At 40.4% G+C, this 60,948-nt stretch overlaps 1 protein-coding gene across 1 annotated transcript; it reads left to right on the plus strand.

Moving 5' to 3' along the window:
- The first annotated feature begins 28,644 nt into the window (after nucleotides 1–28,644).
- Dph5 (diphthamide biosynthesis 5) lies at nucleotides 28,645–56,764 on the plus strand. Its single transcript, XM_057793597.1, has 8 exons — nucleotides 28,645–28,769; nucleotides 28,953–29,110; nucleotides 32,945–33,069; nucleotides 38,986–39,094; nucleotides 48,509–48,629; nucleotides 52,373–52,412; nucleotides 53,974–54,077; nucleotides 56,234–56,764. Exons 2-8 carry the CDS (start codon nucleotides 28,976–28,978, stop codon nucleotides 56,443–56,445), a joined length of 846 nt encoding a protein of 281 aa, XP_057649580.1. The 5' UTR covers nucleotides 28,645–28,769; nucleotides 28,953–28,975; the 3' UTR covers nucleotides 56,446–56,764.
- The last annotated feature ends 4,184 nt before the right edge of the window (nucleotides 56,765–60,948 follow it).

Here is a 60,948-nt window from a genome sequence, read left to right on the forward strand (position 1 = left end):
TCAGTGAATACCGGAGAGGCTAGCACACAGTGCTCATTTAGTTAGGACACTGAATTCAACTTATCCTAAGACTAATTATCTTTAATTTTCTCTAGGATGAGACCATGTGATCATCCTCTTCACATGGACTCACTAAATAGTGGAGACTTTTTTCTGACTTTAGTTTTTATTTTATGTTTGTGTGTTGAACATTTAGTATGCATGTGGTAATCAGAAGACTACTTACGAGAGTCCATTCTCTCCTTCCACTGTGTAGGCCTGGGGACAAAACGCAGGTCTTCAGGTTTGGCAGGAAGAACTGGTCCCTACTCTGCCATCTTGCTGGTCTGGTGTCTTTTCTTTCCTCGTGGATTTGTTTATAGCTCTTAAGTGGTCCGGCCTTTTAGCTGTTCAGCTCTTCGAAGAGAATGAATGTATTCAGACAAGAGTAAATATTTACCTGGACCGTTTCTTGCGCAGCCCGGGACGAACCGGTGTGAGATATATGGATACCATAGGCAAAGACCAGCATCTGAATCTGACCCAGAGCTGCCCTCTTAGACTTCCTTCTTCTCTGGAGAGCCACCCTGCGGGAGAGAGTGTGGGAAAGGGAAGGAGAAAGAAAAAGAAAAGTTCAGTGTGCGAGGGAAAAAGTCCATTTCTTCTGTGGGCTCATCGTTCAGACACTACCCTTAGTCAACTAAGCCGACATTTTCTCCATGAAGGCAAAATTTACTTCTCCTTTTGTTCTGCTCTAGAAAGATCTTCCCAGCCATCAAGCAATGTGGAATGACAACAGTAGCTATAAAGTAATATTTTGCTGTTATTTTGATTCAGAAAAGATGTTTTCTTCTTTCTTTTTCATGAACCAGTATTTGCGAGTCATTCTCATAGCTATAGTATATCAGTCTGAAAGCATTGACTAGAGAGTCTTCTGCCCTCTGATTTTTTTTATTGTTTATTTATTTATTAAAGATTTCTGCCTTCTCCCCGCCACCACCTCCCATTTCCCTCCCCCTCCCTCATCAAGTCCCCCTCCCTCATCATCCCTAAGAGTAATCTGGGTTCCCTGCCCTGTGGGAAGTCCAAGGACCACCCACCTCCATCCAGGTCTAGTAAGGTGAGCATCCAAACTGCCTAGGCTCCCACAAAGCCAGTACGTGCAGTAGGATCAAAAACCCATTGCCATTGTTCTTGAGTTCTCAGTAGTCCTCATTGTCCATTATGTTCAGCAAGTCCGGTTTTATCCCATGCTTTTTCAGACCCAGGCCAGCTGGCCTTGGTGAGTTCCTGATAGAACATCCCCATTGTCTCAGTGTGTGGGTGCACCCCTCGCGGTCCTGTGCCCTCTGATTTTTATGTATTCTAAAAAACAAGGGGAAAGGGTCAGTACTCCCCCCCACCCGCAACTTCCCAATAAAAATATCATCTGATTTAGTATTGTAAGCAAGTTCGGTGATATGTGCTTATGTAAGAGCCAGCCATGATAAGCTAAATAGAAACAGAGCACCCAAAGGAAGGTCTTTACTTCCAACCATTATCACCTGCCAGAGTAAGACTCAGTCATCCATAAGTTTAATGGAGGCCTGGGTCTCAGTAGTTTACCCTCAAGCAATACCTGGTTGCAGGAAGAACCACAAACTGAGATTACCTGAGCACCACCCAAGAACAGACCATCCAAAGGAAATGCCTAACGTTCCAACTGTTATAGATAGGATCGCCTGCCAGCACACACTCACCAGGACACCCCTAGACAAATGTCAGCCAATCAGGGGTCCTGAACCTTAGAAACCCCTCACCCTCTATCTTTACTACTATAAATACCCAACTCTAACTGAGCTCAGGGCTCTCTGATTATTCCAATACATTGTACCTGCGGAGAGACTGAGTTTGCAAACTTGTATAAAATAAAGGCTTTTTGCTTTTATGTATGAGACTTGGTCTCCTTGTTGGTTTCTGGGGGACTTCGTGGATCTGAGCATAACATTTGTAACCCCAATATTGATGAGGCAGATGTGAGGGGATTACAAATTTTATGATAGCCTGGGCTATATAGTGAGAACCTATCTGAAAAAACCAACAAAACTACTCTTGTAAGCTATAAAATATTGGCAATAATATATGTCTGACCAAAACAAATATATATTCTCTTTCAAAGCAAATGTTTTTTTGAGCAAGTTGATTGTAGGGTGAGGGACAGAAACCTCTTAGGGCCAGTCCCCAGCAGCGGGTGCCTGCTTCGTGTCCTACCCAAAGGACAAGAAGGCCCAACTGTGGACAGCCAGAGAGCTGCCACACATGCACAACACTTGCAGCCCTTCTTGTTTTCTTATTTTCCTTGTTTTCATTGGCAGAACTCTCCCTCAATCCAAAGCAGCTACAAATGAAAGCAGCTGTCCTGAGTGGAGGAAGTTCAAAGACAAGTGGAGAAAGAGAAAGGAGGTGGGGGTCACATGAGGAGAACAAACGAGGACAAGAAGAAGCTTGGCAGCTCTCCTTTGCACAGAAGCCTAAAGCAGAAAACAGATTTGGGGACAGATGGACTGACGGCAGCTATGGACAGAGTGATGCCCAGAGAGGTTTCCAAGTAGCTCAACAACCGACTGTTCTATTTTGACAAAGACTTGAAAATGGACAACACTCCCAGGGCAAGAGGGATTTCTAAATATTTTCTTCTGAATTTGTGACGGTCACTTTCTTTTGGCTCCTTGCATTTATTCTTTCATGTTTCTGAATAAAGCTTCAGAGGAAAATTCTGCTGACATTTGTGAATGAATTTCTTTGCTTTCACTGCCTAATGGTTGTCAAGAAAATGCAGGCAGTGTTTTTTGAAATCTGACTTTCGTAAGAACTGAATTAACTACAAGGCTGCTTTATTATGTATCTAAAGGCATCTTGAAGATGTTATTAAAGGATTGTAGTTAAAACTGAAATGAATTTGGGTGGAAGAACTTGAAGTAAAACAAAGATAAAGATAACTTGTTGGATCCTTCAGAATACATTTTAAAGATAGAATTAAAGACTAATAATGCTGTCCAGAATTTCAGATATATTTTATTCAAATGAATTTAATATTTATTACTAATACATAATTCAATACTAATATGTAAACCCTACAATGCTGGATTCCAAAACCGACTGAAAACCTCAGTGAGTGGCCAGAGTCTGGAATACAAGTTGACTGAATGCATTTGCAAGCTCACCCACAGTGGGAAGGAGCTTCCGCGCTAGCTTCCTTAGAGAACTGCACTTACCAGTATAAACAACTGCGAAACGGGACCTAAAAATGTTTATTCTGGGTAGAAATTTCATAAAGGTGACTGTAGAACAGTGAATATTTTTGCAGACTGCCTGCCCAGTCTAGGAGGCTTTTCTTTCAGCCCACACTTTCCCACCGTGAGAAGGAGCTCTCATTAACAACCGAATTGTTTTCAGAGGCTGTGGGCTAAGGGGTTTCCTTAGAAACCATTGGGTAAGAACTGTGGCTTTCTTCCTTAGAAATCTCAAGCAGTGAAAAGGCAGATTTGCTGGCATAAATCAAACCCAATTTCTAGGGTTCACTAAACCCTTTCTCCTCAAAATAATGTTTTGTGACTTGATCTGAGCTGTTAATAGTACATGCCACAGAGCTGGTGCGAACCAGTTTTAGACGAATTTTTGTTCCATTTCTTTTGTCATTCAGTAGAAATCACTTCCAGAGTTTGTTATACCTGATGAGGGCTGAAATGTGACAATGAATGAAAAAGATACTCCACTTTACTGTGTGGCAAAATCTCTAATTATTTTTTCCTACTGGGTTTACTCAAGCGGATCGATCTTGGTGTTGTGAGGACAACACTATCTGTGCTGATTTCAGAGTTGCTCTCACTTGTAAACATACTAGTTAAAGGAGCTGAGACATTCCTGTGCTAAAAATACAGGCGTTTCAGCAAAGCTACTGAGTGGAAATCTTATCGCTACTCCAGAGCCACACAGCTCCGCAGCACAGTGCAGTTTGCACACGTTCTTCCTCTGGCCAGCATGTGACCTGCCTCCGAGACAAACCTCATGCCTCCCTCACTCCACACATCTCATTCACTCAGTCAGTCCATAAAACCTCAAGGAGCATTAACTGGGCAGCGTTGGGGCCTGCTTTTAATCCCAGCACTCAGAAGGCAGAGGCAGGCAGATCTTTGGGAGTTCAAGGCCAAACTGGTCTACAAGAGCTAGTTCCTGCACAGCTAGGGCTGTTACACAGTGAAGCCCTGTCTCAAAAATAAATAAATAAATAAATAAAAATTAAAAAAAAAAAACAAAAAAAAAATTATTGAACATCGATTATTTGCTGTATTCTATCCTAGATCCAGGAGAGAAGAAAACACTTTCCCTTCCTTGTGGAGCTCATGGTCAAACATGAATTCTTGCTCTCTTTCTGACTCAGAGTACAGCGTTCTCGCCACCACCATTGCTATTCAACTGGGTACCCGCTACACCCCCAGGTACCTGCTGCATCATCCTGTAACTATTTCTAGATCTGATTGGCTTGACTGCAAGCTCAAGAGTAGCCATGTACATATCTCTGCGCTGCAGGAGCTTTGCATGGGTCCTGGAATACAGATGTTTGATGAATATGTGATTACACAATCAATAGAACAAGTGTTCTGATATTTGAATAAAATCAACAATATACCATAGTCTTAAAAAAAATCACCAGCAGTTTTTTTTTTTTTCTAAAAATTTTTGCCAAGCACTTTAGAGAAGTGGAAAGCCAGAGACCTAAGAAACTGTCAGGGTGTTCCAAGAACTCTGGTAACCACGGCCCCTGTCATGTCATCAGGCAACCCTTCCTTTCCTGAGACTGAATTATTGGTCTCTTACAGAATCATCTGCACTCAGAAAATAATTCAGGGTACAGACTGCTTTCCTTGATTGGTTAAGAGGGTGTCGTGACATTTTGGTTTGGGGGCCACCTGCTTCAGAAGTCATTTCACTGGACATGGGTGTGCAAAATTTCTAATATCCTAAGGCCTTGCACACTCTGCCACTTCCCCCCCTCCTGCCTCTCTTACTGCTCCCCCTTTTCCCTGCTTCCCTATATCTACTAGCCGGCTTGCTTTCCCTCAAATATATCTTGCAGTTCTGCCTCAGGATCTTGGTTCTTGTTGCATATCTCCTTGGATTCTTTCAAGCATCTGCTCCAATGTTGTCTTCTGTACACATTATTCTTGAGGTCCACACCACATGTCAAGCAGCACACTTGGTCCCTTCCACTGGACGGCTTTCTACCGCCACAGTCTGCTTTCTTTATAACAATCTGCAGTAAAGAAGTGAGACAGAGCCGGGTGGTGGTGGTGCATGCCTTTAATCCCAGCACTTGGGAGGCTGAGGCAGGCAGATCTCTATGAGTTGGAGATCAGCCAGGTCTACAAGAGCTAGTTCCAGGATAGGCTCCAAAGTTACAGAGAAACCATGTCTTGAAAAAAAAAAAAAAAAGTGAGACAGAGTGCCTGGTTAGAAAATGATCTACATAAATTAAATTGTATGATTGTTACTCTTCCTCTTAGCTATTAGATAGTTACTACTCTTAATTTGTCATTTTAAAACTTTAAATGTTACTTATTAGTTTAGTGTGCATGGCGGAGGGGCACATGTGCCATGGAGCACTGACAGAAGTCAGAGGACAACGTGCAGGAGTCTCTTCTCTTCTCCCACCTGATGGCTTCTGGGGATCAGACTCAGGTTGCCAGGCATCTTGGCAAGTACCGTTGCCTTGCTGAATCATCTCCTTGGCCTCACTTAGTTTTATTTAAAGTACTGTTCCATAGAAACTTCTCACACAATTGCATATATATACCCACGGTTATGAAAAAAGGATCTGGGCTTGTGATGGCTATTCTTGTTTGTCGGCTTGCCCACATCTGGAATTAAATGAAATCCCCAAACGGAGAGCACACCTGTGAGTAATTTTTTTTTTTTTTTGCTTAATTTGAAGAAGGAAAATTCGCTTCTACTCTGGATCTTTGAGGGAGAAAGACAAACCTTTAATCCACATATTTTGATCTGAGAAAAGACCTGCCTTTAATCTCAAATTTTTTTCATTTTTTTATTGATTTTTATTGAGCTCTACATTTTTCCCTGCTCCCCTCCCTGCCTCTCCCCTCCCTACTTCAACCCTCCCCCAAGGTCCCCATGCCCCCAATTTACTCAGGAGATCTTGTCTTTTTCCACTTTCTACTTCCCATGTAGATTAGATCTGTGTAAGTCTCTCCTTAGTGTCCTTATTGTTGTCTAAGTTCTCTGGGATTGTGATTTGTAGGCTGGCTTTCTTTGCTTTATGTTTAAAAACCACCTATGAATGAGTAAATGTGATAATTGTCTTTCTGGGTCTGGGTTACCTCATTCAAAATAATGTTTTCTAGCTCCATTTATTTTCCTGCAAAATGCAAGATGTCGTTATTTTTATTTATTTTTTATTTATTTATTTATTTTTGCTGTATAGTACTCCATTGTGTAAACGTACCACATTTTCCTTATCCATTCTTCGGTCGAGGGGCATTTAGGTTGTTTCCAGGTTCCAAACAAAGCTGCTATGAACATAGTTGAGCACATGTCCTTGTGGCACAATTGAGCATCCTTTGATATATACCCAAAAGTGGTATTGCTAGGTCTTGAGGAAGGTTGTTTCCTAATTTTCTGAGAAATCACCATACTGACATCCAGAGGGGTTGTTCCAGCTTGCATTCCCACCAGCAATGTATAATCTCAGATCTGTAATTTGGGCCATACCTTCTGCTGGAAGTATATGTAAGGATATGGAAGAAGAAAGTTTTGCTCTTTTCCTGCTTTCTCTCACCTTGCTAGCAAGTTCATTCCTTCAGGACACTAGAGCCTACTTCTTTATATACTGAAGTCCAGTCTGTGGTCTAAGTAACTTTTGGATCTTTGTTCATAACCAGCCACTGTTGGATTAACTGAACCACAGCCTGTAAGTCATTCTAATAAATCCCATTTATATACCTAAATAGATAGGTAAGTAGATACATAGATGGACAGATAAACAGACAGATGGGTAGATAGGTAGTCATTCTATAAGTTCTTTTTCTCTAGAAAACTCAGACTAATACCAGGCTAAAACATACTTCTCAGTTTTAAGTCATCTGAACCTTTCACTGTTACCTGTTAAAGGCTTTCCCAAATGATGGTATTACTGAACGGTGACTGGGCCAGAAGGACTGTTATCTAAACAGTGTTTGGAATCATAATTTGATGGATTTACTAGATGGTAGGAGGAACTAAGGGGTGAGGCCTACCTGGAGGAATTAGGTCACTAAGAGTGTGCCATAAAAGGGTTTTTGTCACTGGCCCCCTTTTCTCTCTAGTTCCTAGTGGCCATGAAGCAAGTAGCTTCCCACCAGAATGCTTTGATGTCATGGTATGTCTGCCATGCAACAGGTATTGGGCAATGGTGCCAGTCAACAATGGCCTGAAACTTCTGAAAATGGCAGCCTAAAGAACTCTTTCTTCTCTTTCATAGTTCTCACAGGTATTTTGTCACAGCTAGAAAAGCAACTAAACTACTAACCATATTGATTCCTTTCCTGGTCCCTAAATTTTCTTACCTATGATGGCCAACCTGGCTCTGCTATCAGTTCAAGGTATTCTCACTTCTGACATTTTCTTCATTGCTCTTTGTTTTTGGTTTTGATGATATAGTATTACTCTGTCATCCAGGCTAACCTTGAACTAATGAAAATTTCCCAACTTCTCCTGAGTACAAGGATTTCAGGCTTGAGCCATTGTGCCCAGCACAGAAACTTGGTTCTGGTGTCTATTACATCTTTAGCCCCTGAAATGTTGAGAACGTTCAGACAATGAGGCAGGACACTGATACCACTCATCAGACAGCAATCATCACTGGGCATTGCTGAGCAACAAGATACAAAGCCTGTGGCAGTACAAGGTAGCCCAGGCTCCATTCATATCATACAATGATGAAAGTAAAATGTTTCCTAAGATGGTGGGAATGAACCAGTTGGTGGAGAGCTTTTGTTTGTATTCAGAACCTACCATAGAAGACACAGACGAAACCATGACTACCCAAGGCTCTGGGTTCCATTGTCAGGAGGAGGGAGAAATAAATTTTAAATCTGGATCTTTCTGACTACAGTCAGCTACTCAGACAACATTTAAAGGAAAGGTTATGGAATAAATTCTGGAACAAAAATCCGTTCTGTTGTAGCAATTGTCTCACTGTCCTTTCTCATTGACAAATTAACTTCTTGGTACATAAAGACCATTCTCCAGTTATCTTTGTATCTTTTCATTAGCCAGATACTCAGAAAAGAATACATTTTTGATAAATGTTAGTAACTAAATTAAGTGATTTTTGTACCTACCTTGCTCTACCTGTTAGATTTTTGTCTTGTTTTTGTTGCACCTAATTGTCCCTTAACTCACTCAACTTAAAGGCCAATTTAAGATTTAGAACTCTCATTTAAGGTCATGGATATCTCTGAAATCACTCAGTGTTTTTTTATATTGTTCACAGATGTAACTCTTCCAGTGTGGAAAGGTATACTGGCCCTTGTGAGTCCCTTTCTGAGATGTCTACTATTGTCAGTAAATACACTCTGTTTACCAAAAATAGGGAAGTGCACATTTGTATATAAATTTATTCTTTCAAACAATTCAGAAGAGGAATGAACATTCCAAACAGGAAAAACCTTTAAACTTTCTAATAGCAGGCAGATACTAGTATAGTCTGCATGTTGCAGTCAGTGGACAAAAGAGTTTCTTTCGTCTGGTTGGGGCATCAGACTACCACCTGTGAAACAGGGACTCCCATGAAGATAAAGTTATTGCTAAAAGAACAAACAGTTAGTGAAAATAGTTTTATTCTAATCATTTTCTAAAAAAAAATTATTACTGACTGATAGCAAAGCTGTTAGAAATTGAATGCCTGCTGTAAAGTCTAATAAAAGAGTAATACAAGGGGGAAGCACATTGCCACAAACCAAGTTATTTTATTATTCCTAAAGAATAAAGTCACAGCATGAATGCCACAATAAAAACAAAAAAAAACATATGCCACTCTAAAAACGAAAGTAAAATCAAACACTTGTGGATGTTAGTCAAAAATTTTGCCTTACGTCTTTTTCTTCTATAGTTATCAGATACATGAGTTATGAATGGGATTGTGTTTTCTTCACCTAACCCTGTATAAACTTAACTTTTCCAGAAAGATGAGGGAAGGCAGGAAGAAACTGAGCAGTGAGCTGCTCTCCATTGGCATCAGACGTCTAGGAGAAGGGCTACAGAAAGAATGTGCTATGGTTCTTATTTTCAGTGCCTAAGAAATAAAATTTCCAGCCTAAGATTTTAACTGTGAAAAAATGAATCCCCAAATTCTGAGACTATTATGTGATACAAACTTCCTTTAAAAACATCAGTGGCAAAGTCAGTGGCAGAATAAGGCGAAACAGAGATCAAGTGACCAGTGTCCTTTATGAAAACCTTTCCCCAGGCCCTAACGGATTAATGTCTTAATACACTTTTGTAGAGTTTCTAAGATAAGTAACTACAGCTGACAAAGGCTCAATTTGGATTATGAATTCGTCATTTCCTCTCTTCCTGGAGTGTTGAAGTGACCACACAGGGCTTCATGATACAGTGAAGAGGTGGGTGGAGCTGGGAGCTGGAGACACATTAAGTGTGGAGTTAATGGAATAGACTGATGTGGTCTTCAGGGTTGTACATAGAACAAATTACAATTAGCTAAGTGAGATCAAGACTAATTTATGGCTGGGTGTGGTGGACTGTGCAAAATAAGGTACACAGAGGAAAAAAAGAGCTGCAGAAAAATGAGACATTTGTGACTTTAAAACAATCTCATATACATAATTGCAATTCCAGAAGGAAAGACTTAAAATTTACAAAAGGCATGCATACATTTTAAAAAAATAATAGCTAACGTGATTCCAGTACAACCTATAAACCTATAGATCCAGAATCAAAATAACTCCAAGCAGAAGCAACAAACTAAATCACTATAAGCCATAGCTAAACTTCTGAAAGTTGGTGCTTTTTGCCATGATGGTCATGGACTTATCCTCTGAAAATGTACTCAAGTCCCCTATTAAATACTTTCTTGGCATTAGTCATGGTGTCTCTTTACAGCAACGAAATAGTAACTAAAACAGTGATTCTGGGAATTACGTGAGTCATTATGTACAACTGCATGTAAGCTGCTTGGGGAAAAAGCCTGGAGGACAGAATCCACAGCCTAGGAATTCTTGGCTCAGGGTAGCCCACTGCGTTGCTTTGCACAGCCTCTTCTCCATCTGAAAAACAGCACAAATGGTGACCTCTGTGATCCATTACAAACCTAAATACTAATGTTTATGAACTTCAAACTTATAAAATGCAGGCTGTATCTTATCACAAGAAATATAGTATATTAAAATTGTGTTTAAAATGTATTATTCAACAAAGCTAACAGTGTCAAAACCATCTATTCTCATATTGTAAATGTAGTGTTTATTGAATTCTACTTTTTAAATCAGTGTTTCAAAACTTTTATTTCTTTTTTCTTTTACTGGGAGAGTATGTATGTGTGCAGTGCTGCACATGTGGAGGACAGAGGGTGTCTTTTCAAAATCAGTTCTTTCTACCTTGTACTTTGGGCTACTGCAGTGCACATGTGTGTATGTATGTAGGTAAGTAAGTAGGTATATAAAATACCACATCTGGGAAGCACACTTAGGTCATCATGCTTTTGCAGCTGTTACCCAATGATCCATTTATCCATTCATTTCTTAAAACATTTGTATTTATTCTCTGATACTTTCATATGTGTTTACAATATGTTTTGATCATATTTGTTCCCCTGCTACCCTCTTTTATTCCTTTCCCATGCACGCAAAATCTCTCCTTCCCAGCATGTCCCTCCTTCTTTCGTGCAATCTTCCAAATGGACCACTAAGTTTGATTATGGTAATTTGCATGATCATGGGTGTGAGATCCATTACCGGAGCATGGGCAACGTATCAGTGAACACAAGTCTGAGGAAAATGACTCCCCCTCCTCCATTGGTCATCAACTGCCAGTAGCTCCTAAGTTGGAGTGGAGCCTCCCCAAGTTTTATCCGTGATGGAATGATAGTGGGAACGATCTCCTATGGGTTTTGTACTAGCAATCAGAGCTGCAGGAAGCTCATGAGTGCCGTGGGAGGGTTGTGGCTAGGAGACAGAGTTTTACCACACTCCTCCTCATCTTCCGGCTCTTACATTCTTTCTGCTCTCCTTCAGCATTGTTCCTTGAGCTTAACGGGGGCTGATTCAAGAATTCCATTTAAGGTCAAGTTCTGAGCAGTCATTTGTTCTCAACACCATGATGAGTTATGAGGCTCTGCCTTGACTGCTTCCCCCGACCAAGGCTGAGAGTTATTTATAAACATAAATATTTAGAAGGCGTTTAGCGCCAAATTCTACTCATTTTTGAGACTTGATCAAATCTGCAAGATTTAAAAGCTAGAAAGGAAGTATTTCCAAATAAATGTATAATGTGAATATATTTACTTTCCATAAGCATGTTCATCATCGCTTATGTAAAATTAAAAACTAAACCCCAGAAACACTGCCGTGCTATTATCAGGAAACTTAATATTCTTCTCCTTCTCATGAAGATTCTTAAAAAGGACGACATTCCACTCCGTCTCACAATGGTAAAGATAAACAGGAGGCTACATGTTAACATTTCCAGAGCTTTGAAATATACACACCATCACAGACACACAGATCTTAATTTGAACTAGAATACAACCATGTAAGACTTGTATTTTTTAAAAGTATTTTAAAAATATGTTTACATACAAACAGTATGAAATTATAGGTTTCAAGACTCTAGACTAAGTTCCCTAGTGTGTCTAAATAATTATTTTCTTTAAGAAAATTATAAAACACAATTTGGATTCAACATGTTGATTATAGTTCATTCTAATTGTGAGTAATTCTTTTAGGATTTTCTTTAGGGAAAAAAAGAGCATTTTTGAAATATATGACTAATATCTACAAAGTACAGTCACACAAAAAATGAGGCAGATAGCATTTTGACGATTGTAGGATTAATTGTAGTCATCAGTTTCTTCAACTGCAAAATGCAATCTATCCTCTTATCTCAGAGAAACAGACGCCTGAGTCTTTTGTAGCTAGACAGCCCTTACTGTACCTGGTAACTCTTCTTTCACTCAATTTTGACTCAAAGTATACTTAGCTTTTAAATACACACAAACACACACACACAAACACACACATGTATCTTTGTTTATATATCTATTTCTAAGCTTATATCTGTATAACTTATCACTATATCTGTCTTTCTCAGTGTAGTTTTTACTACAAGATATATTTGTCTTTTTTTTTTTTTGACTTTTTCTAATAAATATCCAGGACAAAAAAGTCATTTCTATCTTAGAATCTTGCAGCACAGTTTCCCAAGACTTCATGACTCTGAAGCAACTATTGAAGAATGTCCTCAAAAAATTCCTGCCTACCTGGAACCCGTGAAAACTATCTTATTTGAAACTATTTGTATAAAATTAAATTAGGATGAAGTTATACTGGATTGAAGTGGGTCCTAATCAAATATACATTATCCCAAGAAGAGGGCAATTTAGATAAACAAGCAAAGACATACAGCAGAAACATGGTCACATGAAGGAAGAGGCAGAAACAACTGATTCAGCTATAAGCCACAGGGAGATCAGGACTAACTAGGACTTTACCAAACACTGGGAATTAGAAGTGGCCAGAAAGGGCTCTTTCTAGGGCCTTCAGAGAGAAAAACCTCTGTGGTGACTCAGTTTCAGGCTTCTGTTCGTGAGCACCACAAACAGTTCCTCTTGTTTAGAGGTCTTTTGTTTGTCACTGTTTGACACCATGATATAGTGCACTCTCTTAATCACATGATCCAGTGCCTTCATGGTCTTCCTTTTGTTTTATTTAATGAAGACTTAACCTTAACTTTTATGAAATTCCTGCATTAGATTTTTTTTGTTATAAACTGATTGACCCATTAGCTCAGGCTTCTTATTAACTAATTCTTTTAACTTACATTAGCCCATAATTCTTGTCTGAGTTAGCCACGTGGCTTGGTACCTTTTTTGGCAAGTCAGTCACATCTTGCTTCCTCTGAGGCTAGGTCATGACTGCAGACTCAAACTTCCCTCTTCCCAGAATTCTTGTCGCCCCGCCTCTACTTCCTTCCTGGCTACTGGCCAATCAGCATTTTATTAAAAATAATACAAGTAACAGGATAAAAGATCATTGTACCACAGCACTTCCACCCATTTTTTTTAAAAAACAAGAACTCTGAACCTAATATCCTTTGTTTAACCTTTCTCCTGACCATTATCCATAACAACTTGTAACCAACATTCTTTTTTTTTTTTTAATATTTATTTATTTATTGTGTATACAATATTCTTTCTGCGTGTACGCCTGCAGGCCAGAAGAGGGCACCAGACCTCATTGCAGATGGTTGTGAGCCACCATGTGGTTGCTGGGAATTGAACTCAGGACTTTGGAAGAGCAGGCAATGCTCTTAACCGCTGAGCCATCTCTCCAGCCCCTGTAACCAACATTCTAAACAAAAGAAAATTTTCATAGTCCATTTTTTGGGAATGTGGGCATAGTTTTCTAGACTACTTCTTGCTGATTGGGGGCACTGATAATCTTATGGGTACCTAAAGAAATTGAAGATTATGGTCCAGTCCTGACTGACAATTCTGCGAGGCTTGATCATCTCAGCCAGCAGTCTTGAGGCTGTTCTGGAAGTAGACATCTGGGCCATCCACTCCTATCAGAGATTTCTCAGGGGTTCTTCCTTGAACAAACCTGATTTTTCTTAGCATAGAATGAATTCACAGCCTCTCATTTCCTGTGGAAACAAAAGCAAAACTTCTCCAAAGTAACATATCTTTTGACTGCAATTTTGAAGTCAAGGCATTTACAAAATATTTATGTTTTATTAATCCAGCAGCATTTATACTGAAATGTCTTTTAGCAGCTGTTGCTTCTTCCTCAGCTGTTAAGCAATTCAAAGACAACAATAATACCATATATTATCCAGATTCTCTGTGTGTTTCCCACCTTTGTGTGGCTTTATTTTAAACTCTATTTCTTTTACTTTTATTTTTTATTTTGGGCGTTTTTGAGACAGTGTTTTGGATTTTTAACAGTGCATTAACTTCATGGCCTCAATTCACTAATAAAAACACACAGGCTGGGTGAATGCACTAAAAAAGAAGATCCAAATAATTGCTGTCTCCAAGAGACACCCCTCTCTGGTGAAGACAGATGGTAAGTCAGTTAGTGGAAAACAACTATCAAGCTAACATATAGTCAGAACAAGCCAGTGTAGCCACTCCAGTGTCTTCACATACTTGAATTGTTCCTGCAGTTTGTACTGCTATTCATTCTAGTTGTGTTGCATTCTGATCTGATCTGATACAAGAAACTATCTTAGTACATTCTATTTAGTAAGATTTGATTTGTGTCTAGAATGTGGTCCATTTTATAGGAGGCAAAAGTAGAAGGATATAGGAAAAAACTGACTCCACAAAATTGTCTTCTAATTTACACACACATACACACACACACATGCACACACACACCATGGCATGGGTGCATCCCGACACATACCCCCACTATAGATAGATAGATAGATAGATAGATAGATAGATAGATAGATAGATAGATAGATAGATAATGCCTTAAAGAAGAAAGCAAATGCCATCAAAAGCTAATGAAGATGTGGAGATGTGGGGAAAGAGGAACCTTCACACACTGCTGGTGGAAATGTAAACTAATGTAACTACTATGGAAATGAGTGCAGAGGTGTCTTGAAAAGATAAAAATAGAACTATACCAAATGACTCAGCTACACCACTCAGGTGTGTACAAGGATTCTAAGTCAATGTCTCATAGACATATTTGCTTACTATTTTCTTATTTACAAGAGTCAAGGAAATGGAACCAGCCCAAGTGTCCATCAGCAGATGAGTGGATAAAGAAAATGTTTCATATGCTCAATGGAGCCATAAAGCCATGAAGAAAATGATATTACATTTATTAAGAAAGTAAGAGATCTAGAGATCTTTGGTGAGATTCAGAGAGACAAATTCTTCATTTTCTTTCATTGTGGAACCTAGATTTAAAATTCTATTTGTGTGGGTGACTGTGAATCAGAGAGTTAGAAGAGAGATTGTGAGAGGTCTGGAAGGGAGTTTAAGGCAGGGTGGAGAGAAGTTAATGTAATATATATAATACGAATGGAGGACATGGGTATAGGGAGGCTAATGAGAGAGGAAAAACTAGAACCAGGTACCATTAATGCAACATACAGAAAGAAATGCCATAATGAAGCCCATTATATTGCATGCTAAATGAATGCTAAAAATAATATAAAGAAATAATAAAAAAAGAGAAGGATGAACACAACAGCTTGGAGAATTCTACTTAAGTATATAATTGTTGCTTGTTGAGGAAGGAAATGAGAAAGAAAAAGAGCACAGAGAGAAGAAAACATTCCATTAGGTTCAGTCAAGAGTTAAGACAGGTTTGGGACATGACACTTTGGACCTGGTATGTCTTTCAAAGTGTCATATGTTGAAGGCTTCTCCCAGAGAAGCAGTGTTCAGGGGTGACTGGATGAAGAGGGCTGAATAGACCACTAGAAAGTAGGGCCCGTCTGGAGAAAGCCAGTTATTGGCAATGTGCTTTTCAAGGCTCGATTCTGTACTATGCTCCTTGCAGTTTTCTTTCCAGCTGCTGGAAGCACCTTGCCTCTACTGTTCTTCCACCGCGATATTCAGCTTTGTCTCAGCTCCAAGGCAGTGTGGGCAAGGGACTGCAGGTTGAAGCTTCTGAAACTGTGAGCCCACACCGGTATTTTTCCTTTATATTATTTTCCTCAAGTGTTCTGTCACGGTGCTGAAAAGCTAACAAAGGAGGCATCAGGTGGAGACATCGAAAAGACAAAATGCGATTTAGTTCATGTAAAAAAATGAAATAAGTATCATGGATTCAAAGACACAGATGACTTCTAGAGATAGCATGATAAATAAAAACAAAAGGGTTTGTAATCAGAGCTCTTTAGAGAAAGAGATTCAACAGGATAAATATGTGCATATGTATAGTGTGTGTTTATGTTTTCAAAGAAATTATTTCAAAGCACTGACTCTTGAGGGGCTGGTATACTGAACTACTGCATCCTGTAAAGTAGTGATGTGCAGGATTGAGGAGGGATTAGCCTGGGATGTTTTTAGTGTGAGCTGATGAGCAGCCTAGAAACCCAGAAACTCAGGCAGGAGTTGACATAGTACTTTTGAGACCATTTCGTCTCTAGAAAATCTCAAGTTTTGGTCACACTACCTACCAAATACTCAAGTCAGATGCAACCAGAAAGCAAGCAGGCATTGTTACTCTAAGGTGTGACAGAAGAGACTTCAAAGAGAAACCAACCAGAAGAGATGACTGCATTCCAGTCAAGGGACAGTTAGCCAAGGCAACTTAGCACCTTCAGCATGCTGGTGTATCCAATTTCATTTTAAAATAATAATAAATAGGCTACTTGAACCAGAAAGAAAAAGGAAGGGAGGGAAGAAGGGAGAGAGGAAGGGAGGAGGGGAGGGAGGGAGGGAGAGTAGATCAGAATTAATTTTTATCATACATCAAATTGAAATAACAGGTGTCTATAGAATTCCACCCAAACACCAAAACCACATATTCTACTAAGCAACGCATGTAAGATTTTTTAATAGACTACATACTGGGACAAATTCAAACTCTACCAATTCAAACAGATTGAAATAACTCCTTGTATCCCATAAAGTCTCACCAACATGAGTGCCTAAACATGAGCTGAACAAGGACATCATCAACAACAGACATGCCAAAGTGGATGGGGAAAGCCCGTGATGCTTCAACAGTGCACAGAGAACTCCAGACACCTAAGGACTGCTGAGAGTGGGAGTAACAGTCTTCTCTAGGGGAGAGCACACCAGTTGTTACCGCAGCCCTGAAAATGCACATACAAGTAATGGTCTACAGACTGCTTATATGTGTGTGTGTATGTGTACGTGTGTATGCATATATGTGTATATATGTTGTATACGTATATGTATACAACAACAATTAATGAAAAAACATGAATTTGAGAGAGAGCTAGAAGTTTTGGAGAGAGGGGAGGAAAAGGGGAAAGGATGAAAATATATTAATCTCACAGATTAAAGAAAACAACTAAACATTGAAGGAGTGAAGACGGAACCTAACACTACATGGTGAACTAAAGAATACAAATGCTGACAAGCCATCAGAGAGGCAGATAATGTGAAACGCCCACAGAGGCCAAGGATGCAGAGACCGTTCAGCAGATCAATGCAATCTAGTACAATTAAAAGGTGGCACAAAAGCCTAAAGATGTTCATGAATTTTGGAATTTTTCTCATCGTTCGTAACCTAGCAAGATATGTTTCTAAGATGCTTGGGAAAAGGGGACTGATTTCATGGGGTGAGAAGTTGAGAATAAATGTCTGCTTACAAAACACTGGTAGGAACAGTAACTGATATGCTCCACAAGTGGCTTTCCCTTCCTTCAGCTGGGACTTCCCCTCCCATCGCCAAATTATTTGGGTCTTCCCCAAAACTCAACCACTCCCCAAATGGCTAGCCCAGCAACAGGTGCAGTCACGCCTGTTCAGATGCCAAGCATTATGAAAATTGGCTTCATGTTACAGGTGAAAATCTAGACATTGCAACAGAAATACTTATAATACCTTTCAGAGAACAATCCACAGCCTTTTATTTATTTTTCTCGTTGTTGGAAGAAATGATAATGTGTTCAATAGTAATGATATTGCCCTAAAAATATTCTAAAATATCTAAGCATTTTTTCAGCGCCAAGAAAAAGCCAAAGTATTTGTTACATAGCTACCTTTGTTAAGTGACCATACTTAAAGTTTAGCTGAATGAATACAAATACTTTAATAAAAAGTAGTTTTAGGTCAAGTAGTTACTTAGGATGATTTCCTCATGATAATGAAATAGAAGTTGAATTGGCTTTTAATCAAGACATATTTGTTTGTCTATAATGTTAAGAGAAAATGCTTCGAGGAGTTAAATTGCCATCAAAATATATGCATTTCATAATCACTAGAACTTTCTTTCAGATATGAACTTAATATCTTTTCATGGAAATTATAATTTAACATATAGTCCTTTGGAACTTAAAATAGACATAACAATTACGTTAGCCTATGTATGGCTAAAACTGCTCCCTAAAGGGTACTTCCACAAGTCAGGAGAAAGGCCAAAGGACCTTAAAAATAAAACTAAAATTTAACAAAATATTTTCTTTTTTACCATTATTATTAGGGTAAATTATCTTCATTTAACTTACAAACTAATCCTTATAGATATAAACTCATAAATAAAAATATTTATATATTATTATACAATAAGTACTTCTGAAAACCTTGTATGTGTAAAACCTTTGGTAAAGAGTAATAATTTAAAGAAATAATTTTCTTTTTATTTGTGCGAGTGTGCCTGCAAATATGTATGTGCACCATCTGCGTGCATGTGTCTGTAGAGCCAGAAGGCATTAGATCCCCCAGAATGGGAGCTACAGACACTTGTGAGTCACCAGATGTGGGTGCTGGGAATGGAATCTGGGTCCTTTGCAGGAGCAGCAAGCGCTCTTAGCCACTAAGCCACCTCTCAAATACCTCAATAAGAGTCCTTTTATTAATGCTATTCTTCTAAATTTACAAACAAAGACTAGGGCTGGCTCTGTAGCTCAGTTGGTTAGACAGCTTGTTGGAAATCCGGGCTTCCATCCCCAAGACTACATGAAATGGAAATGGTGGCACACAATGACAGCCTTATCACTAGAAAAGTGGAGGTTCAAGGTCAAATTTAGTTACATAGCAAATTAGAAAGCTAGCCTGGGATATGTTAAACCCCATTTCAAAAAGCAAAACAAACAAACAAAAAACTACTTGAAAGTAGATTTTTTTCTAAAACACTATTAAGACATATAATCAAAGACAAGTGACTCTAATAAAAAACAGCTGAACACTCCAAAAGGAGAAAGCTGGGCGAGCTCAAACTGCCTAGGCCAGTATTTTTATCTGGTCCAGCCAAGGCACACAGAGGTCACTATAACTATGGTAGAAGGGGGTTGGCAGCAGGATCTTGCCATGTTAGTTACATGGTGTTAACTTTGAAGCAATGCAAAGTGCAAGAGTTATGGGTCACGGGGGCTTGTGCGAGTTTCCAGAAAGTCACTGAAACCAAGAAATAGATAACAGGGCTTGATCTCTCTGCAAGCGGGCACTGAGAAGCCACTGAGCAAAGCTGTAAAAGAAATTCTAAGTTGCAGTGGAGACTTCAAGATGGTAAAGACACCAGGACTATGAAAAGTTCAGAGAGAAGCTCAGGGCAGAGCTATCCTGAGAGAAGCTGTATTGGCTGCAGGCAGCAGAGATGGAGAGACAGGGCTAACCAAGCCCTTTAGAATCCAGATGATTCCACCATGGGGCTCCGGTGGTGTACATGGAGCTTCAGAGACTGGCATTTGCCCTATTGGGCTTGGATCTTGCTTTAGCCCAATCTTTCTTTATCACATTCCTCTTCTTTTTGGAATGGGAATGTTTGTTCTGTGTAATTGTGCATGGGAAGACAGAGGCTCACAGTAAAAAGAATGACTTGAGTCTCAGAACAACGTTAATACTGTCACAGACTCTGAGGGCTTTCAAAGTTGGACTGAATGCATTCTGTGTTATGAGGTGGCCATAAGCCCGCGGGAGCAGCAATGGTTGCAAGCTAAAATAGGAAATAAACTGTGAGCAAAGAATTAAATGGAGTCAGAGCCTAACAGTTACCTGTGAAGGTGTGCAGTAAGCAGAACAGTATGAGGTGAAGTTAGAGAAAAAGGAAACGGTGTTGAGAGAGAAGAGATGTTTGCTACAGAGCATGGTAGGCTTCCTTTAGAGAATGTAGGCTGGTTAGGCCCAGGATGAGGTACATTTAAAGGAAATTTATTTATTTATTATTTATTTTTATTGTGTGTGAATGAAAATTTGATCTGCATGTATGTTGTGCACCATGTGTGTTTAGTGCTCCCATGGGCCACAAGGGGGATTCAGATTCTGTCTTGGTTTCATTTCTATGCCGTAATAAAAACATCACGACCAAGGCAGATTAGGGAAGGAAGAGTTTATTTGGGGCTTACATTTTCAGAGTGGAGGGAGCACAGCAGCAGGCAGACAGGCATGAGGCACGGAAGGAATGGTATGAGGTATTGAAACTTCAAAATCTGTCCTCGGTGACACATCTCCTCAAACAAGGCCATACCCCCCAAATCTGTCCGAAACAATTCCACTGGAGACCAAGCAGTAAAATATTTGAAGCTATGGGAGCTGTGGTAATTTGAATGTAATTAGCCCCCCAAAACTCAGTGAGAGGGACACTATTAGGAGGTATGACTTTGTTGGAGTAGGTGTGACCTTACTGGAGGGAACGCATGCCTGTAGGGATAGGCTTTGAGGTCTCCTTTGCTCAGTGTGACCCTCAGTCCACTTCCCATTGTCTGGGGATCAAGATGTAGGACTCTTAGCTTCTTCTCCAGCACCATACCTGCCTGCACACCACCATATCCCACCATGATGGTAACGAACTAAACCTCTGAAACTGTCAGGCACCCCATTTAAATGTTTTCCTTTACAAGAACTGCTATGGTTGTGGTCTATTTTCACAGCAATAGAAAGCCTAGCTAAGACAGGGGTCATTTTTATTCAAACCATCACATTCCATTCCCTGGTCCCCATAGGCCTGTGGCCATATTATAATGCGAAACACATTTAGTTCAACTTTAAAAGTCCCTATAGTCTTTCACAGTCTCCAAACAGTTTAAAAGTTCAAATTCCAAAGTCTCTTTGTGATCCAAGGCAGTATCTTAACTGTAAACCCCTGTAAAATCAAAAATCAAACTACATACTTCCAACATACGATGACAAAGAATATATATTCCATTCCAAAAGGGAGGGATTGGAGCATAGTAAGAAAATACTCGACCAAAAAGAGACCAAATCCCATCAGGGCAAAATCCAAATCCTGTAACTCTTTATCTGACGTCAAAGGGCCTATATGCCTCTTCCCTTCCATTTTTGCTAACTGCAACATATTCTCTCTCTCTCTCTCTCTCTCTCTCTCTCTCTCTCTCTCTCTCTCTCTCTCTCTCTCTCTTCAGCTGATTCCACTCCATGTCTGCAGCTCTCTTTGGCAGGAAGCCCACAGTTCTGCCATCTCCAACATCTTGGTGTCTACAATGAAATCTAGGCTTCACTTTCTCAGCTTCAGGCAATGGCCTTTCCTGGCCTCCATGCAGGGACTCCCCTTCCTTTCACTCATGTGACCTTGGTGACTTCAATCATACCTTAACCATGGAGGAAGATTTCAAAACCCCTTTACTCCCATATCCTTCATGACCCTAAAGCCAGAGCCACATGGTCAATGCTGCTTGCTTGGGATAGAAACTATTCCTTAAATTACATTGGCCTAAGTTTTATTTTGTGTTGTTCTTTAGGACTAGAAAACCCCACAGGCCTCTTCCTTTCGCAAATTGCAGGATTAGCTGGGTGGAATTCTGCCAGGGGCACCATTTTATTACTTTTCGAATATGAGCCTTCCTATCTATGTCAGCACAGGTCCTGGCTCCAACATTACATTCCGTGGTGCTCCTTTTCTCCTCAAACTCTACCTTTTGTATTTCTTCTTGTCCTGCTTTCTCTTTTTCATTATAGACCCACATAAGAGTAACCACTAGTAACCAAACCACAAAGCCAATTGCAGCCTGCATTAAAATCTCCTCTGCCAATGAAATTAGCCCCAAACTTATCCAATATAGCCTCAGACAGATTCTTAGGAGAGGGGCAAAGATCAACCAAAATATCACAAGATAGGTGTACAGTCCAGTTGCTAATATTGCTGCCCTCTGAATGCTCTTGATATGAGCATCCACAGTCCATGCTGCTCTCATTACTATTATATTCCAATTTCCTAATAGGATGGCCTATTAAGTCCCACTTAGAGCATTCAACTACTTTCTTAGTTCAAAGTCTTCCACAGTCCTTTCCAAACTTGCGTGGTCAGGTATGTTAAAGCAAAAGGCTATTCTTTGCTCCAAACTTCTGTCTCAGTTACTTTTCTATTGCTATGATAAAACACCATGACCAAGGTAACTTATATAAGAAAGAGTTTATTGCGGGATTACGGTTTCAGAGGGTGAGTCCATGACCAGCATGGCAGGGAGCATGACATCAGGCAGACAGGTATTGTGCTAGACCGGTAGCTGAGAACTGACATCCTGATCCATAGGCACGAGGCAGAGAGGGCTAACTGGGAAAAGAGTGGACTCTTAAAGCTTCGGAACCTACCACAGTGACAGACTTCCTCCCAACAAGGGCATAGCCTCTACTTTTATTTTTTGATAGTTTTTTCTCTAACTTAATTTTTTATTCTTTTACTGAACTATATATTTTTCTTACTCCCCTTCCTTCCTCCCTCCTCCCCCCTCCCCTTCCACTCTCCCCGCTGGCCCCCACGCTCCCAATTCTCTGTGCAGCCCTACTCCTCAAACAGTTCCACTAACTGGGAGCCACGCATTAAAATATATGCTCCATGGGGGCCATTCTCATACAGATCCCTTGGGACTGGAGTTACAGATGATTGTGAGCCATGTGGGTGCTAGGAATCAAATCTGAGCCCTTTTAACCACTGAGCCATCTCTCCAGCCCTCGGTTTCGTTTTCGTACCATTTTTTTCCAGAATCGTTGACAACACTTGTAATATGCTGTGACAATAATGATAGTCAAGTGGGTGGCATAGAAAAGAGAATTATCTTGAAACACGTGATTCCAATCCAAAATAGAGGTCTCCTTTGTGTTTCTCACAAATCTACGTTTTCTTCTTTTACAGAAGACTACAATTGCAAAGCTCGCTTTGACTTCTAGTAGCAGGGCAATAGTATGTGCCCACCCTTCTGTGGACTCTCCAAATACAAATCTATCTCTCAGTCAGATTCCATGCGTAATAATAAACACATGATCAAAAGCCTGAAACCAGACTAGAAGTAAAAGGTTGATGAACTCATTGAGCAATGATATAACAAGCAGCTAAACATTGTTGGTAACCATGTGGACAATATCATAGACCTGTAAGATAGCAAATCCTCCAAAAGGCAGAGAATCAAACAAAAGTGTTATCGTGTGCCTTCTTTTCCATTTGAGAAAATGCAACTTAGCATATTCCTTAGCGTTGCATGGTAAAGTAACGACCTCTCTGCAAATAAAGCCTCTTTAAGCGAAGCCACAGGGCTAGATGGATGATGGGTCAGTGACTAGGGGTGATTGCTACCCCTGTAGGTGACCCACGTTCAGTATCCAGGATCTACGTGGTGGCTCCCAATACACAGATGGCAGTTCCCACCTGCCTCTCAGAGGATCTCATGCCATGTTCTGGCCTGATGGGCACTACAGTGCACATACATACAACGCAAGCAAAACACTCATACATATAAAAATAAAACAAATGTTTACAAGAAAACAAAACTATAACAGTAACACAGTCATGGATTTTGAGTGAAAGAGAGGCTATTTCCCAACAAAAATCATGCCTAATTTATATGTATTTAATATAAGCAGACACTACATAGTTTGAAATCACCAAGTCAAACTATCTATCTCTGCTTATTATTATTATTTAGCATAGATTTTTGAAGGAACTACTAGCTATCAAATGGCTTAGAAATAAACACCTAATACACACACAGGTAGGAGGTGGAAGATGAACATCTCTGGAAGCCATTTTACAGAAAAACATAAGGCTTTAGGTGACGCCTTCCACCTGGTTACTGTCAAGCTATAGAGCCAAGATTACTGACAATAACATTTTCCTTTTATTGTACAGAAAATAGCTCTGGATTTACTCTTTTCTTTCTCCTACACGTGTACTTCATATGGCCATATAAGGAATACACAAGGTCACTGGATAAATAAAAAGTGATTTTCCCCTAAGTGAACCAATACACAATAAAGTAACAGCAAGACTTTTTATTTTAAACCTTAGTAAATATAGTCTCCTCTAGAGGAGTGTTATCTTTAATTACCATTTATTTGTTAGAAAATAGTGACTATAAATCAATTCAAGGTCGCTAGACTCTCCGAATATTAATGAAGATTTCCTCTAACAAAGGCAATCTGTGGGAGCATGTAGGTTAAAAGGCCAGCGTCAGGGTAAAATAATATTCTCTATTCACAATAAGGTCAGATGGAGTTTAGTCAGTCCCCTGACGGTTTCTTTTCAACAGGGAAACAAGCTCAAATAGGAAAACTGAAGGATGGCTTCTTTTAGCTGTACGGTAATTACAATTTGTCCATGATGTAATGAAGCATCTCGGCTATGTTATTTCTTTCAAATATAAGTAGCACACGGTGTTGATGACAGTGGGGTGGAAAGGCCACAAAGAATAGCTTGCTGCGACAGTGTGCATCTGCAGGCCACATTGTGTGACTACTGCCAGAAGACGGGGAGAGGTTCCTCTCAGTGAGGACAGTAAAACTGAGCTACTGACAAAGGCTATACAAATCTCTAAATGGTATCTCAAAACACAAAATAGACAAATGCTCACCCACGGGAAGGATTTGCTATGTTTCTACCTTAACAAAGGAACATGAAATAGAAAATCCTCAGGCTTTTTATTACGATTACATTCTTTCTGTTGCACAAGACTTGCAATTTGCTCTACTAGTGAAATGGGTTTGCGTTCTAACTGCTGTCAGTTGTTCAAACGGCATACCAACATATGCTAAAAAGGTAGCTGTTTTAATGGAAAACATTCAAAGCTCAGCTTGAATCAGGAAAGAAATGATAGGCCCTTGGAAATGTATCAAAAAAATAAGATGGGCTGATGTCCAGCTTGATGGGGAAATGTGTTCTGAAGCAAACACAGAGACCTCTTAACAGCTGTGGAATCTAGGAAGCTGTGCAGGCTTACTGTAAAATTGTTTCAACTTTCCTAAGCTTATAGAGTTTCCTAATAAGTTGCTGGGGGTGTGGGGGAGAAGCAAACCTATTTGAAAGCTGTTCAAAACAGTGAGAGAAACAGCCAACCCCCACAGAATGGTTCTGAAAAAAAAAAAAAACAAACTAGGCAAGGTTTGCTGCTTATGTTTGCTAAACTGAAGAGGGAAAAGATTGACACAACTTTTCTTCTTTTTGACCCTGAGGAAAGAAAAAGGTTTTACCTTTGTATTGAGGGACAAAGCAAAGTAGGAAAGTGGGCTTACGACAAATCTTATACTAAAGTTAAGTTTTTCTGGGAAAATTTTTCATAGAAACTAAAATTCTTTATCTAAAAATATGATGATTAACTTCTTGCTATAGAACACTTTCATTTTTTCCTATAATTTGAATTACCTATTCTTTTTGACAATATCCACTTACTATGAATCGAAAAGAAAACATTCAATAAGATCTAAAACTTCATTAAAAGTGACCAATGCATTGAAAACTTTGTTGACCTATTCCGTGATGTGCATTTAAAGTGTGTATGATCTGTATCCTAAGCCTTTCAACTCAAATAGCTTACTGGAGAGGTGTGAACAAGACATGCTCACGTCTGAAGCTCTATCAGTGACTTTCTGGCAGTCACTTTCAATATATCACACACCTGCATTGCATAAAACAGGAAGTATAACTGAAAGAAATTTCTTGAGTACTAATGGATCCATAATAATCTATAAATACACACGTGCTGTAAAGCTACTATGGGCATGCACAATGCTAAGCCCAGGGAAGAGTGTGTGAGGAAGACAAGGCACTACTTTATGAGATTATTTTCACAAAGAAATACAAGAAGGCTATTTTATTTATTTACATTTTTCATCGAAAATTCATTCAATATGTTCTAATTATGCTTTCCCCTCTCCCATCTCCTCCCAGATCCTTCCCACCAACCCCCAATCCAACTCCACGGCTTCTTACTCTCCTTAGGAAACAAACAAGTAAATAAAAAAGCAAACAAAACAGAATTTTAAAAAGTGAAGAAGCATAACACATACAGAGAGACACAAAAGCAAAACCCACAATAAAACTGGAAACCATAATATACAAGTAAAAAGACTAATAAGATTTACAATAAATGCCCAAACAAATGAATATGAGACACGTATCTACAAATACTTCACTGAGTTTGTTTTGTGTTGGCCATTCGTTGCTAGGCATGGGGCCTATACGAGCAGGCAATTTTAAGCAGATCTAGCTTATTTATCGACGCAGTACTGTAATAGAGGACGCTTCTTTGCCTAGCTTAGAGACCTCTGGGGAGAGAGCCTAGGTGTAAAGGATGAATGGTGGTGAGCTAGGCTGAAGATGGACGACAGAATTCCACGCTGAAATGACAGCAAGGTGCATATGGCTACATGTTTTGGACACAGAATTCCAGGTGGGTCATTATCACTGGAGAAAAGCTCATGGCACGCAGCATGGAAGGAGACTAGGGAGGCAGGCACTGAACATCCCATAGATAATCTCGGGGATATGTAAAGGAGCATGGGATTGCTCTTGGCTTTCCACAGATGTTTAGAAAGGGGATGGCATCTTTAGGTGGTATCTTTACTAGAAACTCCCTGGTTCCTCCGAGGACAAGATGCCTGGAAAACAGAGTAACGGAAGTGAACCACCACAGGGACAGTAAGTATGGTTTCCGAGAAGGAGCAGACATGGCCCTGCATGTGGGGGTGACTAATATCTGGCTTGGGCAAATGTCAACCTTATCCCAACCAACGTACATACCACGGAGAAAAACACCCAGCACGTGGAGAGGATGCGTTCAGCTCTGCATGTGTGGGACTTGGTAGGTTTCTGGGTTATCTGGGGCTTGATTCCCAGCATTAACACAGCGGCTTATACCCATCAGTAAGTCCAGTTCCGGGGATTCTGATGCCCTCTTCTGACCTCCATGGGCACCAGAACCACACACGGTAGCCGGATAAACATGCAGGCAACAAACATTCACACATAAAAATAAGAATTTGGAAAAAAATAAAACAAAACAAAAAAAACTAAAAAGAATTTTCAAAAGTATATCCCTAGTGTTCATGTTTAAAAATATTTTAAATACTTATTATCTGCTATTAGTATCTTATTTGGTGTCACTCAAAATCTTTTGCCCATTTTTCATGTTGAGCTGTTTTTAATTATTGCATTTAACAATTCATTACATTAACCCATCTTTAGTTTATTAATTGGGTGTGTGTTGCGGGTACAGGTCTTTCGAGGGCAGGGGTAACTGCGGGACTGTTTTTTTATTGGGCTCCAGGGGTCAAACTCGGGTTGTCAGATATGTGGAACAAGTTCCTCTACCAGTTGAGCCATCTTGCTGACCCTGCTTTTTGCGCTTTGAGTATTGTTTGCTTTGCATAAGTCCTTTATCAAATTTCTGGTTTGCAAATACTTTCCTCTCAGTGTATGACTTTCACCTTTCAAGGGAGTTTTTATTTTTTAAGGCATAACTTTTCTGTCTCTCTTTACCATGTCTTTGATGTCATACCTAAGGAATCTTTGCCTAGAAGGTCACAGGTCTTTTTCCCTTTGTTTTCTTCGAATTTTAAGTCTTTCCATTTACACCCATGTTCTATTTTAAGGTGTGTGTGTGTGTGTGTGTGTGTGTGTGTGTGTGTGTGTATGCTTTAATATGGTGCAAAAATTAAACCAATGTAGTGGCAACAGAAAGAACCAGCTCAAAAAGGCTTACAGGATGAGAAGTGCAGAGGTCAGACAACCCTTGAAGGAAAATGGTCAGGCTTAAGGGAAGATCTCTTCCATAAGGATGCAGAGATAGACAGGAGGGCATACCGTCCTGAAGCCACCAGGAAAAATCTGAGTAGCCAGCACCGTGTACCAAGACGAGCAATGAAACTGTCTTTCCAGCTTGAACGACGTTTCGGTAAATCTTTCCAAACAATCCCTTTATAAGAATATTGGCAATAATCGCCGAGAGGTCTGAAGCACTTTTTCGTTTTTTTCTTTTATGCATACCACCCCCCTTCCGCAATGGCATTACTTTTTAAAAATTACCCTTTAGTTAGTTACTAAGTAACGGGGCTTCATTGTGGCATTTTTTCATCCGCATGTGTCATCACACTTTGTACTTAGGCATCCCTTGAGCACTCTTGAAAGGTCACTGTCGACTGAGGGTGACTAACGCAGATCCCTGGGGGGCATTCCAGCCTCAGATGCTGGGGACAAACCCCTGGAAAGAGTCATTGCCCTCTCCCGTGGGAACTTACAACCACACTCTGCACGGCTTGTCACCCTGTCCCCTCACTAGGGTGACCGCTGGGGAAACAGCAGCAGATCCACAAAGCCGGGATTCTAATCTGAGCAAAGGCGGCGTCAGGCTTGCCGCGAGCGTGGGCACGCTGGGTCCTTTCCCGACCTTTGACCCCTGCCCCTGCGCCCACAGGTCAGTCCTGGCCACTGCGGGAAGCTATCGACGGCTCCGGGAGCCGCCAGCCTCCTCCCGTTCTGCCCGTCGTAAAGTGCTGTAAAAGGCCCTGCGCTTTACGGCACCGAAGGTGGGGCCCGGAAGGTCTGTCTCTGCCGGGCACATGGTTTGGGATCTGCGTTTATAGAAAGGCTACAGTGAGACTTTAAGGGGCGTTAGCGAAGCACCTACGAGTCTCGAAGCGGGTAATTGGATTTAACTTTACTTAAAACAGTCATTCCAGTCGTTTCTAAGTGTATGCTTGATGTCAGGGTCTCAGACGTCACGTGCGGTGCGGTGCCCCTGGAGCACCATTGGTTTTTATCTTCGTCCCTAGTCTTTAGGTCCCTGGTATTAGCTGACGTTTTGTTGTCCCCTTCGCCCTGCAGTCTCCCCGTCCCTGGAGTTCGAAATGCTTTACCTGATCGGCTTGGGCCTGGGAGATGCCAAAGACATCACGGTCAAGGGCCTGGAAGTTGTGAGACGCTGCAGCCGCGTCTATCTGGAAGCCTACACCTCAGTCCTGACTGTAGGGAAGGACGCCCTGGTACGTTATTAAAGTCGCCAGGTCTCTGGGGACGAAAACTAGCCGGCATCTGATTCTCGTACACTAGACTGCACAGAGTCTAAGCGTCTGCATTTTTTTTTTTTATTTTAGACCCTTTTAAAACACACCCTGGGTCTGGAGAGAACAGAAAACACACTCACTAACACAGCAACTTGGGAAATGAAACAGTGGTTTGTCCTGCTTTACAATTCTAATGTTTGTGGCTTTCTCCAGGAAGTAAAAAAAGGAGAGTTATTTTACACTCTTGGGGATAGTTATCAAAATCCGTTATTTCATGAGCTAGCCAAGAAATCCTTTCGGAGTTGAGGGCTAATGAGGGGCTGATGCAGCCTTAATGAGTTGGTGTCCAGTCAGCGAGCAATCTGAAAGCGTCCGCCTTTGAAGTATTTCCACTGGGAACGGCGGCGATCGCCTCTCTGTCTGCAACATATCCAAAGAGATCTTACTTAAAATCTCCCAGGAAGGCTGGCATTCCCACATGTGTATAAAGAGTGAACCTAAGACTAAGTATCCAGAGGATTTATTAGTGTATTGTATACCTTGAGCAGCTCTCATTAAGGGTAAATATGTAAATAATAAATATGAGCAGAAGGGTCAGTGTCTGGTTAATTGTCAGACTCAAAGTGGAACAAATATTGAGATAAAAGACTGATGGGTGTGTTGTGGGAGGAGAGGAAGGGCTTTCTAAATTGTCAAGTCTTCCAAATCAAAGTGCAAGCCACAGAATTTCTGGTCTTTCCTCTCAGATTCACAGCCCAGAGAATTCGGAAGGTTGCAGCGTTACTTTGAAATCTTGAAGACTTGATTAAGGCTTGTTGAGTTTGCCATGCATTATAACAAAAATAGTGTCTAATGTCCAACTTGCTGGCCACACTTGCTGGTTGTGACTCTTACTTCAAGATGCCAGAACTGTGACTCTGATCACTGATCCAAGGCCATAATGCATTTACAGCCATCTAAGAGAATAGGCAGGTTAATAAAATAAGGTGTTGGACAATAGCTTAGAGGAAAATTGGGACATTTTGTGCTTTGCGACATATTCTTGCACAGTTCCTATACTTTTAGTTTCTTGTATAAGCTGAGATCAGAAGAGTCTGCCTCCTAGGCTCTTAGAACAGTGCCTAGCATGAAAGTTTTCAGACATTTCAGTCGATACATGTCCAAGCTTCTGCCATCATTTGTCAAAGAGAAATAACCAATTGGAAGGTGTATGTAGTGTTTTATTAGGGTGTTTGTCACAAAGCTTTGTAAATAAATTATAAATGCTAGTAAAGTATTATTTCTCAAGATATTTTTTATTGTCCTCCCAAAACATTTGTAGTCATTACAGAGTGACAATCAGGGTTTTGGTCTGACCTACTTGTAAGTTATGAGTATGTTTTAAGGTGCTAGAATAACTGTTATTGCATAGTAATGACTATTATGCTTATAGGACATTTATTTTGCTCTGTTTTGTTTATTTTCTTTACAGTGCTGAGAATTGAACATAGGGTCTCTCTCGTGCTCTGCAAGCTCTCTACCACAGAGCTACAATCCCAGTGCTCTGTAGTCACTGTTCACATTTCTTAGGCACACAGGTGTTTGAAAACTTGTCCAGTGTCATACAGCTAGTGGCATAGGCATAGGGTTGAGAACTGCTGCTCCAGACTTGCGTACTGTCTTTCTGCAGTCTTAGCAGTGGATAATAACTACACATGTATGGCTTTAGGAATCACTAACAGAGAAGCCACATTAAGCATAATGGCTTGGCCTAGATGCTGTCCTATTACAAAGCTCCTTAGTCGTCTCTTCATGTCCTCCTCCAGGTTCTTAATTTCTGTTCTTCCCTCAGCAGCTTGTCCCAGGATACTGTCTACCTTAAGTCTGTCATTGATAAGTTCATGCCTTATAGATGCCTCCAGTAATGTAGAGCCTTTCCCCCTCAGTCACATTCTTCTTTTTACCCCCTTCATTTCTGTTTTCTTACTAAACTGATTTTTAGAAATTGTTGACTAATACTTATATATGAAGTCCTGTTTCAACTTATAAATAATTATATCAGAAGAAAAAATAGATAATTTCATTTTCTGTAATGAACACATTCTTTCTACTTAGTAATGATCAACCAGTCAAGATTTTATAAAAGGCACATACAGGTGTTGCTAAAGAAATTCCAAGCTTGATTCTTCTTCCCTTAATCACAGTTTTCATACGGCCAAATGATAGTTGTATTAATACACTCTCCAAAAGAAATACAGAGACAGCAAGTCTGGGAAAGAGTACTAGTTTTGGTACATACAACTTAAGCTTCCTAGGTAATTTCTTTTGATACATTAAATCTTATGTGCTTATTGGTTGAATGCATCTGTATTATATAAAGATGTATAAGCAACGTAGTCTTTGTTACAAGTGGTCATGCTTCTGTCTGCATTATAAAACTTAATGAAAGGTTTAAGTAGGAATTTATCAAAGTAGTGGAAGGAAGAAAATATAATATGTCTAAACCAGAATTCTGGAAAGCTGTAATATAAATCTGTCCCTGGAACCCACGTGGTAAGAGAAGAGAGCCAGTTCCTTCCAGTTGCCCTCTGACCTCCTTGTGTAGGAGATAGATAACTGTAGGAATGACACTGGTGGCATGTGACTTCATAGTTGTTTTGGGGAAATGTTAATTCAGGAAAGACCATTTTTTGCCATGGTATCTAGTTATCATATGTGTTCTCTTAGAGATGTAGGTATAGTTGTCCTGTGACTGTAAATTTTCTGGTTTCTAAAATCAGAGTAAACCGTAAAGATTAATGATTACGAAAAAGATACACAGTAAATGTAAAAATAAAGGATTCGTTTTTTAAAATCTATGTAAGCAGTGTTATTGAGAGCTGATGAAATGTCTCTCTAGGTGAGGTTGTTTTCCCATTTGAATAACAGATTTTATATAGGTATTAGGAAATAATTACCTCATTTGGAATTGTAGCATTTTTTTTTTTGGATGCTTATTTGTTTGTCCATCTACTTCCTTGATTGACAGATATTGGCTGCCACTGCTCCCATTGTAGCAGTCCCTATAATTTTTGATAACTCAGACTTCTTAATGTGGAGGAATAAATTTATTTTTTATTCATGTTTTTCTATTTTTGAATTGCATAGAAACTCAGTTATACGACTCATGATCTTGTATACTCTCATTAACCAGTATCACGTGACCACTAGTTCACTGGCTCACTCTTCTGGATTTGCTCTCTAGAGTTGAACTTCAGGAGATAAATTGACAAAGCAGCTTGGATGGAAACGTCCTATGTATTTAAATTTATTTCTTTTCCTGTAATTATGTAGGTCTGTTCATTTTTTTTCTTTTTTCTTTTTTTTGGTAAATGGCTAAATCATAATTTTCTGTCATTTCCTGTTGACGTAGCCTTTTATTTTAGCCAGCATACCACAAACGCTCCTGTAGAGATTGGGTGAAACATCTGCACTACCACGTGTCATTATTGTTAATGTATTCCATATTTTCATGTTTCAGGAATAAGGCTCATGAATACATAGTCCCTGTTCATCCTTTGGTGTCCTGCCTGGTCTATTAGACACACATTTAGAGGCCTCAGATGTTAAGAGGTCTGCCTTCTCTAGGGATCTGGTGATAGCCCCAAAGACAGAGTTTAATTGCTTCATGATATGGAGTTCTGGCTCACTGATGAGGTGTACTGAATGATCTGTGTTTGGATGGTTGCCAAGGTTAGCACCTAGTTCTAGACAAAGGTTGTTCTTTGATGTCTGTGTTGAAGACTCAACCTGCTGTCTCTCATTTTGATGTCTTGATATTACTTAAATTTCTAGGAGGAGTTTTATGGAAGAAAATTGATTCTTGCTGACAGAGAGGAAGTGGAACAAGAAGCAGATAATATTTTTAAGGATGCTGATGTCAGCGATGTTGCATTCCTGGTGGTGGGCGATCCATTTGGGTAAGTCAGATGGACACTGTGAGTTATTTGTTTACCAGCTCTGCTTATTCTATTTAAACCTGTCCATGTTAGGGTTTGATAAGTTTACCTGAGTTCTAGCTAAAATTTTGTATTTAATTTTTTTTTGTTTGGAAATTAATGAAGAAAATCTACTTGATAAAGATGTCATCCTAAGTATTACTACCTAATAAGTGTCAACACTAACATTTATTTCTTTGATGCTTTTGTTTTTGTGCAAGGTTATACAAGGTATCAAATACCATTAGCTAGTGTGTAATTATTAAATAAGGCACTATGCTATCAAAAGTCAGGTCTGCCATTTGCTTTGATAATTGCAAGCATCTTTGGCTTCTTTTGTTCTAAGCCCCCCCCTTTTAATAATCTAATATTTGGCAATAATACTGTCACTTACTTGCCTTGGATTTATCATTTATCAAGCCTCTGATTTCAATGTCTCATCCCCATTGGGAGCAGTGCTCTTCCTCATTACCAGGAAGATGGGTTTCTACTTGTCTAGTCAAGCATCATCAATCTCTAGTGTCAAGCCAAACACAAGAGTTCTTTGTCTACAGCTGGTGACCCAAGATTTATGTCACGGATTTGAGGAACATAAGGACAATTAAATCACTCTGGGTCCATCATCAAGGATATTTCTCAAAACAATGGAGCTACATGTATATGCGACTGTCATAAAGAAAATAATTTATGTTAGTATGCAGGGCCAGAGAGTCTGTATCATTATATTTGATTGCAAATTATATCAAGCAATAACACACTATAAAATATTTAAATTGTTTCAGCCCCTGCCTGACATTGTTTTCTGTAAAAATTAAGGTTTCCTCAAATTTCATGGTACCTTTATTTTTCTTCTTAGCGATAGGATAGTAAAATGAAATAAGGAAAATAAATCATACCAGCAAATGTCTTTTATATGGAATTTTCTCACTCGCATGCACTCCTGCCTAAAAGACGTGTCTTCTGTCGGGATGCCCCTCCCAGACCTACCGTGGCGGCACTGCAGTGTTTCCAGTCACCTGATAAGAAGTCTTAGTCACTGGCAGTATCAATTCATCATACAATAGAGTTGCTGTCCACAGTGTGGCTTCTAGACTGGTACAAGTCCACAGACTTTTGCTAGTTCAGATGAAATAAGTAGAGAAATTGAGACCAACCATTAGAAACTAATATAGCCATTTACAAAGTAAATAAAGTTTTCACCATACTTTGAGAAACACTACATACAATTGGTTATTTATTTATTGTCCAGTTTTTTTATATCCTGTCTTTTTTTCAAATTTTTACTTTTAATGCCATTATTTTAACCAGGTTAATATATTCTGTCCCCTTTGCCTGGTCTCTATACAGACTTTTAACTCATGACTCATGTTATGGTCAAGTTTGTATGTAAAAAACATAATAATTTAAAGACCTCAGCTGAGAACTTTAGAAGCCCATTATTAGTTAAACATTTAAAGCCTGCCAGCCTGCTCTTCACGTCTGTGTCCTGCCATTCTTGTGTTAAGACCACAGACAAGCCAACCAAGCCATTCCATCACCGTTTTCCACTTTGGCACCTTAGTTCAGGCTTCCTCCTCACCTGTATCTGTCAGGCCTCCGCATCTGTCACCTCACACCTCTCTCTCTCTCTTGTAGTTCTTTGTCACTCCAGCCTGAATTTGTAGCTCCATTTGACGATGGGATTATTGTTGATTGCTGTATTAGCGTATGGAGCCGTGATTGCTGTATTAGTTAGCTTATGGAGCCGTGATTGCTGTATTAGTTAGCGTATGGAGCCGTGATTGCTGTATTAGTTAGCATATGGAGCCGTGATTGCTGTATTAGTTAGCGTATGGAGCCATGATTGCTGTATTAGTTAGCTTATGGAGCCGTGATTGCTGTATTATTTAGCTTATGGAGCCGTGATTGGTGTACTAGTTAGCTTATGGAGCCGTGATTGGTGTACCTGTTAGCTTAGGAGTTGTGATTGCTGTATCAGTTAGTTTATGGAGCTGTGATTCATTTCCCCGAGAGAACAACTTTCAAGAGGTTCAAACTGGGGGGTGCTTGGCCCCGTGTACTACCATCGTGGCAGAGGTAGCATGTGATAGAGGAGCTTTTTCATCTGATGCCAGACAGGAAGCTAAGAGAGAAAGAGACAGACACAAGAAGGGGCCAGAGACAAGATGTCCCCAAGGACCTGCCCCCAGCGATCTGCCTTCAGGTAGGTCCTACCTCTTGAAGTGTTCAGAACCTCCCAGGTAGCACCAGCTGGGGAACAAGGCACAGATGAGTCTTTTCGGAGCACACTTTATAAATGACCCTCACTGTGCTAGCTTTCACATAATTCCTCACAACAGTTAAAATAACTGTGTGTCTCTGCTTTCCTGTGGCTATGTACAGTATCCTTCACGTGTCTAGTTCTCTAATTTCATTCATAATACTTGAAACACAATTGCCACTCATTAAATAATAATTGAAGAACACTGTGATAGCTTACCTCAATTCAGCAAAGACAGACAAGCCTGTTTTGAACCAACAGTAATGTAGTCACCCAGATACCTTTCATCCATCTCTTGGGATAGGAACTCCTACTTAATGAGTTGGCAAGATATGGACTTAAAAGGTTGATGGGAGTGACCAACGGTAATCACAGAAAAAGAAAAAAATGTAGTTTTGGGGAAGTCTGTAAAGTGGGGAGATCGGGGAGGGGGGCTTACTTATGCAGAGGCATCTGGAAGAGCCTGGTTTTGAAGGTTGTACTGAAAGCAAGTGACTGAAATGGGTTCAGGAGGCAGCTCATTCCAAGCAGAGGAGACAGAAAGACTGGTTAAGGCACCAGAGGCCATAGTGGCTGGAGCACGATGGGAAGAGGGTGTAAGAAGTGTACAGAGGTAGACAGGAGCCATCCATCTTTAAGGTTTTGAAGGGATCCTATTTGAAATTAGTGGCAAATCTTTGGAGGGTTTTAAAGCAAGAAAATCACAATTCTTTCCAGTATTAAAAGCCATTTGGCTTGCTTGATGTGAGTGGACTCAAGGAGACAGAGGTTCCTGGTGGAAGAAAGAGAAGACTGGTATAGAACATGCTTAGAAGGAAGCTACTGAGTGGATGTGGAAAAGAAGGAATGCACTCTGACTTGAGGACTGTTCTAGAAGCAGGAGACTGGGTTGTTCTGGTCTGAAGTCATAGGTATGTGGGTGGCATTTAAAGCCAGAGGAATGGATAGGGTCACCACGGAAGAAAGACAAAGAGAAGACAGCCTAGGAACAGATAAAGCTCTAGGAAAGGTGAGGATTCCATGTCGCCAGAGGAGAGGGGTAAACAGGAGGATGTCATTACAGAAGCTGCAAGACTTTGAGGTATGCGAGCAGAAGAATTTGTGTGTAGGTGTGGTGTTCATGAGTACTGAGCTGGATCTGGATAGGGCTCTGAAGAAGAGACTGTAGGCAGGTGGTGGGGAGGAGGTGGGGAGCTCCATGGAAAGAAAGCAGATGTGCAGAGGAAGTGGCTTCATGTAGTTAGCTTCCCTGCTGAAATCCAGTGACTTTGTGCCTTCATTCTTTAGTCTCTGCTTTTGCCCTGGCTACTTTTGTGGCGCTCTCCTTGCACTAAGTCGTGCAGCAGTGAATTTCTCGCATGTTGTTGCGGTATTACCTTGTATTTGCTCAGTTACCTGGGCTTTGCTTGTGCTATTTTGGTTTGGACTGAGACAGTCTCCTCTAATGTAGGCTAGCATTGAAATCTCAGTGTCCTAAACTAGCCTTGAACTCCTAGCCCTTCTGCCTTCACCTTCCAGGTGATACCCAGTTACTAATTGTAGATTTTTGGGGACTATTTTACTGTCTTTTCTTTGAAATTCTAATGATAATTAATTTGCACTCTCAGTGCCTGATCATCTTCAACCATGTGTTAGATTCAAGTTCAAGTACTGCAGCTGTTTGATTACTGCTAGGTACAGATATTTTCTAGCATATAAAGCACCTTTCAAATGAATGTTAAACTTGCAGTGTTTCTAGTAGCTCTTGAGGTTATAATTTTCACTGTGCACCTTGAAACAGTGATTTTCCAGACTGCCCTGCTCCTCTCCCTGTCATGGCGGCACTGTTACAGCTGCCTTCATGTATGTGAATGAACCCATCAGTTAAGCCATTTTGCATCTTTTCTTTTGAAATTGCTTTTAAAAGAACTCCAAATAACAAGTGCGCTGTTAAGGTAAAATAACCTCACTATTTCTGGTTAGATAATTCATTTCCTACATTTGGAAATAGTAAACTTATGTGTGTTTTGCTTGGTCTGATTATTTCAAATGAGTTTGTGATGATGATACATTTTTAAACCAGTTTTTCTTTTCATCTATTTAAGTAGCTCACCCATAAGGCTATTTAAATTAAAAATAACACCCTCATCAAATATCTAATTTACTTTTCCTTGAACTAAAATATTAGGTAGAAAGATTCTGTTCAAGATTGTGTTAAAAACATTCTTTACATCTTGTATTTTTATATTTTCTTTAAACACTTACTCTAAATCAAATTGCTGATAATTTTTCATACGGGTTTTATTTTATGTATGTGATTAAAAACAGGCTTCCCTGGTGGGCATGTTTTAATCTGTAGCTGGCTGCCTCATGGGGTGTAAGCCCTTGATCTTCCTACTTGGTATGCATTGACCAGTTGACAGACTCTGCTTATTTGTAAGTAGTTTCTCAAACATGCTAATGTTGCTTTCCCCAGTAGGGCTTAGCGTTTCTATCAAGATGAAAAGAACCTTTGGTAATGCCATTCTAAACTGATGTGAGATTACATGTCATAGTATTCAATTTGTATTTACATATATTCTCTTCTCCCCACCTACCTAGTTATAAACACACTTTTCACAGAAGGGAAGTTAACGTCAGAATGCACACAGGGACACACACACACCACTAAGTCTATACAATAAGTAACCAGACTGAACACAGCTATAAATAGGAAGACTGCACACAGTTGTACACTCCAAATGGAATTCTGTCCGGCAGAATTTTACTAGATTGAAGGACCAATAGGCTATGCCCTGTGTTTCACCTTCAGTTTTAAGATATAAAAACAAATCCAAATAGGGCAGCAGTAAAGAATTTGGTTTAAGCCGGGCGATGGTGGCGCACGCCTTTAATCCCAGCACTCGGGAGGCAGAGGCAGGCGGATCTCTGGGAGTTCGAGACCAGCCTGGTCTACAAGAGCTAGTTCCAGGACAGGCTCCAAAACCACAGAGAAACCTTGTCTCGAAAAACCAAAAAAAAAAAAAAAAAAGAATTTGGTTTAGTTGTACCACAGAACTGTAAAGGGAAAAATGAAAAATTCATCATTTAAAGTGTCCCACTTACATGCGAAAACTAAAGCATTAATATCTAAAAAATGGATATTAGGCTAATTGTCACCAGAGCCTGGGAAGGGTCCTGGGGAAGGAACTAGAGTAAAGATGGTCACTGGGTACAGGAGAAAGCTGAGATAAGAGGAGAAACTATGGTTGGTGACAATTGAGTATTTTGAAATAAATAGGGAGTAGAGAAGACTCTTGAATATTTGGAACACGGGAAATGATAAAAGTCTGAGGTGCTAAGTCATTTTGATCATTACAACTTATCTACAGACGTCCTGAGAGAAGAATCAAATTGCTGAGTTTGTATTCTCCAGACATCTTTAGCGGATATCAGGACAGCGCGCTCCTTTCTTCAGTCAGTGTCATTCTATGGCTGGAGTGACATCTTGTGAGGGATGTGGGTAGACGCACACTGCATCCCTAAGAAGCCCAAATAAAAGACCTCTGCAGGTGCCTAGTGGAATCTGAGGAAGAACAGTTGACTCTTTGACTTGAATTCATGAGCTAGGATAGAAGATTAAGGTCATTCACTTAACTGAACCTGTTTTCTCACTGCAGGGCTACAACACACAGTGATCTTATTCTGAGAGCCACAAAGTTGGGAATCCCTTACCAAGTTATCCACAATGCCTCCATAATGAATGCTGTAGGCTGCTGTGGCTTACAGGTAATGCTGCAAGGGGAGTGCCGGGTGGAACGTGGGAAAATGGTCTGTTTCCTGCAAGTGCCAAGCTCATTTCACTCTTATTTCATACAGGAGCTATAAAGCTTAATTTTTGAGATGTACTCTTAAAATATTTGCTAAGGTTTTTGTTCTGTTTTCCTATAAGTTATTTGTTATTTTCCTTCCTTTAACCCTTTCTTTCAACAGGCCATGTAAATTTAGTTCCAGAATTATTTTAACTTTATATCGATCTTGTCCATACATAAAAAGAGGAAAGAATGAGCAAATTACATTAAGCATTCCTCAGCAGTCTTTATATTCCTCCAGTGACTTCATCAGCGCGGCTGAGCCTGAGCTTCCCACACAGTATCCCTTTCTCTTTCCCTGAGAGCGTGTTTCTTAAATGAATACAGAGCTGAGAGCCAGTGAGGAAGGCTTGAAGGCCATGTTACAAGTGCTGGGGTGTAAAGTTAGCTACTTTTATCTCCAGCAAGTGTGGCTCAGAGAGCTTGAAAGAGTGCTCTATTGATGTTTCTGAGATTTTCTCTTAAGCTATTGGTACCCCTGTCCAAGTGTGATATATGTTCTGCTGTTGACACGTGTGGTTCATGGCAGCTGTAATCCCTGCGTGGACAGCAGTGCTTTTTAAGAAACTGCTTAAAGACATAGTCTGTGTCTCTCTGTATTTTAATAGGAAAAATTCATGTACTTTAGAATCCATGAAATTAGACCCTCCCTGGTCTATCTTGCTGAAATTCATCACTTATGGATAGATAGTTTTAGAAAGACACATTTGGTACCATGAGCCAGCTTAATAAATAAAAGAGCTTGCCTCCAAGCTTCACAGCCTGAGTTTGAACTTTGGTACCCACATTTTGGGAAGAGAGCTGACTCCTGCAAGTTGTCCTTTGACTTTGACATACGTGCTATGGCATGGCCCCTCAAATATATAAATAAACATTTAAAAAATAAGATACGTTAAAATCAGCTCTTTGTTACTTAGGAAGAATAGCTTGGTTTCATTGACTAATACTGGCCATCCAGTATAAATTCTAATTTCCTCGTGAAGAATCAGACAGAAGTGTACACAGTCACTTTGCATACTTGCTACTTGCTCTTAGTTATCATATTTGCTTTGGCTTAGGAGTTTGCGTCCCTCTTGTCTAGGATGTATACTTTAAAACAACTCTTGCCAATTTGTCTTTATAGTAGAAAGCACTTCTGTATTGGAGCAGGATGAGAGCTGTTCATGTGACTCTGAAATGTTAATGCTTCAGTAAACATGACAGGTAGAGAAACGACTCCTCAAAATGTTCCTGAGTTAGTAACAGAGATGGAATAAGGAACAAACCAAAACCCAAAACTTCCTTTTGGGCAGTGATACCTTGAAAGATTTAATAGCTACTAAAGAAAAAGAGAGAGAGGGAGATAAAGGGAGAGACAGAGAGAATGTGATAAGAAAGATGTATGAACACTAAACTATGGGTGTATATACATATTTGTTGGTTTTAATTTACATCTTGTGAAGGATGTAATTTACGTCTTGTGAAGCCCTTTCTCATGTTTTCCCAGAAGTGTTGTTTTTGTTTTGTTTTCTTAAGCATTAAAAGACAAATACCTTCCAAATGTATCTCTTGTATAAACTAAGAGCTAAATTTGCTGCCTTCTCATTTTGATCTTCTGAGTTGTTTCAAGAAGTGATTGTTCCCTATCTAAAGTGAAAGAGGTCCATTTGGGAAAGTATTTGCTATGAGAATTGACAGGTTCCATATATGCCCCTGAAATTGTACTTATGCCTAATATATTGTTTTAAAAAATATTTAGCTTTCATGAACTTTTGTTGGACAGCTGTTACCATGTCCCCATCTTCACTGTCTAATCTGTATATGAGATGGCATTGTCTGGGCACCACAGAATGTGGCTTGTTCTTCTCTCTACTCCACAGTGGCTTCTGTGGAGATAGAATTCTGTGCCACCCAAAATATTCCCAGTCCAGGGAAAAGAGGAATTGATATTTTTTTAACAGTTCTCGAGCCTAAAACACACTTAAAAAATGACAATTGTCTTTTTCATGAACACTAATTCTAAGGCCCCTGAATTATATCTGCAGTTGCTCAAGTTGCCTCTATAAAATGGCCTAATACTTGTATACAACCTGCACATAGACTCTCATACTTTAATCCATCTCTAGAGTGCTTAGAATATCGAACTCAGTGCAGGTGCTGTGTAAATAGCTCGGTTGTATTATTTAGGGATGGACAAGAAAAAGCAGTACATTTTAATTACAGAAACAGTCCCCCAAACCCCCAAATATTTTTGCACAATGGTTAGAGAAATTCATTGAATTAGAAGCATAGAAATGGGGGGGTTACTATGTATACATGGCACACTTAGTAAATAAATGCCTACATACATGTAGAATGCAGATCTCCACTTGAACTCCATTCCTTTTTTTTTGGTTTTTCGAGACAGGGTTTCTCTGTAGCTTTGGTGCCTGTCCCGGAACTAGCTCTTATAAACCAGGCTGGCCTGGAACTCCCAGAGATCCGCCTGCCTCTGCCTCCCGAGTGCTGGGATTAAAGGCGTGCACCACCACCGCCTGGCTTCCATTCCTTTTGGACTTTTTTCTTTACTATTTGGACTACATTTGTGGAAGATACTATAGCCTGAACAAGTAACTGTCAGAGACAGTGTTCATCAGACCTTCCTCTGGGGCTTGTGACTGCTGAGCCTTACCAGCGAACTTTCTCAGAATAGTACATGTGATATGGGGTCTGAGAATTTACATTTACTTAATGGTTTGTTTGTCTATCTAGTTATTGTTTTTTTTTTTTAAATTTTTAAAACCATATTTATTTTTTTTTTGAAAACTATGTTCAGATTTCTAACCTATTTCTTTTTAATTAATTAATTAATTTAATTATTAAAGATTTCTGCCTCTTCCCCGCCACCACCTCCCATTCCCCCCCCCCTCCCCGAATCAAGTCTTCCTCCCTCCTCAGCCCAAAGAGCAAGCAGGTTTCCCTGCCCTGTGGGAGGTCCAAGGACCACCCACCTCCATCCAGGTCTAGTAAGGTTAGCATCCAAACTACCTAGGCTCCCACAAAGCCATTACGTGCAATAGGATCAAGAACCCATTGCCATTGTTCTTCAGTTCTCAGTAGTCCTCATTGTCCATTATGTTCAGCGATACCGGTTTTGTCCCATGCTTTTTCAGACCCCGGGCAGCTGGCCTTGGTGAGTTCCCAATAGAACATCCCCATTGCCTCAGTGTGTGGCTGCACCCCTCGCGGTCCTGAGTTCCTTGCTCGTGCTCTCTCTCCTTCTGCTCCTCCTTTGGATCGTGAGACTTCAGTCCAGTCCAAAAAGAGGAACATGGGATGTACTCACTCATATTTGGTTTCTAGCCATAAATAAAGGACATTGAGACTATAATTCGTGATTCTAGAGAAGCCAAATAAGAAGGTGAACCCAAAGAAAAATATATAAGCATCCTCCTGAATATTAACCTTCATCAGGCGATGAAAGAAGACAGAGACAGAGACCAACATTGGAGCACTAGTTATTATTTTTTAAGTTAAAATATAATTATATCATCTCTTCCTTTCCTCTTTCCAACCCCATATACTCCCCTCATTGTGTGTGTTCATGTGGGTTCCACATAAGCCAGAAGAAGATGTTAGAGCCCCCGGAACTGTAGTTACTTGTGAACTGCCCAGTCAGATGCTGGGAACTGAACTCAAGTCCTCTGGAAAAGTAGTATACCCTCTTTACTATGGAGTCGTCTTTCGAGCTCCAGGAGAATTTACATTTTAACAGGCAGTCAAATGCTGCTGCAGCTGTAGGAGTGACATCATGCCTTCAGAACCATCAACACAAGCAAGTAAAAGTCTTAGAAAATGAGCGTACTTCATTATCTTCCTTTGGCTTATCAGGACTGAAAGAGCAGGTGTTGATTACCAGAAATACTCCTGCCAGATGGAGACTGTTAGCAGGTTCCTCCTCATGTTGTCTCTACTTCAATTTTAAAGGGAAGTAGGCTTCACTTTTGTACGGTGTCCTGTCCTTTCGGAGTGCTTTGTCACAATTTCAAAAACATGCATCAAGATGTTGAAATGAGGGCCTGCTCTGAGTGACCTGGGCAAAACATACCTCCGTCATCTCTGCATCAAAGCATAGCAACTACCAATTCCTAACCCAGGAGTGGACACAGTGTTTTGCCCTCAGCTTGTCACCCCTCTGAAGCCTGTCTGTTCTATTGTTCTCTAAAGAGCTTGCAAGGATAGTTCAGAACTAAGCACTGAGTATTCTCTTTAACTTGGTAGTTTATTGAGAGACAGCAGATTCCTGTTGATCATAATTATTGATGGCAAGTAGCTGCAGAACTTCTTAACACATCTACATATGTGACCATATATATATCCGTAACTTAGTAATAAACATTCTGATAGAGGTGGGTCATATGATTCTGTACCATAAGTCTCAACCTTAGTGGAAATTTCCAGCTGAAGCATATAAGTCTACTTGAGGGTTGCAAATTAGGCTTCCTTAAGACAAACATGCTTCATTCATTCAATAAATACTGTATATCTACTTAATGCTTGCTTGGTAAGTGCCTTTGGATGCAGCCATAATTTACCTTCAAGGAACTCGTGGATAATTGTGTAATTTTCTCATTCTATGAAATACTTCCACTTTCTCTGGCTGTTGCTTAAGTGACCCTGAGTATTGCTATGTGTTCTTTTGTTTATATAGTACGTCTAGTCTAGAAAAATGTATATTACTTTCAGAAATGTGCAGCACTAATTCTAGTTGGTCTTAATAATAAAAATTCAGAGTCAAATATTAGGGGGTGAAAGCTGAGAGATCAGAGAAGCAGAGTGGCCATTCACTAGAGAGTTCTCACCTCTACCAATGCTCAGACCGAAAGGGTGAGCTTGTCCTCAGACTGACTGCCTAGAGTGCACTTCTCCTCAGGCTGCACTGAGTTCCTGTCTCTTCCTCCCTAGTTCTGGGATTAAAGATGTGAGATCCCAAGTGCTGGGATCACCTTTGTGAGCTCTGTTTCTCTTTTAGACAGATTCAATCTTGTATAACCCAGAGTGGCCTTGAACTAACAGAGATCCCTCTGCCTCTTGTCTTCGAGTCCTGGGATTAAAGTGCCACCACTTCCTGACTTCTAGTGGCTTAGCTCTGTACTCTGATCTTCAGACAAGCTTTCTCTGTTAAAACACACACAAAACATCACTGCACAGCTGGCTTCCTTTTTTCATTTCAAGTCCTGTGACAGTCCCACTGTTGAGGGTGTAGTAGTGTTCCTACTGTTAGCCTCGAACATTAGGTGCTTCCCTTGTGCTCTAGGATTTACTGTAGTAATTGAAGAAAGTACAACACAGCCAAGGGCCGCTGAGCTGGGTAATGAGGATAGCAGAGCTCTGCATGGCTGTCACTACAGGACCTGCCTAATCTCTGGCACCTCGTTAGCGTGTTTATTAAACATTTCCCTTTCCTTCCCATTAACTCTGTCTTCAATTTTTATTTATTTTAATTTGTCTCTAATTTTTATTTGTCTTTAATGTTTGTTTCGATTTTCTTTCAATGTCTTAACTTTTTAAAAAATAGGCGTGTGTTGGGGTGCATGTGTGTGCCACAGTAAGAGCACAGAGGTCATGGGACAACTTGGACAGCAGCTTCTGTCCTTTCAGTGCGTGCATCTCGGGACAGTCAAGTCGTTAAGTGTGGAGGCAGGTGTCTCTACCCTCTCAGCTGTCTTGCTGGCCATTGTTGTGATTTTCTGAGTGGTCTGGTTACATAGCCCAGGCTGACTTTGAACTCGCCATCTCTCTGCTTGAGTCTCCCAAACTGGCATTACAGGTATGCCACCGCATCTGTCCTACCCATTATTGTGAGCACAGATGCATCGTTCTTCCCATGCAGTAGATTGTGGGTTTCACTGTGCTGTTCTTCTACTCCCAAACCTCTCTTATGCCAAATGTTTGTGTTCAGGTTTTACTATTAGTGCTTTGGTTTATACCTTCTGTTGTGTTTATCACAGCATTGTAAAAATCTATTCGTGACAGGTATTTCCTGAGTTAAATTGCTTGCTTATCTTCTGCCTTCTAAATCAGATTTTGTCTTTGGAGTAATATGCTTCAAAATATAATTCTTTTTTATTTAGTTCACAAATGGATTCCCAATCATATATGAGAGCATAGATTTTTTTATTTGTTTGGTTTTTTTGTTTGTTTGGTTTTGGTTTTTCAAGACAGGGTTTCATTGTGTAACAGCCTTGGTTGTCCTAGAACTCACTTTGTAGACCAGTCTGGCCTCAAACTCAGAGATCCACCTGCCTCTGCCTCTTGAGTACTGGGCTTAAAGGCGTGCGTCATTACCACCCCTCTTTCTGGTACCTGTCTTATACCACCCTGGTTCATCCCTCTCTTTCCGTGCTCACCTCTGCACCTTCATCCTCTCAATCTCTTTAAGTTCCAACTCGTAGTCTGCCTTTCAGAAGACACTTTCAGGTGCTTTTTCTCTGAGTGTGGAATAGAAAAGATGGGGTCCAGATGTCATATTGGCAAGGGCTATTAACTATGTGTCTTTCTTGTGTGTCTTCTCCTCTGCCTCAATAGTTAGTACCTTACACAATGACTGGGTGAATGACTTTGAGTTGAAGGTTTTTCTTTTCCTTTTTTTTTTTCTTTAACCGTACATGATCCAGTACCAAGTCAGATGGGTTGCTTTCTCTCTAAATTATTTCAGATGAAAGCAGAATAGATCTGCATTTTCCCTAGGATTTCCGAGAAAATATCTGATGTTGTTCAAACTTAGCTTTGAAGTAGTAACATTGTCAGATTTGAACCTCTCAACGTTCTCAGAAGCGTGGTCGTAGCTCACGGAGCTCTAAGACAGCCCAGGGTCCAGGCTCTGCAGCTCAGTTCCTGTCGCTGAGATTCGCTCCAGCTCTCTCACAGTTTACTGATAATGGCAAGTCCTTTGTTGTGAAATGCAGAGTGCTGGTCCTTGAGTTCTTTAGGTCCTGACATCTCAGTGGTGAGAGTGTTTATGTACTGTTGAGGCGCTCATTGACAAAGTTTGCACCCTTGCCACAGGAGTGGCTGCAGTTATAAACCAGGGTCCTAGGAGGCTGTTCCTGTGAGGTTTCTCCAATCTCCCCATTGGGTGGCACTTCAGTCTTTCACAGAGAGCAGTTTCTTACGTTAGATGTGACTAGCATCTCAAGTCCCTTTTCAGGGATTCATCATTCTGTCTTTGAATGAAGAATTCCTTGCTTCTATGATTTTGTTCCCGTATTTCTTAAAATATCAGAGCCTCTTAAATATTTATACATAAATGGAAATACAGTTTTCCATGAAGGTTTTAATGAAATAATACATGTTTCAAGTTTGATGAGAGGTGACAAACTCCATTTAAAATGTATAATTGAACTTGTCCATTGTAAATGTAACTTACTTAGAGTAGTTTTACATATTTGGTACTTTTTGAACTTAGCCAATAAAGAAAGCAGCTGGATCCTGTCAGGACACAGCGGTTTAGAAAATGTTTATATAATCGTAATGTACACCAATGAGTCATATACTGAGTTCTGACAGTGTATGAGGCACGACTAGGCACTCAGTGGGCCCTTGGCTATTCAGTCCTTAGAACTGTGCTCATTACACTTACCATGCTGGATGTTCTTGTCTAAGCCAGAGATTGTCTTGTTGATGACAGGCTGCTAACCAGAACCACTGCCGTGTGTCCAGAGCCTTTGTCAGCTCTGTCAGCTGTCAGCTCTCAACTTTTTCATGATGGCCAGACATCTATTTGCTTATCACTTTTAAAATGTGCCCAGACTATTGCCTGGCGTAGAGTAAGTGATCTGTATTCACTATTTGTTGGATAAATTTGCTTCTCATGGGATAGCAGCTATAACAACTCCTCTGCAGAGTTAAGACCTCTCCCGTGAAGTTGATCCTGGGAACTGTAGTCTAAAAATCCTATCTTAGAACTCAAAATGTATTTTTCAGAGATAAATCTTATTATACAGGGCAGAAGATGCATGACTGACTATTTGGAGCACCAGGGTCTTTGTACACAATCGTGTGAACATGGCTGCTACAGAGTAGCGTGGCTTCTCTCCCAGGATGCTTTGTTCGGATAACTCTCAAATGGGCTTTGAGAATAAAGCTCCTTGATAGGTAAATCGGCATCTGTAGCATATTAGGGACATGATGAGCAATCCTTCTAGGACTGAGAGGTGCTATGATGATTGTTAAGGGTTTTAAAAGACTTCAGTATGCAGAGGCTGAGAAGTATTAGCCACTCTAGAGAATGGAGGAATGCCCTGAGAACCCCACCTTTTCTTGCTTCCTTCCTGTCTGCTTCCTGGCACCTCTTGCCACAGCTTCTGTAACGGAAGTGAGAAGGAAGCCTCACTGCAGGAAACAGCATCTCCAGTGCCCACTTGAGACCCGCCTCTTCATTTTTCACAGAAGAGCACAAGGCTTGGGGAAGTAAAATGACTTTCTCATCTGTGACAGGTTACTAGATGTGGCTTTTCAGTGTCTGTACATTCCTGGTTTCTTGCAAGTTGTACCAAACTGTTTAAATTGAATTAGATCATTCTATGACTTTAGCACTGTGTGTATTTTGATGGTATTGGTACTTTTCCTGCACAGCCAGCAGGTTACAGAGGCAGCCTCCAGTTCTTACCTGTTCTCCACACAGGCTCGAGGACCAGCTGCAGTGGACAGGTACAGCCAGTCCAGTTTAAAAACTCGTAGCTGTAGTGATAGGGAACTGAGGTGGACCACCTGGGGGAGCTCCTGATTGCTGAACTTGGACATGAAGGGCAGACATACGCTTGTTAAACTGGGAGGGTGTGTGCTGTGATCAGGAGCACGTGTGAGTATATGGCTTGTGGATTCTGTTGAGCTAAGACAGTGGATAAGAACATTCATTCCCTCAGACCTGAGCTGTGTATTTACTTATTTTTAGCTGTGTGACCTTAGGCAAGTCAGCTGATCGTTCTAAGGCTTGGTAGTCTCATCAGTGAAGCAGAATACTACACTTTTGACACCTCTTGTGAGTGCTGAGAGCTATTTTTATTTCTGTGGGGTTTTTTTTTTCTTAAGATTGATTTTTTTTTTTAAGTTTCTAATTACATATATGGGAGTGGTAATGTTCATGTGAGTCAGGTGCCAATGGAGGCCAGAGGGGTCAGATCTCCCTGGAGCTGGAGTAGAGGTGATGATGAGCTGCATAGCCTTGGGTCCCTACAAGTGCGGTACTAGCACTTAACTGCTGAGCCCTCCCTCTCCCAGCCTGGGCCTTCTCTTCAGTCCTGTTTCAGGGGTCTTATCCTAGGAAATAATTATAATTGTTTTATCATTAAGTAACATTTTGTTTTTCTAGCTGTACAAGTTTGGAGAAACAGTTTCTATTGTTTTTTGGACGGACACTTGGAGACCAGAAAGCTTCTTTGACAAAGTGAAGAAGAATAGAGAAAATGGCATGCACACGCTGTGTTTACTTGGTAAGCATCAGGAGGCTCCCTTATCTCATGCAGTGGAATTGTCAGGCCTCTCTTGTTTTCATTTTGTGATAGAATTAAAATGGTTCTGCGAATAACTAGGTAGAGAAAAAAAAACAAAGCAAAGCAAAATGACATAGGCTAGCCACTGTATGCACACAGCTCTTTCCCATACACTCAGCACCAAATACCACACAAATCCTGTGTTCATGCTGAGACTTGCTGTTCCCTCTTAGAACCTCTAGATCCTTCCCAAGACTCTATATTTACAAATTTGTTCATCATCACTGCACTTCAGCAGACGTGGTGAGCATTTACTGTTGTCACCAACCATTCTACATCTTCTAGGATATTTTCTGTCCAAATCAAAAATGATGCTTCTCTTATTTTTTTAAAATCTCTTTCGCAGTTGACCTTAATATTGAGTAGTTTCCCAGTACCATTTAATTGTTAACAGAATAAAATACAAATGACCTATTATTTCCAGCTCCCTTCATTGTTTTATTTATTTATTTAAGATTTCTGCCTCCTCCCTGCCACTGCCTCCCATTTCCCTCCCCCTCCCCCTATCAATCACCCTCCCTCCTCAGCCCGAAGAGCAATCAGGGTTCCCTGCCCTGTGGGAAGTCCAAGGACCACCCGCCTCCATCCAGGTCTATTAAGGTGAGCATCCAAACTGCCTAGGCTCCCACCAAGCCAGTACGTGCAGTAGGATCAAAAACCCATTGCCATTGTTCTTGAGTTCTCAGTAATCCTCATTGTCCGCTATATTCAGCAAGTCCGGTTTTATCCCATGCTTTTTCAGACCCAGGCCAGCTGGCCTTGGTGAGTTCCCAAGAATATCCCCATTGTCTCAGTGTGTGGGTGTACCCCTCACAGTCCTGGGTTCCTTGCTCGTGCTCTCTCTTCTTCTGCTCCTGATTTGGACCTTGAGATTTCTGTCTGGTGCTCCAATGTGGGTCTCTGCCTCTGTCTCCTTTCATCGCCTGATGCAGGTTAATATTCAGGAGGATGCCTATATGTTTTTCTTTGGGTTCACCTTCTTATTTAGTTTCTCTAGGATCACGAATAATAGGCCCAATGTCCTTTATTTATGGCTAGAAACCAAGTATGAGTGAGTACATCCCATGTTCCTCTTTTTGGGTCTGGATTATCTCACTCAGGATATGTTTTCTATTTCCATCCATTTGCATGCAAAATTCAAGAAGTCATTAAAGAACTCAAGAAACTAGACCGTAAAAGGCTAATCAACCCAGTTATAAAATGGGGCACTGAGCTGAACAGAGAATTCTCAACAGAAGAAGTTCAAATGACCAAAAGACACTTAAGGTCATGCTCAACCTCCTTAGCGATCAGGGAAATGCAAATCAAGACAACTTTAAGATACCATCTTACACCTGTCAGAATGGCTAAAATAAAAAACACCAATGATAGCCTTTGCTGGAGAGGTTGTGGAGAAAGCGGTACACTCATCCATAGCTGGTGGGAATGCAAACTTGTGCAACCACTTTGGAAAGCAGTGTGGCGGTTTCTCAGGAAATTCGGGATCAACCTACCCCTGGACCAGCAATACCACTCTTGGGAATATACCCAAGAGATGCCCTATCATACAACAAAAGTATATGCTCAACTATGTTCATAGCAGCATTGTTTGTAATAGCCAGAACCTGGAAACAACCTAGATGCCTTTCAATGGAAGAATGGATGAAGAAAGTATGGAATATATACATATTAGTGTACTACTCAGCAGTAAAACACAGCTCCCTTCAATGTACTATCTAGGCCAAATTTTATTTCCTGATTAACATAGAAACAAGGTCTAGGACTGCTTTGTACAGCAAGATACTAGCACTGAGTTTCAGATGGACATGGGCTCTAGACCCCCGAGAGTTAACAAGTCACATGTCTAAGAGCCTCTTCTTCTTACATGTTATTCACAGGAATACTGGGATCAAATTTTCACTTTCCCTTGATGACCAGAACACAAGTGACATCTTAAATTAACCTTGAAATGGCACTTGAAATTGAAACCAGAAAACAAAATCTCAGTGTCTCTGTTTACCAGATAGAAACTGTTGAGAAATAACTCTTAGCCTTTGTCTTCATAGCAAATAAGAATAAGCCCCCCCCCCCCCCGCCTCATGGGCAGTTGAGAGTAAGGGTACTTCTCAAGCTAATTGTAGTGATTTATTTTAAATATTTTGTATGTGTATGTGTATATATGTGATATAGTGATATAGTAAGAAGTTAGTATACAACATTAGTTACATAGATATTTTTAAGTACAAAGCATTAGAGTAGAAAACAAAGGCTGTATGAAATAATTGGAACTTACTGCTTAAACACAGTTTCAGATGGGTTGGAGTAGGTTATAGGAGAGCGATATCTACATATTCAGTAGACATCTGTGCTTTACATGGTTTACAGTAGACATGTTACATTTTACAAGCTCAAGGTAAATGAATTAAGGGAAATGTTATCATAAGTATTCAAGATATTGTTTAAAGTAAAACATGACTTTATTTATTGTATTGGAGGCCATAGTTTCAATAACATTCATTTTTGTATGTGCCAGACAGGTAGAACTAATTAAATAATGATCATTATTTCAGATTTGAGAAATACTTAAATATTAAATGCCACACAGACATTACAAACCAATGTAAGATTAATCATTGTTGTAATTTCTAAGTAAACGTAGAATTGGTCAATAGGAGAAGCTTTCCTATCACTTCACAAAGCTGTAGAAGTCTGTCAGAGGCTCTTCAGTTGTGCTGTATTTATTTTATAAAAACAAACATTGGTAGAACCATTCATTTTGCCTGTAAAACAGGAAGCAGCTGTGGCCCTTGTGTGAAGTCCTGTTAGGACACAGAGCCAGTCTGCTTTTCACTGTTGCCCAAGCACCACGGTGGTCAGCTAAGCACAGTGGCAGGGCAGTGCAAGGACTCAGTCTTTGCCATGCTGCACTGCCAGACTTCACGAGTGTGCGCAGAGATTGTATGGCTCTCCCTGCGGTGCCTGAAGCTCTGACAGCGTTACTACAGTATTCATTCATTATTACTGGATGTCTTGCCACTGTAAGAAAGTAAACACTTCTTTTCAAAATATGGTAAGAATCTTTTTCGGGTGGTAGCGTTGCACATGCCTTTAATCCCAGCACTTACTTGGGAGGCAGAGGCAGGTGAGTTCAAGGCCAGCCTGGTCTGCAGAGCTAGTTCCAGGACAGCCAGTACTACACATACAGAAACACTGTTTCAAAAAACAACATCAACAACAAAAACTAAGCAGCAAGAATTCTTTTCTTTTTTTAACTTAAGTTTTATCCTTTGAGGCTTTTATAGGATGATGCCTGAAAATAAACAAGGGTAGGAGAGCAAGCAGACACTTCAGATGAGTCTATGCGAGTACCAGGTAGAAAAGTTAAAAGATTCTGATCAGTTAAGTAGTACACATGCCAACATCATCTAATACTTTCCCTTATCACCTTTTCCAACAGGAAACTAGATCCCTGCAGAGGAGGGTCGGGGCCAAACTCCAGTTTGCTTTCCACAGCCACAGGCTTCCGCTCCTCTAACCCCTGTAGGAAAATAGTCACACGCAAGTGTGAGCAGAGACACCACAACTCAGATCAGCATTTGGGAGCATCTGGGAAGATTCCCAAAAATGTACATGATCCCTAGTGGAAGCTGGAGGATTGGGGGTAGATAACTAGGTTAAAAAGAGCTGTCCTCTACTCCCTACAGATATCAAAGTGAAGGAGCAGTCTCTGGAGAATCTCATCAGGTGCGTCCGTGTTTCAGTTCTGTGACCGGGACCATAGGTGCTCCAGTGAGCCAAGTCGAAGGATGGAGGAAGATGAGCTTTCAGCATAGTGATGCAGTGAATATTTGACTCCTGCAGGAGATAGAGCAGGGTGCTCAGTGAAGGTAGCCGCAGAATTCATAGATCTAACCCTGAGAGCAGCAGTGGGCGTTAAAGGTCACCCTGAAATATGGGTGGAGTGAATGAATGTGTTGGGGGTTCAGAACCTTGGGCCTGAACAGAATCTGACATCAGCCTCTGGCTGCTGCTATGGAGTCACTTCCCCCTGTGTGTGTGGGGGGGGGGATCTCTTCTCCCATGCGTGAGGACAGGGATGGGGGCAGAGGGGGTGTCTTTCTCCTGTGAGTGACGATGGGGATGGAGGGGTGGGGCTGCTTCTCCCATGTGTGACATTGGGTGGGGGCAGGAGGTATGGCTTCTTCCGTGTGCGAGGACGGGATCCTCTCCTAGTGAGCAGTGTTCAGTACAGCAGTTCCTACCACGCATGGTAATGAGCTCTCGAAATGTGGCTGACGAAGCTGAAGAACTCAAGTTTCCTTTAACTTTAAACTAACAATTTAAAACCTTAGGTTGTTTGAGACAACTTAATATGTAAATCTGTTTTTAAATATATTTTTATTTGTTGGAAATTTCTTACATGTTTACAATGTATTTTAGTTATATCCTCCCTCCAGCTTATGCTTATAAATCTATTTTTATGACCATACATTTTATATACATATTAAATATTTCTAATTAAGGCTTAACAGTTGTGTTAAAAATGCTTATCAAATTTCAAAGACTTGGTATAAAAACAATGTTTAAATATATTCAAATATAATATTATGGGGATATTGGGTTAAATACATTTACATGCTATTGAAACTAATTTTGTCTCTGTAATTCGTTACTGTAATGTCTGCACTGCTTGAGACTGCACTAATTTGTGCTTCTGCTGGACAGCATTGGCTTGGAGAAACTGTAGATCAGTAAGTGATCGGTGCAGACTGCAAGTTTCAGAAGCTTGTCTTTTTGTTACGATCATTTGGTAAACTCACCAGGTTTTCGAGGCATACAGAAATAGTCTTGTTACTCTCAAAGATTATCAGACCTTGACAGTTTTTTTAGAGGAAGAAGTAGAAAAGATATAGAAACGTATTAATAAAAAATGGCTAGTGTGCATTAGGCCCTAGGTTCAGTCTCCAGCACTGTGAAAATAAAAGCAAGTGGGACCACAGTGACACAGTTGAATTACCTCTTTACCTCTGCTAAGGCATCCTTTGATTTAGACGTGTGTCTTTTTCAGAATGTCAGTCTTGCTGCCATTTCAGTGTCATTGAGGACAATAGAAAGAAAGCTCAAGAAACTCAGTCACTGCACCCATGTTTATAAACCCTGGTTTATCCAGAAGTGGGTGCCGTGTGAAAACGTGAGAGTGTGGGCTGTGGCGCACGAGTGTGTCTGGGGAGGAACTGCATTAAATGCCACAAGTGGATTTCACGGGAAAGAACAATGCTTACAGGGGAAGCTTTTATGCTTACAGGGGAAGAAAGATCTATGAACCTCCTCGATACATGAGTGTGAACCAGGCAGCCCAGCAGCTTCTAGAAATTGTTCACAATCAGAGAGCACGCGGGGAAGAACCAGGTACTTCGGAGCCTCTTGGGTTGTTTCTCTACAGATAGATATGTCACTACATATCTGACACACCCCCACCACACAGCACGGTCGGTGTTTTTGCCGTGTTATGTAGGTCTCTTATTTTTTTTCTAATTTTAAACCCCACAGGATTCAAGTTATACTAAAAGAAGAATAATTGAGTTCTTTACAGTAAAATTGTCATAACTTAAATTTTTAAAAATGAAGACTTTTAGCCAGGTGGTAGTAGCTTTATGCATACCTCTGTGAGTTCAGGGCTAGCCAGGGCTACACAGAGAAACCCTGTCTTAAACAAACAAACAGAAAAGACTATGTGTGTGTGTATATTATTTTACTTATAATCAGATTTTATTTTAACATGATAATATATAAATGATAAAATAAAGTGCTACCATTTTTGTCCTAATCAGTAAGATCTGTCCTACAAAAATATATTTATTCTGCTTTATCTTCTGAACACTGACATATAGAATAGTTTTCTTTAAGTTAAAGACAAGTGTTTTTATCTTACACTTCTAATAGGTAGACAGAGTGTGTGGTATACAGTAAAATGTAGTCAATAAATGTTTGCTGAGAACTTAAATATGCCTGTCATATTCTGTTATAGACACTGTTTTTGCCTGACCTCTAGTAAAAACATGCATGAAGGTGTTTTTGAGTGATAATTTATGTTTTTAAATCTTTGTTACAATCATGTACTTATTTTTTATGCACACTTGCCGTATGTCCATATGGAGTTTAGAGAAAAGCTTCCAGGAGCTGCGTCTCCTTTGACCTCACGGGTCCCAGGACTCAAACTCGGGCCATCAAGGCATGGTGGCAAGTGCCTTTCCCTCCTGAGCCATCCTGCTGACCCAGTCATCGCACGGCTTATCCCTGCTAGTGGCACTGAGTTCCTCACATGCCCTCTTTGCCTTGTATAAATCCTTGTCCATTTCTGTTTAAGTCACTCTTCAGGGAAGAAACTTTCTCAACTGCAGGATAAAGCAATAAGAAGCCAGGTCTTCAGCTGTACACTAAAGTGCTTGGTTATGAAAGAGAGCTGTGGATCTTTACTCTGAAATTAAAAGCCTGAGTATCCAGAAATGCCATTGTTTGTCATGGACTTTAGAGTTTATTAAATATTATTGTACTCATGTATTACCCCACACAACTACCACTTAAGAGATAAAACTTTTTTTTAATTAAAAGAAACTGTTTCATTCTGTAACTAATTAGATGACTAAGGAGAAATTCTCTGTGAATTTTTCTCAGTCTCCTAATTTTTCCTGTGTCTTGGTCAGTATAAATGTATATCAATAATTTATGTGTTGGGGCAGGAGGATGATTCGCTCCTTAGGGGAAGTTCCTGTTCTTAAGGAATATGGTGGTTTGAAAGAAAATGGCCACCAAAGGGAATAGCACTATTAGGATGTGTGGCTTTGTTGGAGGAAGTGTGTCACTGGGCTTTGAGGTCTCATATATGCTCAAGATACTGCCCAGTGTCTCAGACCACTTCCTGTTGCCTGAAAGATGTAGGAATCTCAGTTATTTTTTCCAGCACCATGCTTGCCTGTACGCCACCTTGTCCTGCCATGATGATAATGGACTGAACCTCTGAACTTTAAGTGAGCTACCCCAATTAAATGTTTTCCTTTATAAGAGTTGCTGTAGTCATGGTGTCTCTTCACAGCAGTAGAAACCCTAATTAAGACAAGGAGGATCCAAGTTAGGTTCCCAGCACCCACCTTAAACGGCTCACAATCACATGGAGTTCCAGCTTCAGGGGATCCAACACCCTCTTCTGCCTCCATGTACACAAAGAAATATAAACAAAAAAAAAATCTTTATGTGTCTGTGTGTGTGTGAATCATACAGATGTTTACTCACAGCCTGTTTTAAGACAAATGTGCTATCATTATGTGTAGTATAAATACAGCCAATTGTTTTTCAAGTTGTTAAGACATAAGGTTATGTAAACCTTTGGAATTCTCAAAAGGTAAAGTAACTGGTCTGTGGTGAGTGACTAGAGAGGTTTCGGGTGTTTAGGGCATTTTTTAGCGGATCGTAGTACTAATATTTTTGAGTGTTGAACAAGGTGAAGCATTGTCCAGTTGATCTGTAACATCTCTGTCTCTCCCTCCTCTGCCCCCCATTTTAAACAGCAATCACTGAGGAGACACTCTGTGTTGGCTTAGCCAGAGTTGGCGCTGAGGACCAGAAAATTGCAGCAGGCACTTTACAGCAAATGTGCACAGTGGACTTGGGAGAACCATTGCATTCTTTGGTCATCACGGGAGGCACCCTGCACCCACTGGAGATGGAAATGCTAAATCTTTTCTCCATACCGGAATCCCAAAGTATCAATGGACTCTGAACATGGACATTTTCTGTTGTCTCACATTAATTCCAGTTAGATTGTATGTACTATATTTATACGACAAATGGCATGGTCTGTTATTTATCTAGAAAGTGTAACAAGTGACCAAGAGGAAGCAAGCTGAACCAACAGCGTTTGGTTCCTGCAGCAGTTTTCCCGTTTCATCATGCTGTTGCAGCACCCGTTGGCTCCTTGTCAGGGAGCAGACCAAGCTGAAGAACTGTGGCTAGACGTCCAAAGATGTAACTTGGAGGAAACTGGAATATGAATCACATAAACCCTATTTTTAAGGGATAAAGAAGCACAGAGTAGCAAGTAAAGCAAATAAAAGATTGCTAACTGTTCATTTGTTGTTTTATAATCTCCTTTATAGAAAGGTAGCTGTTGGAACTCAGAACACACCCTAGTTGGTAAAGTGCTACTATGCAAACATTGAGAGCTAGAATCCCCAGCACTCACATGAAAAGCCTAGCGCTAGGTGTGGGGTACCTTACGTCAGTTCTGTCTTGTTTTCTTTGGAGATGGTAAACTAACGGTTCTAGGTTTTGTAATTGAGAAACTCACACCCTCCAGTTCTAACTGTTACAGTGCACGGTTGAGAGGTACTGGGAGTCATAGAGCAGGCGGAGAATTCTGCCTGTGTGCCTTTTCCTGCGAGGCATTCCCAGACTTCAGCAAAGATAGCGATGGACTGGCATGAGATGGTTAGTCGGTGGAACTGTAGGCTACAAAGGGAGCTAGAAACCGAAGCAAATTCAGATGCTCTATAGTAAATGATCGGTGTGTCCTAAATTCTCAGCTCCTTATTGTTTGTACGTATAGGAAGATCCAAGGATCCAAGTGAAAAGCCAGACCAAGGGTCCCCCCCCCAACAAAAAACAGACATTGCTATTGCAAGAGAAGACAGCTTTAGGTTTGAATTCTGACAAGTTAGAAGAGTGTGATAAATATGCAGACTTTCTTATCAGAAGCACAGAAAGGTCATGTACTAATAAAGACCAGGTTTGGGACTAAACTAAGGACAAAGCATTTCATATAATGTGAAGTTAGGCCTACATGTGATAAAGGTGACTAGAAAGTAGTTTAATGCCTGTTAGAACAAAGCCTAAGATGGTTTAAAATATGGTGAAAAATTAGTGTAATATCAACAGTGGCTATAGTTTACAACATGAGACATGGCTTTATGATTAGAAAAGAGGAGTGCTGGGTTAAGAGGTCAGCATAATCTAGACTTTAGAATTAGTAGATATAAAAGACGGGCACTTTAGAACTGGGCATGGATGAGAGACAGAAGTGCATGTAATGAGTACTATCATCTAAGATCGAAACCAAAAAGGAAGAACCAAATTGGGCAAAGTACAGAGGAAGAGACATTGTCCATCCTAAGGAAGAAGACTGAAGGGGAAAGATCAGAATCATAATATGGGGGCTATATCAAGTAGTTTCTAAAATTTCTACACTTCATATGAAGAAAAGAGACTGCATGCATGTGCACACGAATACACACACACACACACACACGAGTGTGCCAATGCTTGCTTGGAGACAAGAGGACTGTGGAAGTGGGTTATAGCCAATGAACTCAGGTTGTTAGGTTTGACAGCAAGCACTTTTACCTGCTGAGCCATCTCACCAGCTCCAAGATCAAGCAATTTTGAAAAGCATGTAAGTAGATTCTCAAAAAAAAAGAAGAAGCGTGTAGTGATATTTCATTTATATTTTAATAAGGAAAGCTTGCCTGAGAACAGAAAGTAAAAGAGCCCCACTGGTCAGCCTTACAGATCAGGCAGTGGTCACACACACACCTTTAATCCCAGTAGCTACACTTGTTTGCCATAGATACTGGGTGGTTAGTGGTGCACGCCTTTAATCCCAGTGCTAGAGAGGAATATAAGACAGGAGGAGACAGTTCTGAGATTCCTGGAGGCAGGATCGGCATTTCAGACTGAGGTATGAGCCAGGGGCGGGCTGTTTCGCTTTTCTCGTCTTCAGGTTGAACCCCAGTATCTGTCTCTGGGTTTTTATTAACCGTGCTACAGAAGAGAAATAGGACAGTTTTAAAAAATGGAAATGACAAACAAATTTTCCTCATTTAGGAAATAGATCGGGCAGTACATTGATCCCACATGCTCAACGAACTATAAGCAAAATAAGTAGAAAACCCACACCTGTCAGTTAAAACTGATAAAAAACCAAAATTAGTTGGAAAAGCTAACAAGGAGGATTGGGGCTCACCAAATGTAGTTTGAAATTAAAATTTAGGTTTATTTATTATTGCTCAACCTGGCAAACCTGTATGTAACTTAACCTCAATATAAATGAAATCATAAAATGGAAACTCTCCTCACCAGTATGAAGAGAGGATTAGTGTTGGAGACTACTGTCCTGAAATCCCAAGGTTAAAATGGAGATACTAGAAAGGTATATACATTTGGAGTTCACTTAGTAGTTTTTAACTCTTTATTGGGTTATGATGTCATGGTGTTTGGTCTCAATTTTGATTCTTCAGGCAGAAGATTTGATTCCGTGACCGTGTATCTGCTAGGCAAGTATTTTACTACGTTATTCCACCCTAATTAGTTTTAAATGTATCAAAATTGTGAAACAGTGACAGAAACACCTTATAGTCTTGATGCATAACAGTTTCTTCATCGTGAAGAATTCCTTTCCTCTGCCCATTTACCCTTCTACCTCATCAGTAATTCTGTGAAGCCAGTGATCTGTTCCTTTTCAATAGTCTTGTCTTTTTAAGAATGGAGGGGGGGGACGGATTCCATAAGCGTGGCGTTCTTGAGATTCACACAAACTGTTCCAGGTATCATGAGTTTATTCCATTTCACCAGTTCACTTGTATGGAGAGCCTGCAGGGTTTTTTTTGTTTTGTTTTGTTTTGTTTTTTTTTATCCACTGGTCATCTAAAAGATATTCGAGTTCTACATGCTACCTGTTAGTAATAATGAGAATTGCTAAAGCATTTACATGCAGGCTTCTATGTGGTTCTAGAATAGACACCATGAATGGGGTTTCTGGTTCATAGGTAGCAGTACCTTTACTTCTATAAGAAAGCACATGTTGACTAGCCTAGCAAGGTATGTTTCTGGGTGCAATAGTGGTGTGAATGTTATACAGATAAACAATGACTTTCTGATTGGATTTAGGCCTGCTCCACAGGAAGAAATTCTTATCTTATACTGTAAATCTGCACTAAGAACTCGAGGCTGGGAAACATATACTCCCCGGTGAAGCTATTACTATTATTTTGCTAAATGGTCACAGTATCAAATTGCCATCGAAATAGATATTTCTACACCCATAGACAAGTGTAACTCTCCGTTCGCATCAGAGAAAAGTTCCTTAATATAGGAATTCAATACTGATCAAAGGCAAAGACAAGCTTATGTGGAGCACTCAGCCGTAAATGGGACATTTATGTTACACCTCCTCCTCGCCAGGGCTCAGGGAACATAGAGAAAGAGGGAACACGAGAGATTCTAAGAGCCAGAGATGGGAAACAACCAGAATCAAACTGTTTTGGACATGACCATTGCACCCATGAGTTTGTGGTAGCTGTGATTGTTTGCACAAGATCAAGCCAGTTGATCTTCCAACATGGATGGGGGAGGGGCACACGAGCCACAACCCTAGCGTAAGATGTTATTGATAGTTATGGGCCACTAGGAGTGTATTCCTGGTGGGTTGCTCATGCTCCAATAGGAATGACACACTCGTGTATACAAGCAACATGAACTGGACTGTGTCTGAGTTGTTGTTTTTTAAAATGATGAGTTGGAAAGGGGATGTGGGAAATATTCACAAGGAGTTGAAGGTGGATAGTGGAAGTCAAATGTGATCAAATACATTGTCCACATACATGAAATTCTGAAAAAATAAATTAATACATTTTAATTGCTTGTGATAGTTCATTTTGATTATCAGCCTGGTTGCATTAAGAATAGTTGGACAGTGGTGGCACACACCTTTAATCTCAGCACTTAGGAGGCAGAGGCAGGTAAATCTCTCTGTGAGTTCGAGGCCAGCCTGGTCTACAAGAGTTAGTTCTAGGACAGCTAGGGCTGTTACACAGAGAAATCCTGTCTCGAAAAACAAAGATTAAACAAGAAATGCCTAGAATATCAGTGAGGTACACTTTTGGGTGTGTCTGAGAGGGTATTTCCAGAAGGTCCAGCGAGGAAGCTCTACCCTGAATATGGGCAATACCATCCCATAGACTTGAGTTCGGGATCAAGCAAAAAGGGGGAAAGGACCAGCATTTTCCTTTCTCCCCAATCCACCAAGAAGTGAGTAACCATCCTCATGCTGCGGCAGGCAAGGAGCTGGTTCTGCCACATTGCTGCCCACACCGTGATGGACTGTATACCTAGCTCAAAGTAAACCTCTTCCCCTTACACTGTATATGCCAGCGGTGACAGGAGTGACTTCCTTCGCTCTGCTAGAATAACTTCCAAACTGGCACGTCTGGTTTGGGTTCTCACGGTGCTT

The sequence above is a fragment of the Chionomys nivalis genome, chromosome 18, assembly GCF_950005125.1.
Source record: "Chionomys nivalis chromosome 18, mChiNiv1.1, whole genome shotgun sequence".
NCBI lineage: Eukaryota > Metazoa > Chordata > Mammalia > Rodentia > Cricetidae > Chionomys > Chionomys nivalis.

Coding starts and splice junctions, on each gene's coding strand:
- Dph5 (XM_057793597.1), top strand. CDS start 28,976: ATGCTTTACCTGATCGGCTTGGGCCTGGGAGATGCCAAAGACATCACG. Junction 39,095..48,508: donor TAGGCTGCTGTGGCTTACAG/GTAATGCTGCAA, acceptor TTGTTTTTCTAG/CTGTACAAGTTTGGAGAAAC. Junction 54,078..56,233: donor AGCACGCGGGGAAGAACCAG/GTACTTCGGAGC, acceptor CATTTTAAACAG/CAATCACTGAGGAGACACTC.